Source organism: Venturia canescens, chromosome 8, assembly GCF_019457755.1.
Source record: "Venturia canescens isolate UGA chromosome 8, ASM1945775v1, whole genome shotgun sequence".
NCBI lineage: Eukaryota > Metazoa > Arthropoda > Insecta > Hymenoptera > Ichneumonidae > Venturia > Venturia canescens.
The window spans coordinates 8,284,474-8,356,562 of NC_057428.1; the positions used below are offsets into that span (position 1 = coordinate 8,284,474).

Here is a 72,089-nt window from a genome sequence, read left to right on the forward strand (position 1 = left end):
AAAATCTTTTTATTTAATGGAAAAATTTACGTCATTTGGCAAAACATTTTCCATCAATTGGAAAATTTCCGTCAATTGGCAATACATTTTTCATTAGTTGCCAATAATTTCCATAATTGATAATTTTGTTTCCACAAATTTGAACTGTTCAATCAATTGAGAATCGACTACCGGTAACTTCCAAATTCTCAAGCATTTTGCAATATCCCTTGTCCAATTACTAATTTTTCAAGTAATTAACAATATTGAGCTTGTTAATTCTAATTTTCGGACAATTAATAATAACTATCAAAATTATTGACGAAAAAATTATTGGGGCTGATATCTGCTTTGATATCGAAAACAATGGAGCCACGGACCTAGATCTGGAAAACCATGAATCCGTCGACCTAGACATTGAAAACTATGGAGAAATATACCAAGACATCGAAAACCATGGAAAAATATGCCTGAACATCGAAAACCATGGAGAAGTATACCTAAACATCGGAAACCATGGAGACATATGCCTAGACATCGAAAACCATGGAGAAATATACCTTGTGACGATTTTTTATTTTGGACTAAAAATAATAAGCAAATAAAAGAGCTGACATGGAGGCTCTCCCGTTCGTTTCGCTCGATGCTTCAGCCACGCAACAATTTCGCAAAGACTTCCGTAGGGCCTGTTTATAAAAGAAAAGGAAGATTTAATTTATTCGTTAATTTTATTATTTCATGTAATTTGGGAGCTTCGATTTCGAATTGGAGGGAAGGCCAACCGTCGTTGTCAAGATATTTTGAGCGAGGCTCATATAGTAGGCCGTTTCCCGTGTGAAATGAAAGAAAGATGAAATGATGGAGAAGTGATCTATATCGATATTGCGCAGGGGAGTTCCGTTAAAAGGGGCGTCAGACCTTGTAAAGTTTGAGGATTTTTACCCGTAATTAAAAACGTGATCCGGAATATTTACCATTCCTGTCGTCGTACATCGTAATTTTCGTTATTCTCTGGCCAGGGGTTATTGTTAACATCGAAAAATAAATAATGATTCCCGCGTAAATTCAGGGCCCCGTTTTAACGCCTGTTGGAGAGAATAGATGCGACGCACCTGTCACTGGACAGTTGAAAATTGGGGAAATGAGGGGCGGTAACGCGCCGCGTAACGAAGATCGATATCCTCAGATTTTCGTGGAGTATCGAGCGAACTGGACGTGCGATCTTGGGAATTAGTGACACACGACGTAAGTCCAACCTTTCGTTTCGGTCGATGGACTCTTTGAATAATTATTCCCGTGGATTAATGTTTCTTAATTCATTTCATGGTATTGTGAAATTTCGCTCGGTCTAATCAGTTTGAACATCGAGAAAACGTGTCACGGCGGTGGCTCTGCTCCGTAGAAAGCCGACTTTCGATTTCCTTGTTGCCCGCGTTCCATTAGTTCGGGGTAGAAAAGTAAAGTCGGATAAAATTTCAGTTGCGTGGCCGTACATGAAAATCTCAGCGTTTTGTTAATAATTGTTTGTTAAGACCGTGGAGAAAGAGTCAAGAATAAGCCTGTGAGTGTGTGAGAAAGAATGAGAGTGTGGATCGGGAGTTCAAACACGTTTCTGTTTTATTCTTATTTTATTTTCTCCCGAAGTAATCTTCCATCATCTAATTTTATTTCTAAAATAATTTCTAATCATGAGTAGATCCATGATAAAAATTTTGAGCTCAGAATAGATTATACTGAATGTAGGATCCCGATCGAGAGAGTGCGATAAGGATGTATCGTATGATATGTATGCGTAAACCAAGTGCTGGTATCGTCTGGATCGATAATGAACAAGCCACCAATTGGCCAAAAATTTTTTTAGACTTGAATTATATATGGTCAATTGACAGAACATTTTGGATCAATTAAAAAATTTTCGTCAATTGGCAATATCTCCTCCATCAATTGGAAATTGATTGGTCAATTGGTAATATCTCCTCCATCAATTGGAAATTGATTGATTAATTGGTAATATCTCCTCCATCAATTGGAAATTGATTGGTCAATTGACAATATCTTCTCCATCAATTGGAAATTTTTCGTTAATTGGTAATATCTCCTGCATTCATTGGAAATTTTTCGTCAATTGGTAATATCTCCTCCATCAATTGAAAAATAAATCATCATTTATCAATGAGGTTTCTATCAATTACCAATTATTTGGTCAATTGATGATGCAAATTGAAATAATTACTGATTTTTAATCAATTGACAATAATTATCAAAATTAGTGGCAAAAAAATTATTGATTCCGATCCCTGAAAGCAACGTTGTAGGGTGGAAAAAGGTAGGTGATATAGGGTCTAATTTCGCCGAAAATGGCGTTTGCACTATTTCCGATTGGCCGATAGTCATTAGCCGAAATAATCACCACTTGTTTCCTTATGCACTTCGCCACTGTTGACGGTGTCACGTCCCGCGTTTGGTTATCATTAAACGCGAGACTTGACGACGCTTTCTCTCAACGTTAATATATTTCTCTTATTAAAAGTGCTAGAACGTTCTTGATTAGGTTAGTACGCGGCGCCTCGTGCTATTGCAAATCGAAGAAGCCACTTGGAATCCGCCGATCCGGCATCGCCTGATCGCGACCTCCAAGGTGGCTCATGGATACCCTTGGTAACGACTAAAGTTATAACTTAAAGACTTAAGTGCTGAGATGCACTGAAAATCCCGTCACGACGATCGCTTTTGAGCTCTCGTCGTCGTCGCGAGGATTTTTGTAGTACATCAGTTCTGTTTGATTCTCGGTCATCCCTCGGCATAACTCTTTAATCCAGCTAACTCGCGGCGGGGTAGTAATTCCTGGTACAATAATACAGGTGAACCGCATAGAGGTTATAAGTCTGGGTTTCGTTAAAACCACGCCAAGTGAGCAACACATTGCCCCTTGCCTCACAAACGTTCTGTTATCGAGTCTCGCGACTCACTTTTTGTTATTCTTCTAAACCTAAGTAATTCTGTGTGTATGCGCGCGCGCGCGTCGATTAAAGGCGCGGTTATTGTGTGCGGAGCGGATCGGAATAATTGTTCCCGTTCGTGTGAGAGAGTAAGTTGGCGTAAACGCTAATTCACTGTTGTTTTCATCTTCAAAATTGTACCTCGATTCGTTCAAATTGTAAACCTTTTTGTAATCTTTTCTTTTCGCATATATTTCTGTTCTCGTCGAACCCTCTATTTTTCATATCTTATTAATAAATACATTTTCCTGTTATTTGTTACTTGAGCGACCCAATCTCCTGCTTCGGGGCCCGTACGGGACCATATAGGCATTCCTCACTTACCTTTTCAATTATTTCGATCCTTTAATTATTTAACGTATTACAATATTTCAGCTATTCTCTTAACATGCAGAACATTTTGCAATTAGTTTTGTTTTGATTGGTTGAGTGCTTCTATATGAAACACTCTACCAGATGCAAAATATGCCCAACTTCGGGGGTCGATTTCACCTCTTAAAAATAACTTTAAACCTGTAAAAAAAATACGTGTCTCTTATTTTTCGATGGACTATAACGTATAAAAAAATTTGCCAATTGCTTCCTCAAGATGGTCAAGATGCAGGATGCTCCAAAGCTTACTCTATGAGGTGCTATATTTATCATTTTAGCTTCCTCACAGAGGAAACTTTGAGTATCGTGCATCTTGACCATCTTGAGGAAGCAATTTCCAAATTTAATTTGCAGCATTTTTTTTGTATACAAGGAAATAATGTATTTTCTCTACCTTCTTTTACAAACTTTAATTGATCTCTTTGTTTAAATCCATAAAAAAAACTGAATGACGAGCCATCAGAAAAAACAGTTTGTAACTTTCAATTTTCATCGTTTTTCTATTTACATGGAAATTAAATAATTCCAACAATTATGCTGGAAAGTATAGAGGAAGTACAGACTTATACAATATATCTGATAAAATTTCCAAAAATTAAAGCGGTTAGACGATTTTTTGAAAACTCATATTTTCGTAAAATTCAAAAAATCATAAAATTTCAACCGCTCAACCGATATTCCTCAAATTTAATACCAACCTTCCTATTATTTTATTTATATTTATTTATGTCTATTTATAAAAAAAAAAATTATCAATAAATCTTAAAATTTTCGAAAGCTAGAGCGTCTACACCCTTTTAAGAAAATATCAAAACGTCGTAGGATTCGTAATTTGTTACAAATTCTGACAAAATTATCAGAGAGTGAAGAGCTTGTATATATTAACATCTGTGCAAAACGGTAGCCCTGTATCTTAAACCGTTTCCGAGTTATAAGCGTTTTAATTTTGCAGTGCCATAACACACACGCATGCACATACGCATACACACACACACACGCGCGCGCGCGCGCACCCGTACATTTTTTCTAGATATGATTTTTCGATGTTTTGGGACATTTTGAGCACATTCACATTGAAAACGGGAAAAAAAAAATTTCATCATCACATAGTTTAAGCAAAATTATCAAAATCGGAGGGGAACACTAAAGTATCTTTCCTTGTCAGCAAATATTGCTAATCGCCAAAAATTCTTTTAGGGGAAATCTTATATCGTTGAAAAGAAATAGTATTCAAAATTTCAGCTCGAAGTTCGGTTTCCGCTTCTTCGGAAGTACAGCCCAATTTCATAATAATGGTTGCTCTTCACCGAATGTGGACATTCAACTATTTTTTTTTATGACCATTATACATTGCCGACGAAAAGTATGGAACCATTAGACTAAAAATCGAGCCACACTAAAAGTTTAATAGGTCTTAAAAAAACCAAGATATTTCAATTTAGCAAACGACGTTTTGAAGGGGACGAATATATCTTTATATCCCTTTTCCAATTATTTTTTTATTAATGTTTTTTGGATCTGATACACAGTTTTGAAAATGGTTGTTTTTTTAAACAATTTCATGCGATTATTTTTCGCAGTTATTGTATGAAGCAGAGGAAGTATTGCTGTCTCTCTCGTTTTCACGGTACGGAAACAAAAGGATTATCACTGTCTCACGCGTCCATTGGCCGATGAAGAGAGAGGACAGCCGCATTCAATGTAGCACGATGACGTCACAGGGGGACAAATGTAACGCTTTGATAATTGACCGCGGAAAGTATTTCTCTAACATTATCGTACTCAGTATTGGCTGAACCGATTTAGCTACAACGAAAAGCAATCGGAAGATAAAAATCGAAAAAAATCAGTACAAAAAATTGAGATTTTCAGTCTAGCCATTTTTTTTACGAGAACGATTTGAAATCATTGTGATGTCATAAAACTGGCATATTCGCGTCACAATTTCAACCTTTTTCGTACAACTAATCGATGTATTTTTACATCACCTTAAAAAATGGTTCTTTTTCTAAATTAGTCTTGAATCTTGATCGGTCTTAACATGTGTTGACTAGCCCTGGTCAGAAAAAATGCCAGAGCGTACGCGCGATAATCCTCGGGCCGAGAATCTTTCCGAACCGACCCTCATAAAAAACGCGCCTACGAAGCATCTTATTGAGTTTTATAATTTTTACACATTTCAATTTGTCATTCAAGCATTACCTTTTAAGTCGAAACACTTTTTTCTACGACATTTGGTCCGACTTTCAAGAGTCGATCTTTGTCTAACTATTTAGCGGATATTTCTAAGTTTTTTTCCATGTTTTTTTTTTGTAAACTAGCAACAACGCGGGCGCTACGCGCCCGCTTTAATTATTACTGTTGATATCTGAAAGAAAATTATTTATTTTATTAAAAATATATTAAACTATAAATATTAAAAAAAATTTTGAAATATTAAAATATTTTATGGACGTAACAAATTGTTTTGTCATTTGAACAAAGTTTCGTTTCAGGTTTTTGATTAAAACAACAAAATATTTTAATATGGCAACAATTTCCGTTTCCAGTACTGTAAAAAAATATTATTAAAATGATGATTTGCAACATTGAATAGGTTGTCATTAAATATATTATTTAATTATTTACAGTATCGTATAATTCTGTGTATACAAAATTTTTTACATTCCTATCATGTCTCTGATTACCTAAGTATATTTTAAGTGAACTCCAAGAACGTACTCGTGAAAACGCGACGTATAATTGACCATGGTTAAAAACATTTTTTCTTAAATCAATCCCAATTCTATCAAATGTTTGACCCTGCGATTTGTTTATTGTCATTGCAAAAGCTAATTTGATTGGAAATTGTCTTCTTTTAAATGCAAATGGGTAAACATCTTCACAGTAGAGTGTTATCTGAAAATTATTATATGAATTGTTATTATCCATTGAGAATCTATTTTCTTTACTATGCACAATCATGATTATTCAAAATACCACTATTTGATTATCATATATAATTTATTTAATTTTTTAGTAATATTTTATAATGGTTTACTAAACACTTACATCTCTGCAACGCAATGAAGCTTCGTACTTTTTCGCTACCTCTTCCCACATTAATACCCGCATTTTCTTCCCTTTGCCGTTGTTCACCACGAACTTGTATAAAACTTTCTTAACACCTTTGCCAACCAGTTTAGAGCCTTCAATACTATCAATATATCCAGTGAAGGAGCTGAAAAAATTTAACGGAAGAGTAATTAATTATTAATATTATTTCTAATTATAATTCGGAATTATAATAAATATTTATATGTTCTCATCGTCATTGTCATTCTAGTTGTCCTCGTCGTCATCGTTATCCCCGTCACTCTCGTCCACGTCCATGTGTCCTCGTTGTCATCGTCATTATCCTCGTCATCGTTGTCCTCGTCTGCGTCATCATTTCCGTCACTTTCGTCCACGTCCACGTGTCCTCGTCGTCGTCCTCGTCGTCCTCGTCGTCCTCGTCGTCTTCGTCATCGTCGTCGTCTTCGTCGTCTTCGTCATCTTCGTCGTCCTAGTCGTCCTCGTCGTCTTCGTCGTCTTTGTTGTCTTCGTCATCCTTGTCCTCGTCGTTGTCTTCGTCGTCGTCGTCTCCGTCATCTTCGTCGTCCTCGTCGTCATTGTCCTCATCGTCGTCTTCGTCCTCGTCGTCGTCTTCGTCGTTATCGTCATCGTCGTCGTCTTCGTCATCTTCGTCGTCCTCGTCGTCATTGTCCTCATCGTCGTCTTCGTCCTCGTCGTTATCGTCATCGTCGTCGTCTTCGTCATCTTCGTCGTCCTCGTCGTCATTGTCCTCATCGTCGTCTTCGTCCTCGTCGTCTTCGTCATCCTCGTCCTCGTCGTCGTCTTCGTCGTCCTAGTCGTCCACGTCGTCTTCGTCGTCTTCGTCGTCCTCGTCGTCCTCATCGTCATCTTCGTCATCCTCGTCCTCGTCGTCGTCTTCGTCATCATCATCGTCGTCGTCCTCGTCGTCCTCATCGTCTTCGTCGTCTTCGTCGTCTTCATCATCCTCGTCCTCGTCGTCGTCTTCGTCATCCTCGTCCTCGTCGTCGTCTTCGTCGTCATCGTCATCGTCATCGTTCTCGTCGTCTTCGTCATCCTCGTCCTCGTCATCGTCTTCGTCTTTATCGTCATCGTCGTCGTCTTCGTCTTTATCGTCATCGTCGTCGTCTTCGTCTTCGTCGTCATCTTCGTCGTCTTCGTCGTCATCGTCATCGTCGTCGTCTTCGTCGTCATCTTCGTCGTCTTCGTCGTCATCGTCATCGTCGTCATCTTCGTCGTCTTCGTCGTCATCGTCATCGTCGTCTCATCATCGTCGTCTTCGTCGTCCTCGTCATCCTCATCGTCATCTTCGTCATCCTCGTCCTCGTCGTCGTCTTCGTCATCATCATCGTCGTCGTCCTCGTCGTCCTCGTCGTCTTCGTCGTCTTCGTCGTCTTCATCATTCTCGTCCTCGTCGTCGTCTTCGTCGTCTTCGTCATCCTCGTCCTCGTCGTCGTCTTCGTCGTCATCGTCATCGTCATCGTCCTCGTCGTCTTCGTCATCCTCGTCCTCGTCATCGTCTTCGTCGTTATCGTCATCGTCGTCGTCTTCGTCTTTATCGTCATCGTCGTCGTCTTCGTCTTCGTCGTCATCTTCATCGTCCTCGTCGTCATTGTCCTCATCGTCGTCTTCGTCCTCGTCGTCTTCGTCATCCTCATCCTCATCGTCGTCTTCGTCGTTATCGTCATCGTCGTCGTCTTCGTCGTCTTCGTCATCTTCGTCGTCCTCGTCGTCATTGTCCTCATCGTCGTCTTCGTCCTCGTCGTCTGTTATTTTTTAAAAATATTTGTAATGGTACTTACATGGTTTCGTCTCCCGCGATGAATTCATCCATTTCTTCATTGCTTGTGAATTCTTCTGTCGTCGCCGTAAATTCTTTAGTCGTTGAGATGAATTCATCCATTTCTTCATTGCTTGTGAATTCTTCTGTCGTCGCCGTAAATTCTTTAGTCGTTGATGTCGTCATTTTGTCTTTTCTTGATTCCACCACTTTCTTCGCGTGCTTGGCGGCAACTGACGATGTTCATGGCAACGAATAAACAAAACCATGACCATGGTAACGACCATGGTAACGACCGACGATACGTCGCAAGCCTGCATGGCAACGAATAAACAAAACCATGGCAACGAATAGAGGCTTCAGATTTTGATATATCGAAATGTCTTTTTTAAGAAAGGACCTCTCTCCCTTTCTACATTTTTCTTTGAGTTCATTTTCTACCATTAAAACAGTCAGTAGTTCACGAATCTCCGAACCCAATGCATCGTGCAACACTCGGCGAATTTGTATTCTTTCTTCTTCCTTCGCGTCACTCGAACAATAGTCTTTACAAGTTAATCTAATCTACCTTTTCATGTTAAAGATTTGTCAAGACTAGTTTTAAGATTAAAATAAATTTTAGAAGGTTGTAATAAACAGTCCGATTTTATTTATCAAACAAATTTCCTACACCCCTTTAAGGATATTTGGTACAGGCTTACAATGTTGCCATGCTAAACCATGCTCAAAACATAAAAAATTTCAAAATGATCGGAGTTTTATAAAATTTGATGAACATATTTTTTAGTGCCAAATTTGCCAATACAAATTTTTTAAGATTTTTCTTCTGTACAGTTATCGAGTAATTGATCACTAAAGTTCACGTGTATAAGCATAGCGTTTCCGTATACATTCTGGGCATAAGAAATCTGCTTTAATGCGTAATTACTCGATAACCAAGCAGAAGAAAATTTTGAAAAAAATTGTGTTTTCGCACTTGATGTTGAAGAACATTATCACCAAATTTTATCAATTTCTAATTATTTAGACTTTTGTACCATACATCGTTAAGTCGTGCTGTAGGCGTTCGCGTAATCGATCGCGAACAAATCTGTTTCAGCTACTATACTTTCGTTACCATTTTCTGGTATACATCATAATATGCTGTACTTCATTGATCAATGGTATATTAACTTTGAAATCTTTACTGGAAGGCTTTTCTTGTAGACTGCTATAATGGGTTATATATTCAGCGACAATTTATGTCCACTCTTTGAATGGTTTTACTTAGTTAAACATATATATATCGGAGAAATGATGATCTTGGCGGAGAGATGAGGTTTTCTATTATTTTCGAGAATCGATCAAGAAGACAGATGAAGAACGAAAGAGCAGTCAGTGAAAAGATCGCGAAGAGACTTGACATAAAAAATCTATATTACTTTAATTACATTTATATTATAAAATGATAAAAGTTTAATGATGCGTCCCTCACGCAAAACTCTACAAGATCATATGAATTTACGTTCTTCTCCGACATCAGAAGTGGGATTACCAAGGGATGTAGAACCATCAACATCTCAAGTATCTTTTCAAAATCAGACTTCTCAAAAGAATGAAAATTCTTCCGAAGATCAATGGAAAATTTTGTTCGAAAATCAAAATAAGAACATGATGGAGTTAATTCAATCCATTCAAAATCTTCGCTTTGATTCTCCAGAAATTATTCTACCCGAATTTAATCCTGACAAAGGTATTGTAAATGCTCGGGCTTGGTGTTTGACAGCTAATCTCTGCATGCAAGAAAAAGAGCTTCAAGGAAGCAAATTAATCATTGCTTTAAGCAAAGCAATGAAAGGATCTGCTGCATTGTGGTTTCCTGAAATCAGTTTCGCTGAAATAACTTGGGAACAATTTTAAAATATTTTCCTTTCCCATTTTGAAATTGTTGAAACTCCCGCGGCTACGTTAATGTCTCTAAATTCGGGTCAATTAAACGAAGGAGAAAATTACGCTGCATATTCAACTGGAATTTTGAGTACGCTCATACCACGATTGGAAACAATGAATAAAGAAGAAATTGCTGTATCAATCGTGCTGGCTCATGTAACAAATTTGGATCCGCGTTTGAAAAGATTAGCTCTTACAACAAAAGTCAATTCTCGCAAAAAACTACAGCAAGAATTAATGGCTGTAGAATATCGAAAAAGAGCTTTCTCTTTTTCCCAAACACAAGAAAGTTCAACATCTGATCCAAAACGCTCAAGATCTTCATTGAAATGTTTTTCCTGTGGAAAAAATGGACATCGAATATCGGAGTGCAGAAACCGCTCGTCAAATACTATTTCAGACAACTTTGAACGACCTTCGAAAGAAATTCCATCTACTGGAAAAAATCTTCGGTGACATGCTTCAAATGTGGAGAATCTGGACATATTTCTACAAATTGCAAAAAGCCTTTCGAATTAAAAAAAAAAATACATCTGCACAAGGTCAAATCGAGCGTCGCATAAATTTGTGTTCAATTCAACCAGTTTTCGGCGAGTTATTGCATTCCGGTGAAAAGTTTTCATTTTGTTTTGATTCTGGTGCTGAGTACTCCCTGATTAAAGCAAATATTGCTCAAAAATTTTCGGGAAAACGCCAAAACAATTTGGTCATTTTAGCTGGTATTGGTTCATCTAATATTCAAAGTGTCACTCAAATTGTAGCACAAGTGACTATAAATGATCATTGTCTGGAAATTCTATTTCATGTAATTCTCGATGATTTTCTTAGCAATGATATCCTTATTGGGCGAGAAATATTAGCCCTTGGCTACTAAGTAGAGATGACGGTTGACAGTTTAATTTTTAAAATAATACCGAAGGTAAATTTTTGCAAAGTAAACTCTGATTCACACAAGTTTAATGAAATAAAAACAGATACTTCAGAGTATGATAAAAATTTTTTGATTGGTGTGTTGAACACATTTTTTTCAACTTTTTTTTTCTATTGAAATCTATTTTTTCTATTTCTATTTTTTTCTATTTCTTCTATTGAACAACAAATAGTTCGAGGTAAAATCAAAGAATTACTAGAAGAAAATATTATTAGACCAAGTTGTGCTCCTTCTGCTAGTCCTATTATTCTTGTTAAAAAAAAGGATGGATCCGATCGAATGTGTATTAGGGTGGCCCTTAATATGGGTAAAAAAAAAAATTGATCGCGCCGCCCCCCAAAACGGTTCCAAATGATAAAAAAAAAATCTACGCAAAGCCGTAGCTATGTCCGGTAAGAGGAAGACGTGCCTGTAAGCATGAACTTGGATTTAAATATCAATTTTTCTGCATGATTTAGTAATTTTTTAAAATGTTGTATTTCATTGAAAAATGGTCGTATAGAGGTCTAAAAAAACGCATATTGAAGCTTCAGGTTTCTAATTTCAAGATCTTATGACGGAAAAAATGCAGAGCTACATGTTGTGCGCAATTTTGAGAAAAAGTGCGAGAAAAAAACAGCAAATTTTTATGCTTTTTTATCAATTCCATAAGCGTAGATTTATTTTTTTCAACTAAGCCATGGTATGGACCGGATAGCTGGTTTATTAGGCTTCAATTTGCTTTTTTTAAAACTTGGGTAGGACCATTTTTTGGTGAGATGTTGAACTTTGAATGAAAAACTCTTTTGTCTTTGATCGACGATATCTCAGCAACCAATGGTCGCACAGGAAATTCAAGGGCAGTTCTGAAAATTGGAATAATGTCCTACAAGGGTCCGTTGCAATCTTGAAGATCCATTTTTTATTCCATCCTTGTCGTGAATTTAAAAAAATAGGAAAAAAAAGGTAATTTATTGTTTTTCAGAAGCTCTCAATGTTGGAAGCCTTAAGAAAAACAATCAATTTTCATCAAAAACTTTCGGAATTTTTTTTTTGTATATTTCAACCTTATTTATGGGAAAAATGTAGAAAAAACTTGGAAATTTTTCATTTTTCATTTTTGTCATGATCATGACTCGTTTAACGTAAAAAACGTGACCCTCAAATTTGATTAATGTTTGATCGGTTGCAACGAAGAAACGATTGGTTAGATCGAAATGTAACTTCGGCAGGGTTTTTGGGGGTATATTCAGCTGTAAATGACATACTCAACATTAGTCATTTCATGATTATTTGAAATTTGGCTATTGACTTTCTGAAAAACCATAATAGTATATTACACACCTAGGGAGGGAAAATAGACTACTTCAAACCGCGGGCAGAATTGTCACCCGAGCCGAAGGCGAGGGTGATAAGCACGCGGTTTGAGGTGGTCTAATTTCACTCCCGTGGAGTGTATACGATTTTTCTGTCCGACGCAGGCGGAATGCGGCAACTTCGGCCCGCGCAGCGGGCCGAAAGTTGCCACTTTCCGCCCGGAGGGCTGAAAAATACATTTTTTCCTATTTTTTTAAATTCACGACAAGGATGAAAGGAAAATTACACCTTCGAGATCGCAACGGAATCTTGTAGGACATTCATTCCAGTTTTCAGAACTGCCCTTGAATTTCCTGTGCGACCATTGGTTGCTGAGATATCGTCGATCAAAGACAAAAGAGTTCTTCTTAATTCAAAGTTCAACATCTCAACAAAAAATGGTCCTACCGAAGTTTTTAAAAAAGCAAATTGAAGCTTTATAAACTAGCTATCCGGTCCGTACCATGGCTTAGTTGAAAAAAATAAATCTACGCTTGTGGGATTGATAAAAAAGCATACAAATTTGCTGTTTTTTTCTCGCACTTTTTCTCAAAATTGCGCACAACATGTAGCTCTGCATTTTTTTCGTCATAAGATCTTGAAAATAGAAACCTGAAGCTTCAAAATGCATTTTTTTAGACCTCTATACGACCATTTTTCACTGAAATACAACATTTTTAAAAATTACTAAATTATGCAGAAAAATTGATATTTAAATCCAAGTTCATGCTTACAGGCACGTCTTCCTCTTACCGGACATAGCTACGACTTTGCGTAGATTTTTTTTTTATCATTTCGAACCGTTTTGGGGGGCGGCGCGATCATTTTTTTTTTTCACCCATATTAAGGGCCACCCTAATGTGTATTGATTATTGGGAGCTTAACAATAACACTATGGCTGATAAATATCCGTTACCACTCATTGCTGATCAAATAGTTAGATTAGGTGGAGCTAATTATTTCACATCTCTTGATATGTCTAGTGGTTTTCATCAAATTCCTATTCATCCAAATTCTTTTGAAAGAACTACATTTATTACTCCTGATGGACAATAAGAATATTTGGTGATGCCTTTTGGTTCGAAAGATGCACTTTCTGTTTTTCAGAGATGAATTAACAAAGCTTTGGGAGACCCGGTGAATACTTCAGGGGGGCTATTCTCGACGTTTGAGAATAATATTCGTGAACGAAAATAATGTTTTTCCCAAAGAGCGCTGTGTCCACGAAATTGTTTCCCATATGAAACTTTTTCGTTAACGAATCTACGCTTTTCGTTTACGGAATTCTTTCTCATACGGAACTTTTTCGTTAAAGAATCAACGCTATATTCGTTCATGGAATTGTCATTCGTTGCTAGCCCGCAATTTTTATGAATGGTTGCAGGTTTTTTTTACAAAAAAATGCATAGCTCATTGCTATTTATTAACTAATAAGCACCAGTCATTTCATATTTTTGAACAATTTAAATTAGACGGAAACTCGATTGATTGAAATATTCAGAGGAGACAAATATATTACAAAAATTATGATATTTGGCTGTTTTGAACATTCTACTTTCAATTTAATTTTCGTTTGATTCGTATTTTCCTACGACAACTATTGTTTATTGGTTACTAAGCAGCATTGTTTATTAACAAGCGCTGCTCAGCGATTTTACGCTGGCAATGACAAGCGCTGTCATAAACGTATTCAGTGTGTCCTCGCACGCATCGTAATTATATGAATTAAAGGAAAGTGAGAGTGAACATGAGTGATAAAAAAGTGAATGTAAATAAGGGAGGAAAAGTGATCAAAGTTGGCCTGAAACGAGCCGAAAATGTTTCGGAAAAAGAAAAAAAATCTTGAGGGAATACATGGAGAACAACAAAGATTTGATAACCTGCAAGTTCAGTAATGTCGTTACAAGAGAAAAAATGATAAAAAAATGGGATGTGACAACAGCAATTTTGAATGCACATCCTGAGGGGGCCACGAAAGATCGAGACCAATGGAAAAGGGTACGTTCGAGAGTAATATTAATTGTGTTCGTAGTAATGCAGTTAAATTACTTTTCTGAAAATCGATATAGAAAATTTTTTTCTATCATAAAGTATTTCGATTAATCACCATCGATCGTTTACAAGTTTTCGGAAAAAGTGATGAAACAGGGTGCAGAAATTTGGCGTCTAGCTTCGTTTTCATATAAGAGAACTTTCCTCCAAAAGATTTTTAGCGCCGTAAAACAGTTTCTGCGATATCGACTTTACGGGTGGGGTTCAATATGTCGAATAACTGAATTATAGAACGGTCGATATTTCGAAATTTTAAAAGTTGTGATATCAGTTTGGAGGAAAATAAGTAATTCGAAATTCGTATTTACCCGAAAATATATATTTCAATAGTTTTCATTTCGAATGCAATTTTAAGAGACCATCTGAATGTCAAAAGTACATATTTTCGAATTCAAAATGGAGAGTAATTGTTTTACAGACAGACCAGAATATAGAGTAGCAAAAAATCGAAAGTGAATTTTTCGAACCTATAAAACTTAGATACGTCAAAACGGCGATGTTTAAAATTGGAGATCACCGGTCTGAGGAAGTGAGTGAGTGAGACGCGTGTATTCGGAGCTCCACTGCATTTCTTTATTTTGATCGATCGATTTTCTAACGTTTCGCTATTTTGACTGTTCGACTTTTTGGTGTTTCAGTATTTCAACCTCAGTAATATTTGGTCTTCCGTTATTATATTTTTAAAATTGTGAATTTTCACAGTATCGCTGACTGTAGTAATTTATGAATCGAAAGAGTGATAGTCGAATTTTCGAAAAATCGATATTTTAGTCATCGTCCTATAGGCGATTGTTACATTCTATTTTCGATGTAAACGTGCTTCGAACCTGCAGTTTCTGCTTTATTTATTTTCGGTATTCAAAGTTCTAGTTGAATCTATCTGTCTCCGTATTATCATTCGAAGTTTATAAAATCGAGATTTTAGCTGTTCGAAATTTTAGTCAACATTTGATCCCCACTCGACTTTACGATATTGCGAATTTGCGAATTACCAGAAAATACTTCTATCAGAAATATTTGACGCGTCGGGAAGTGTCTCTGTAATGCTGTAAAACGACTTTCAAAATTCGATATCACGGGAAAATATACTCTATATTCATTCATGTCATACAGGATAAAAGCTTGCAAGTGAAAAATCTGAAAAGTTCACCCCCAACCCTTACTTTCACCCCTTTGGGGATAGTGAATTTTGTTTGATTTCGATTAATAAGGCTAGTATTCTGAAAAACTTGGAATTTTTATGCAATGTAAATCATGTCAATGAAAAATTTGAAATTTTGGCCTCCAACCTTCATTTCACCCCTTTTGAGGGGTGAAGCCTCGGAAACCCCTAAACAAATTGTCGTGTATTTCGGCAACTTATTGGCTTGTACTCATTCTGACACGAAAGTCGACAAAAACTTCACAAGTCAACTGGTTAATGTATGAATTCCCTTAACCTTTTAAGGACGAGGATTTTTACGTTAAAATATCGAACTTTTTTTACACTAAATTTGTGCATAATATCGATGAATTTTTCAAGTAGAATGCTCGACCAAACTAGTGATCGATATTTCGACCAGATCCGTCCTGTAAAGGTTAAGAAAAATATTCAATGTTCAGCAATAAAAAATAGAATACACGAAATTTCGTTTATTTCAAAATTTTATTCCTGAGGAAACCATTGAGCACAAATTCGATCGCGGAGATTCCGTCCTGCAGTCAATTCAGGGTTTACTCGAGCTGGGATGCCGCCTTCATCCAGTCGACCATTTTGTAAAAAACCGAAGTCAGGGTTGTTTCACCAGATTTCATCATAAACTGGTAGAAGACGGTACCTATCACTTATTGCCATATTATGGAAAATGGCGCATGTGTTTGTAATTTTCGCAGCAGTTGTGGGATCATAGTAAAGAACTCGTTGTTTTAACAAACACCGGAATCTCATTTTCAAAATCCCATTTACCCTTTCAATTATCGATCGAGCTCTGCAAAAAGAAGCATTAAACGCTGCTTCTGGGGACCCATCTTCTGGGTTTTGATACGGCGTCATGAGCCACTGCCTCAACGGGTATCCTCCGTCACCCAATAGATAAAACCGTTCATCTCCGTAGTTGTAAAGTCTTCGCATTAACCGCTGGATTTCACTGTCGTTCCAAATCGTACAATCATGCACACTACCAGGGTACCGTGAATTGATATTTAAAATCTTAAAATCAGCGTCACAAATAAGCTGAACATTCAAAGAGTGATATCCCTTTCTGTTCACATAGATATGCTCAGGATGTATTGGACGATTTCCGAGAGGAGGAGCTATAGCTATATGGGTGCAATCAATACACCCAATCGCATGTGGAAAGTTGAATTTCTCGAAAAACTTGTTGCGTGCTTTATGAAACCTGATGTATTCTTGAAATATTTCAGGGCGGTTAAATACGTCGATGACTTTCCTCAATGATCTGCTTACAGAGGGCTGACTCATATCACTGTATATGCCAAGACCAACATCCATTTGGTAACTACCAGTACCAAAAAATCTTAGAGCTGTTAACACCTACGATAATAAAAGTATTCGTCAGTTGAATAGTTTTTATCGATGCAAAATTCATCATTATTCAATAAAATATTTTGAGCATAGCAGACATGAACGGGAAATCGAATCTTGTTCGTATTATTGCGCCAATGGAAAAAAAAATATTTTAATTACCTTTCAGGGAACATCTAATGCTGATCTTCGTGCTAGTGGTGCCTCGTACTGTCGAACAATTGTAATGAGTAAGGAGTCTGGAAAGGATCCAGCGAGTCCCGAAGTTGGGGGGAGGGGAGAGAAAAAGAGGGAATCGCCCCTCACGGTAATGAGAAAAGCAAATTTTGAAGGGAGAAGGAGTGCGAGATTCGACCGAGACAGTGGTTGCGCGGATCACAGAGTTAGAATCGATATACCAAAGTAAATTACATTGAGGAGATTCGTACTAGAAGGCATATCCGAACTGAAAAATACGTATCAAAATTGTGGTTATTCATTTATGCATAATTTCTGTATTTTTTTTGTATCTGCTGTTGTTCTTTTATTGGGTGAAACATGCCGTCACAGCTTTTCGTTCAGATTCCCTCAATCGTGGGATTGACTCTGATCGCGGGGTTAGCCCTCTATATTCGACAATGTTTGTCTTTCTCAATTACTATTTATGTTGAAATGCGGCGTTCCTTATAAAAATTGAACAAAATTATTGGTAAAAGAAAATAACCGTATGTGTATACACGATTATGTCCGCTTTATTCTTTGCTACACTGTATAATTTGGCACCCCCGTTATAAATGTCTTTCCTGCATAAATAAATAAAAGTTACAAATTGTCAATCCAATAGACAAACAATCGTTATTTTCCTTCATTAATAATTCATTACACAATATCAATTATTCGAGTCACTCGCTCTTTGGTCAATCGATAAATTGCAACAAAACCGTCGCCAGTTAACTTTTCAAAGGGGTTCCTCGCATCATGCATTTGTCGTTGAGGATGTTCTTCTTCCACTATATCTTCTAAATCTTCTTGAAGTTCGTAATTCATAAATCGACGAAGGTTGTTCATTTTTGGTGCGCACAATTATAGTTAAATAACTAAAAAATGTAACAGGGATGAGATCCGTGTCAAATATGACGTTTAGTGTCTAATACGACGTTTCGTGAACGAAAATTAGTTTCGTTAACGAAAATAATGTTTTCCCTACAAAAAGTGACTCTTCGATGGAACTTTCAATCCGTCAACGGAAGTGATACATGAAACTTTACGTCCGTTCACGGATTGTATTCCGTTCACAGAAAACGTTTCCCGTGAGTCGAGAATAGTCCCCCAGTTGTCTGTTACATGGATGATATTCTCATTCCATCAGAAACAGTGAATGAGGGTATTCAAGAATTAAAGGTTGTTTTAGAAGCTTTAACTCAGGCTGGATTTTCAGTTAATTTGAAGAAATGTTCATTTTTAAAACTGAAAATAGAATTTCTTGGTTATGAGGTTTCGGCAGGAAAAATCCAACCAAACCCTCGCAAGATTGTTGCATTAACTGCACTTCCTCCTCCTCAAACTGTTACTCAACTGAGACAGTTTATTGGACTAGCCTCTTATTTTCGGCAGTTTATTAAGGGATTTTCTAAACTTGCTGCTCTTTTGTATAAATTTACAAATGGTAAAGGGAAAATTGATTGGAATCCAGAGCTTGAGAAAATTCGAAAGACTATTATTTCTCGGTTAACCAGTTCTCCTCTTTTCATGATCTTTGATCCAAATTTTCCGATGGAGTTACATCAGATGCTAGCTCAATTGGTTATGGTGCAGTTTTCATTCAAAAAGTAAATGGAAAAACTCATGTTGTGGCTTATTTTAGCAAACGGACAACAGAAGTAGAGTCACGGTATCATTCTTATGAATTAGAAACTCTTGCTGTTGTAAATGCCATTAAACATTTTCGTCATTATTTACAAGGGAGAGAATTTACAGTAGTTACAGATTGTAATTCTCTCAAAGCTTTTTGTACAAAAGTGGATTTAACCCGAAGAATTTATAAATGGTGGACATTTTTGCAGTCGTTTAACTTCGAAATTGTTTATCGAGAAGGAAAAAATTTGTCACATGCGGATTTCTTTTCTCGAAATCCTTTACCTGAAAAGTACAAATTTAATGTTCATATCATTGAACAAAAACATATCAATTTCACACAAATTTCTGATAATTGGTTACAGGCAGAGCAACAAAGGGATGATGAAATCTGTGATCTTATCTCGAAACTAGAAAATTATCAACTTGATTCAAATGTTTCCAAATCATACGAGTTTAAATCTGGAATTCTTTTCAGAAAAATTCAGCGGAATAATCAGACTTATACTTTACTCATAATTCCTAGAGCTTTTCAATGGGCTATAATAAATCATGTACATGAGTCAATTATTCATTTAGGATGGGATAAAACTTTGGAAAAAACTTATCAGTATTATTGGTTTCCTAAGATGTCTAAATACGTTCAAAAGTTTGTTGAAAATTGCATTACTTGTCAACTTTCTAAATCTGCTTCTGGTAAAGTTCAAGCTGAATTACATTCAATTCCAAAAGTAAAGATTCCCTGGCATACTATTTATATTGACGTTACTGGAAAGCTCAGTGGCAAAAATAATATTAAAGAATATGTTTTTGTCTTTATTGATGCTTTCACTAAATTTATTCTTCTTCGTCATTGTCTCTGTGTTGATGCTGCAAATGCTATAGAAGCTCTTAAGTCAGTTGTTGCTTTGTTTGGACCTCCAATTCGTGTGATTGCTGATCAAGGGAGATGCTTTGCAAACAAAAAACTTTCGCGATTTTTGTAGTTCTCATTGTATCAATCTTCATTTGATAGCTACTGGTACTAGTCGAGGCAATGGTCAAGTTGAACGTGTTCTGAGTACACTGAAAAATATGTTTACTTCTGTTGAAGCAAATAGTAACAAATCTTGGCAAGATTCTCTTGAAGATATTCAATTAGCAATAAATTGTACAGTCAATAGAGTGGCCAAAGCAGCTCCTTTAGAATTAATGATTGGTCGAGTAGCAAGACCTTTAAATTTATTACCTATCATTGATGAAGAAAAAAAAATTGATCAGGAAAAGCAAATCTTTCTAAATTTGTTTTTGGAGATTATGTTTTAATAAAAAATCATGAAAGAAATCAGACAAAATTAGATCCGAAATTTAGAGGTCTATTTCGTATGACTGAAATATTGGACAGAGATAGATACATATTGAAACCTCCGAATTCTAATAGCACTTACCAATACGCTCATGACCGTATCCGAGCAATGACCAATTGTTCTATTCCATCAGAACTAAATACTTACTATGATGAATTTACTGAAGAATCATCAAGTATTTCAGGTATTCAATTGAAAATTGAAATGTTTGATTTTTTTTTGTATAACATTATGTGATATACTTGTTGACACACCTACTTATGAAGAAATACCTGAGAGTATTTGAGTGAAAAAAAATGATTGTCATACCCGTCATGGTTTGATCATGATCTTGGAGCACACATTCATTATGCTTATTAGTTGCAAGTCAAAAAGAACCTAACTCATTTCGGTGAGCGGAGATGGTGCAATGTAACGGCTAATGGTGTGATGCTGTCGCATGAGGCAACTGTGTTTTGGAAATAAAGAGGAATGGTCAACTTGTTGTTGTCATTCAAATGTGAAATGCTAAATTGATAATTAGCAATGTTACATTGGAGATTACATGTCTTTGGATAAGAATGTAAATCTTGTGTGAAGAATACAAGTCTTTTGAGAAGATTGTAATTCTTGGTCGTAAAAATGAATAAAAATATTTAAAACAATAGAGTGTTGTCAACGGTTTATTGAAGAATTTATTAAAAAAAAAAATCTTTTATAATTATCAAAATAATAATGATCAGGTTGGCCAAACGAAAAAAAAACTTATATTTAATTTCCAGAAGAATCAGATACAACACACGAGGACGTGTGAATGTCAGTACGGCCTTATCGGAGAAATGATGATCTTGGCGGAGAGATGAGGGTTTCTATTATTTTAGAGAATCGATCAAGAAGACAGATGACGAACGAAAGAGCAGTCAATGAAAAGATAGCGAAGAGACTTGACATAAAAAATCTATATTACTTTAATTACATTTATATTATAAAATAATAAAAGTTTAATAATGCGTCCCTCACGCAAAACTCTACGAGATCGTATGAATTTACGTTCTTCACCGACATATATGTATAAAGTGTTGCGTGAAAAACGTGCTATATCAGGAAACATGGACGTAGTTGATATAAATGGAAAAGTACTTATATGTATATGATATAAAATGACGATGAACGGTTATGGATATTATTATGGCCTCACGTTGGCCACGAGTCTTACACCGAGCACACGATAAACGGTGTAACCAACGATCCCGAACTAACGGTAATGATCATCGCACGGTTATGGTACAGAATGAGGAAGAGAAAAAGTGAGAACATTCTCTTCTGTTGCCCAAACGATGTACAGAGTCGAAGAAAGAGTTGAGTTTACCTCCTCATTCTTTCGTGTCCTTGCCTCGTTTTCTCTGTATCTACCTGAAGCGATGACCACTCCTCTCTCAAACTGGATATAATCAAAGGAAAACCGGAGTTTCTTGTTTTTTGAACTGACTGAAGAAAAAAAATTGTGATGAAAAAAACAAAAATAAATTGTAAAAATTAGATTCTCTTCGAGTTCGAGTTAACCCGGCGTTTTTTAGGGAAACAAAAATAATTACCAATATTCTCCAGATACGAGGATATCACTACTACTGATTCGTTGTGCATCCTGCGCGCATTAAAATTTTTTTAAATTAGCAGTTGTAATTACAATTTATTAATGACGTTATAAATTATTTTTCTTTGTATTCCACTGACAACTTTTATAGTTTCATTGGGTGATTTTACAATAGCATACTTCGAATAAAGTAAATGAATATGATTAATAGTTTATTGTAATCATGGAATAAGACACGGAGATTCATTCCTGAAAAGAGAGGAAACCTGAAATAATAAAATTCATAAGAATTCAACGTAGCCGTAATTCATCAACGATACGAAGGCATATGAAGCACGCAAAACAATTGAGATCATACTCCAAGAGGTAAAAAGGAATCTGATATGCCTTGCGATCTTCCTAAAGATATTATATTCTTGTCTGATGGCATTCCTAAATTCTCTCGCAGACTGGACTTTTAAATAAAATGTGCATCTGTATAGTATACGTTAGGGTGCTTAAAAAATCAATTTTTTTTTCGTGCGCCGAAGACGGATGTACATATAAAAAAGTGACGCGAGCTGATTGGTTAATTCATTGATTGAAAAAAAATCAATTAAAAAAAAAAAACATTAACTTATTTGAGATTTTGAAGGATGTTCTCAGCCGAATAACAAAATTTCACATATTTCCAATGGAAAAAGATGGTCTAAATTGGGGGGAGGGGGGGGGGGGGGAGTTCCGCTTTGCCCGGCTGTTCCACTTTGTCCTACTCTTTCTTAATCAAGAAAGAAAGTGCATTTTAGCTTTGCATAACGTCTCATGACTTTTTTAGAGTTTTTCCATGATTTTCCTCAAAATAGGAAAAAAACATAGAAAATTCGTTTGAGGAACCGCTAAGTATTTTTTTTTAATCTCAAATTTTGGAAAAGTCACTTTTTTACATTTACTAACATCCCTCTTCAACCAACGAAAAAAAAATCGATTTTTTTTCAGTATCCTAGTATACATAATATATATGGGCAAATCCATTAACCGCAGCCTGCGCGCTTGGGTCAGCGATTTGGCTGCCGATTTTTTCCCGAAAAGTGGGTTAAAAAATTATTATATCCCCCAAATTTGAAGTCCATTCATGAAATTTTGACCACTGTAGCATTTTTTGAAATTCCTAAAAAGTTTTTTTTTTTGCCATTTCCATGATTTTTTCATGCGAACTCTATGAGGTTTAAAGACTCCTACAAAGCGGTATTTTTCTTCTTGAACTTTTGAGAAACAAACAGTTTTTGACTCCAATTGAAAATCTGATTGAATTAGCAATCTTATCTTAAATAACTATTTTCGCAAAATTTTCTACATTCTTTAAAAGCGGCCGTAGCTATAATTTTTCACGTAGACGGCTTCAATACGGCATTAATTTTTCATCTAGGTATATTCTATAACTGCATACACGAATATGTATATGTTTCCACATTCCTTTTGATACACAGCCTCTTAAAGCTAATTGATTTCTGAAAAATCGCCCATTGCAAACAGCTGGAAAATTTTTCTACTTCAATGGAATGTTTTGAAATATTCTGAGAATGTACTTCATTCTATACTCATACAATACTGGAAATTTTTAGAATGAGTTTTAGCTGGTTCGTGAGCTGTGAATTTTTGAAATCTCGAAACCTTTATAAAAGGTTATAAAAAAACCATTTCAAACCTGATGAATGAAAAAAATGAATCTGCTGAATCATGGTAATGCATGAAAAACGTTTTTTTGAAAGGAATAAAATATTATCAAATAAATGCAAAAGTGACGAGTACATAGGATGACGAATGAAAAAAATTGAAAACATAATGATATGTAAGAAAAATTACGAAACCAACTGTAAATAATTTCAACACGATACAGAAGAAAAATAACAAATTACGAAAAAACATTATTAAAAAAAAAAAAATACAAATCTAGCTATTTAAAAAATTCAAATAGAGCGTGAGAATTCATTCCTACGGGAAGAATTAGGAACTTGAGAAAGTTTTAATGAATCAAAAAAGTTACTATCTGGGTTACGTGCAACACAAAAATATATGATATCGATCGGAGGATAAGTATTTTATTAGTAATTCGTAATTTTTCACAATATAAAATTGTTACAAGAAGCGTTCAAATCCAAAAAAAATATAACTTTCAGGATTACCTGCAGGGAGATTCGAGGGAAGGAGTGGACACAGCATAGAAGAATAAGTAGTATAGACGTTCTCAAAATTCCGTCTCGACTAAGTTCTTATTTTTGCCACCAGGTGTAAAAATCCTAGGAATATAGTAATAGAATTGATCAACACTGTGAAAGTGGCCGTGTTACGTCCCGAAGTCCCGAGAGGGAGATTTAGATGAGATCGTTCAATCCTCGACGTAGAGAACGATGTATCGATTGGTCGATCACCGTTGGTGAGCCTTCTTTGAAGTTTTGGACGATTCTCGATTACATACGTTATATTGTAGGTAAACGTGACCTTCAGTTGGAGGTTTTAATACCCGTAGATTGGGAAGAGATTTTCTAACCACGGAGTCGATGTTAAAGGTCGTTGAATAAAAAGTGTTCGAAGATATTTTGTTACTACAAAATATGACTTTGTTTATTAAGGAGGGTGGCTACCGACGATACAATGTCGCCATACCAAACCATGTTGAATACATTAAAAATTTCAAAATGATAAGAATTTAATAAAATATGGTGAACATATTCTTTAGTGCCAAATTTGACAATACAAATTTTTTAAGATTTTCCTTCTGTACAGTTATCGATCACTAAAGTTCATAAGCATAGCGTTTCCATATATATAGGTATACATTCCGGGCTTTAATGCGTAATTACTCGATAACTAAGCAGAAGAAAATTTTGAAAAAAATGGTGTCTTCGCACTTGATGTTGAAGAACATTATCACCAAATTTGATCAATTTCTTATCATTTTGACGAGTGTAGCTACTCCCCTTAATGCAGAATTACACTTTTCATTACAAGCTGAGATAGATTTTGATTTGAATTTCGCTGAATTTAACAATTTTACTGATTGGAGAAAAGTTATTACGTTTGATATTCGATGCTGTTGAGGTGATAAGAGGTTTCCCACATTGAATACTAATATACAATAGCTTCGGAAAGTAGGAAAAAAAAAATTGACACATAAACCAGATTTACAAAATCCAAGTTTCTCCAATCATGCAGAAAAGTTGATATTTAAATCCAAGTTCATGCTTACAGGCACGTCTTCCGCTTACCGGACATAGCTACGGCTTTGCGTAGATTTTTTTTTATCATTTGGAACCGTTTTGGGGGGCGGCGCGATCAATTTTTTTTTTACCCATATTAAGGGCTACCCTAATGAATATGTATTAATGAATTTAATTTCTGATTAATGAATTTAATTAATGAATTATATTTAATTAATGAAATGTAATAAAAGGAATTTATCATTATAAAATAGATATGTTTGTGATATTAACAATGTCCTAGCCCGAATAATACGCGGATAATCAATTTGTTTGCTGATTTTTTTACTCTGCTATGTAATGGGACTTGATCTCTGCAAACAGAATAAAATAAAACGAGTACCGGCTTTTATGGTGGTTTTTAATCAACCTTTATTCTTATATCTCAGGTATCATCGAAATTCATAAAAAAAAAGTAATTTTTCACAATAAAATACAGATATTTTTGACATCATAACGCCCGATGCAATAAAAACCAGTGTTGAAATGCGTGTAAACGGTACTTAAACACCGGTTTTACTACATTGGGTGTTACTTAACCGGAATAAAAGGCCGTGTAAACGTAGTCAATAATGCAAACATTTTAGGAAGCGAGATTAGAAAATCAGTAGTAACGGTATGTCTAATCTAATGGGATCTTGTGCATACACCACCACCGCATCAGGCTGGGATTTCGTGAACATTTCCAAAATACGATATGTCCCTCCTTCCCTCTAGTCTTCCTGATCCCCTGGTATTATTCACAATATTCGACGTCGATTTTGGATCTTATACGACCAAAGATCTGGTTATGAAACTGATAACCTTAATAGATATCATAAAAAGACACAAAATACAAGCATCTTCTTAATCAATATCAAAAATATTCAGTAAAATCAAGGTACATTGGAGATCAGTGTTTTGGGTCAACGTCTCTCGCGATTTCTTTGATTTTCCAGTGAGGTCGTAAATCTCACTGCACTGATGTGACGAAAGAAGTGAACCAATGTCACACTTTAAATTAATGAAGGGTGACTGTTTCGCGTAGAAAGAAATGTAAATTCGGATACACTGCTTCTATATTTTTGGAAGTTTAAATTCAAGTACACAGATGTTACAAATGACTTGATTCATAAGCTTGACTCGGCAACACTGAAGAATTTGTATACTATCGGTTGTACAGACTCGGCTATATCTCAGTCTCTAGTGTTGACTCGGCAACTCCTTTTCGAGAACTCTCGTAGTTTCTTTCAAAACTATGGAGTCTCGATTTACTCCCACTCAAAAGGAGGGGGTTGAAAAATACATACAAAATCCAAGACATGCATTCTCATTGGTCTGCTGTTTTTCATGTACCTCTCTTTAAGAATCGCCAGCCCTCCTCGTAAATACTTAGTTTCGCGGATAGACTACAAAATAGAAAAACAGTCATAAAACATCTGGCCGCCAAAAGGCCAGCCCGAACGATTGACCGTTAACCGGGGAAAATCCGGTGTGCACGAAATTTAGGAAAAAACCCTTAAGCGGCTTGCCACCATAAAAAACTCTGCTTTGGCGCACAATTTAATCTTCCCCATAATAATGCTTAAAAAGAATGACAGGGCAAACGTGTCTCGTTCCATCTACTCGCGAAAAACCTAGTGAAAATGCATGCTTGTTCTGTAGGAATATTATAGAACTTATTTTCTCTGTCATTTATAGTGATTTTATCTTTTACTAATACTTAGCGTCTCAGTCGACGCTCCAGACTCCCCCCGTTGAGAGGATTCCGATCAATAACTTCATTAAATTTTAAAATAGACGATTAATTATGTTATGTGGATATCATGGTTCACTACATAGAGTCTTTTCCAATATTTGGTAATGGAGCAAGTCGTTGAACATTCCGCTTAAATTCACTATTGTTCGTTTTAACCGTAACAACTCTCGTTACTCCATCAGTTCCAGGATGTGTCTCGATGACTCGACCCCTTGCCCATTGCATTGGTTGTAGATGGTCATCCTTTAGGAGAACGAGATCGCCCCTTTTTACCGGAGGTTGATTCTTGTTCCATTTGGATCGAGTGTTTAGTTCGTTCAGAAACTCTTTATACCACCTGATCCAGTAATCTTGACGCATTTTTTTTAAGTGTTCCCACTGGGATAAACGATTTTCCGGCGTCGAGGAATAATCCGGTTGAGGCAAGCTCGTTAATGAATCACCTATCAGGAAATGTCCAGGGGTGAGAACCAGGAGGTCATTAGGATCGGTTGATAATGGACATAATGGACGGGAATTCAAAATGGCTTCGATTTCGATCGCGAACGTATTAAATTCCTCGAATGTGAGTAATACATTATACATCACGCGTTTAAAATGATGCTTGAATGATTTGACCGCTGATTCCCACAAACCTCCAAAATTTGGTGAGAGTGGTGGAATGAATTTCCACGTTATCCCCCGCTCTGCAAGATATGTCGTCGTTTTTTGTTGATGATCTGTCGAATGGAAAAGTGCGTAAAGTTCTTTCAATTCATTATTCGCTCCTACAATATTGGTGCCATTGTCGGAATGCATAAAAATAGGTTTCCCTCGGCGGGAAATGAATCTCCTCAACGCCCCGAGAAATCCGTCTGTAGTCAAATCGCTTACGACTTCCAAATGTACTGCTTTGACCACAAGACACACGAACACTGCAACGTATACTTTGATTTTACCTCGATTGCGGTGTTTCTTTTCTTTGATGAAAAAGGGACCGCAATAATCGACTCCGACCTTCGAAAAAGGTCTTGCTTCTGTGACCCGGAGGGAGGGTAAATTTCCCATAGTATACGCAGCGGTCGTTGGATTGGCTCTAAAACAAGTGATGCAATTCCGTATAACCTTTCTTATTTGACTGCGCCCGTCAATTATCCAATACTGTCTCCGTATCGCATATAGCGTCGTTTGGATTCCCGAATGATAATTTTGTTGGTGATGATGTTCAATGATGAGTGAGGTTATACGATGAGATCGAGGCAACAGTGCTGGATGTCTCTGCGTGTATGGCAATTGTGCATTTTTTAGTCTTCCTCCCACTCGTAATATTCCTTCCTCGTCGACAAATGGATTCAACGTTTTCAATTTGCTTGAATTCGCTATGTTATGATTGTCGTTGAGATCCTGAAGTTCTTGCTTGAATTCCGCTCCTTGTGCGAGTTTGACGATTTTTAATTCCGCTTGATTCAACTCCTCTGCATTTAAGCTACCCTTGTAGTGATTATCCCTTTTCAATCGTAAGCAATATGCTATTATGCGTCTCAACTTAGAGAATGACGAAAACTTACTAAACAATTCGCATTCGGTGGTTGTAACTAGACAGCATATTTTTTTGAGTTCAGGGATATCATCTGGAACGTGAATCATTTTCCTTGGCCACGACGATTCAGTATTGTTTAACCATTGAGGTCCCTTCTTCCATAAATTATTTTTAACGAAGTTTTTCGGGGTTTGCCCGCGAGAAAGTTGATCTGCAGGGTTATCACCCGATGGGATATGTCGCCAATCATCAGGATTTGTTTTTTCCTGTATTTCTGCCACGCGATTGCTTACAAACGTTTTTAATTTATGGGAAGAGGTATTTATCCAGTGTAACGTGATTGTTGAATCAGTCCAAAGATATACATTATTGAATTTGATGTCGATCGTTTCGTAGACATGATTATATAGCTTTGTGAGTAATTGAGCTGCACACAACTCCAAACGTGGTATGGTTAATTGTTTGAGTAGTGCTACTCGAGATTTCGAGCAGAGTAATCTACATGCTACGTTACCGGATCGATCGATCGATCGAAGATATATGCAGGCTCCATACCCCTTCTCACTGGCGTCGCAAAAACCATGTAATTGCACTTCGCATGCTTCACGTAAAATTACGTGTCTTTCGTACGACCACGTGGAAAGGATGTGCAATTCTTCGCAATACGTAGTCCACTCCGTGTGAATATTTTGAGTCACGGATTCGTCCCAGTCTAATTTAAGGAGCCAGAGTTTTTGCATTAAACATTTCGCATACAATATTATTGGGCCGAGTAATCCCAATGGGTCGAAAATCTTCGCAATTTCCGACAAAATTTTTCGTTTTGTGCTAAACATATCAGTATGTATATTCTGAACGGAGTATTTTATTGCGTCTTCCGTTGAGCTCCAGAGAATTCCCAATGTCTTAAGTGGCTGTTCCTTGTCTAATGAGATAGTGCGATTGAGATGCTCGTCTGGAAGTCCTTCGAGCACACGCAGGTCATTTGATGCCCATTGACGTAGGAGAAGACCTCCGCATTCGAGCAGGTCAGCGATTTCAATGCGTAACATCCGAACTTCTTCAATAGTTGATGCGCCTGTAAGTAAATCGTCGACGTACATATCCTGCTTCAAAATTCGGGCTGTCTCGGGAATTTGCCTTTCTCGTCATCGGCTAATTGGTGGAGACATCGAATAGCCAAAAACGGTGCCGATGCCACTCCGAATACTAAGCGATTGTACTCAAATGTTTGCACTCCGTTGGGTCCCTGCCATAAAATTTTTTGATATTTCCGATCTTCGCCTCGAACCATGAATTGACGATACATTTTTTCGATATCGGCCGTGATGACGTAATTGTACATTCGAAATCGAAGAAGCAAGGTAAATATATCGTCTTGGATGGTGGGGCCTACCATTAACGCGTCATTTAATGAAACATCGTTGCTCGTTTTCGCCGAAGCGTTGTAGACCATGCGGACCTTTGTGGTTTCACTATCTTCTTTGATGACTGGATGATGCGGTCCATAGAATCCTTCTCCATTATCATTTATAATTTCTGATACGTGTTCTAGTCGGATATACTCCTGGAACCCCGCTGCATATTGCTGTCGAAGTTCTTCGTTGGAGTTTAATCGCCGTGAGAGAGCATTCAATTGTTTTATGGCTCTACCCCTTGACTCACCTAACGATGGGTGTCCTTGTTTAAAGGGGAGTGCAACGATGTAGCGTCCTTGATTATCGCGCTTTACATTTTTTCGGAAGTGCTCTTCGCATGCGAGCTCTTCAGTGGACCAATGTTTCGATTTGTTGCCTTCTTCAACATCCCAGAATTTGACCAGATCATCTTGTAAATTGGTGAAGAGACAGGATTCTGTTGGGGTGCGATCATTCGACACGTCACCCCCAAGCACCCATCCTAATCGTGTCTTTTGAAGCAGGAGATCTGATCCTTCGGCGGATAGATCGATTTGACCGATTGAGAGCATGGATAACGTAGGACCGGCACTTATCAGTATTTCAGGCTCGGCTGACTTATAAAATTCAGGATCCGCCATTCGTATATTGGCAGGGATCGCTATGGTCCTTTTCGGCATAGATTCTGTAGGTATAGAATCTGTGATGCGCGGAATGGTTAAAAACGTTAAAGTTTTTTCGAATCCGTCGTGGATCGATTTGATCGTGGCGGTGATGACATGCTTTGACGCCGTTGTCATCTCGTTTATACCTCCCACAGAAATAGAGAGCTGCGTTTTTGGCAATCGCAGTGTCGTGGCCAACTTTTCGGTTATAAGATTGGCCGTGGAACAAGTGTCCAGTAAAGCCCGACATCGAACTCGTCGCCGGTTTGAATCGTAAATGTCGACCAATGCGCTCGTCATAAATTTGTAACCAGCTGTGCTCGAAGTCAACGCCATTAGTTTTTTGGTTTTCACATCGCCTTTTTTTCTTTGAACTATTTCCGTTGCTGTTTCACATCTCGGTGTGTTTTGTTCAGACGGTATAATAGTTTCTATCTCTGTGGGCACCACGAGTCAATTTTGCGATTGTGACGTCAACGGCGCAGGTTCGGAGTGTAACAGCGTATTGTGACGTTCGCTGCACCGTAAACAATTTCTGAATTTGCACTCCTTGGATCCATGTGAGCGGAGGCAATTCTGACATAATCCTGCATCTGTAACTGCTTTCATCCGATTTTCGACGGATAAACTTCGGAATTTCTCACATTTATATAGTGGATGTGGTGAACCGGAGCATACGACGCATTTACTCGTAGTGGCAATGGCTAACGTTTTGACCGATTTAGAATTGAATTTGTGAGACTTCGATGCTTCTGATTTTTTTGTTTCGCGACTGTCCGTTTCCCATTGAGTGATCCGCGATGCCGTCCCATAGAGAAAGTCTAGGAGTTTTTTGAGTTCCGGAAATTTTCCTCGTACTAACGTTTCATCCCATTTTTGTTTCGTTGATTTCGGCAATTTTTCGATAATATTTTGAACAATAACATGCTCACCGATTTCGACATTGAGCGATTTTAAAGAGAGAACGTGTTGTTGGGTTTCGTCGGCTAATCTCGTAAGACCGGACGCTGTTTCCTTTTCTTGTATGGGCATACGTAATAAAAGGCTGAGATGGCGCGAAATTATTATTCTTTCGTCTTGATATGAATCTTCCAGTAATTGCCAGGCTCGATCGTAATTGTCGCTAGTGATAGTAAATATGTCTATTTTTCGCGCTGCGTCTCCCGATAAGCACGCCTTTAAGTATTGGAGCTTTTCCACGTTGCTTAATTCATTTCGATTACCGATCATGTTATTGAATGAATCTTTGAATCCAAGCCATTGTTCATATCTTCCTTCGAATTTGGGTAAGGATGCTTCGGGCAGCTTCAAACGGGGCATTCGATGTATGAGAGAGCGAGATACATCTTCTGTCCTATGTGCACTAGCAGAAGTTTCGCTACCGATCGTTGAATTAGATGTGTTTGGAGGAGTCAATAGATTTTCAGCTTCGCTAACCGCATCAAGGTAATTCTCTTCCGTGGCTATTCTTTCGGCTGTGTGATCGTTTTCTTGGTCTATTTCGTCCAATTCATCACATATATTGTCGAAGGGGATAAATGATTCCTTCAATCTTTGTAAGCGCGTTTTAATTCGCATGATATTTATTTCGGTATCTTCTCTTTGCTCCGCTAAAAAGTTTTTGAACGAGGTAATCTGGGATTTGATCGTTCCGCGTTTTTTCACCAAACGTTTGATTTGTTCCGCGTTTGCCATTTTGAAAGATTGTTCAAGGGTCGGATTGGAGTTCGCGAAGGAATGTGATTTTGACTGTTAACGAGCCTACCTTTTAATGTCGGTTCTCGAGATCGTCCTTCTACGTTGTTGCCGCGAGTGTCGTTGTCCTCGGTCTTATGACGAATTTGTCAGTGTTCGTAGTCCGCGATCACTTCACTATGATTGATTTATGTTTCACTGTTATGAATATTGCACAGTAACTGAATTTCCGGCGTCGCTGTATCCGGCTCGAAGGACCAAAATGTTTTGGGTCAACGTCTCTCGCGATTTCTTTGATTTTCCAGTGAGGTCGTAAATCTCACTGCACTGATGTGACGAAAGAAGTGAACCAATGTCACACTTTAAATTAATGAAGGGTGACTGTTTCGCGTAGAAAGAAATGTAAATTCGGATACACTGCTTCTATATTTTTGGAAGTTTAAATTCAAGTACACAGATGTTACAAATGACTTGATTCATAAGCTTGACTCGGCAACACTGAAGAATTTGTATACTATCGGTTGTACAGACTCGGCTATATCTCAGTCTCTAGTGTTGACTCGGCAACTCCTTTTCGAGAACTCTCGTAGTTTCTTTCAAAACTATGGAGTCTCGATTTACTCCCACTCAAAAGGAGGGGGTTGAAAAATACATACAAAATCCAAGACATGCATTCTCATTGGTCTGCTGTTTTTCATGTACCTCTCTTTAAGAATCGCCAGCCCTCCTCGTAAATACTTAGTTTCGCGGATAGACTACAAAATAGAAAAACAGTCATAAAACATCTGGCCGCCAAAAGGCCAGCCCGAACGATTGACCGTTAACCGGGGAAAATCCGGTGTGCACGAAATTTAGGAAAAAACCCTTAAGCGGCTTGCCACCATAAAAAACTCTGCTTTGGCGCACAATTTAATCTTCCCCATAATAATGCTTAAAAAGAATGACAGGGCAAACGTGTCTCGTTCCATCTACTCGCGAAAAACCTAGTGAAAATGCATGCTTGTTCTGTAGGAATATTATAGAACTTATTTTCTCTGTCATTTATAGTGATTTTATCTTTTACTAATACTTAGCGTCTCAGTCGACGCTCCAATCAGAATTTCCAATGTACCTTGATTTTTGTAGAGTGAGACGTCACGTTCTCCAGGAGTAATGGCCTTGTAACGTCTCGTTACAGAAGCTAGAGCTCGATACCGATGATGAAACTCATCATTCGTGAAAAATACTTCAATAATTTACCACGATAACAAGAGTTTTTTGAGCGTACACTGTATGCTCTTCAACTATTATTTTCATGGTCGTACGGTTATGTGAATCTTTAATTACGTGTTGATCCGTGGCAAGACTTTCTAAACAATCTGTACTCCCTGCAGTCTCGTATCGAATAAACTATGTATCTGACATTAACTAAAATATAGAAAAGTGGAGGGATGAGAGGAAGAAAGAGGGAAAGGAAAGAGAGCTCTATCGGGAATAAATACCAGTACTCGAAAGAATGTATCGAATATATTGCCGCGAGAAATAAAGAGACAGGGAGGACAAATATAAAAGGTTCCGGATTCATTTGAAGTCGGCACGTACAAATTTTTCGCACTCATTTTTTCTCCTTTCCTTTATTGCTTTTTATCATTTCATGATAAATCGTTTGATCGTGCATTTTTCAATATCGGAAAAACTTCGCTTGCTTTTCGTGGGAACTTTTTTCTTTTTTTGACTCAAACTCAACCCAATGCTCTCTCCCGGCTTGCAAGAGACTCGGCAGCGCTGCCGATGCGAGCCAATCAGACGCGGCCGCCAACGGACTCGCCGATTCAGTCATGCCAAACTCTCTTCAGACACTAAACACCAAAGCTCGTTCAAGGAAGTTATTTTCTTGATCAATATGGATACACAATTGGTGTGTGCTTATTACACCTACCACTCTTGCTGGAAATTTTTTTCCCTGTAATTTTTCCACCTCAAAGTTTCTATAGTACATTTTGGGTTCGTTTGTTCTTGGCCCGCGAATTGCAACTGCCCGAGAATTTCTTATTGCCTCATTTGTGGATATTCGTTGTTTATTGTTTCCAGGATTACAAACCTATTGATTTCCCGGGATACCAATCCTTGATGTCCTCGTCCCGTAATATTCGAATTTCGTATTCCTCTTGTATTATCTAGTGTTGTTTCTTTATTTGAGTTTCCTGACGTTGTAACTTTCTTTTGAGTTTTCGATTTTCTCGCACATTTTCTCTTTTAGATAACTTTTCCCGTTTTGTAAATTCACCACTTTTCAAATATTTCTCAAACGTTATTGCGTTGGTACTTTCCATTTACGTCGACAGTGAGTAAGCGTAAAAGAAGTAATTCTATCGATCATTTCCTTTATATAGATTACCTCGTTTACCTAAGCGATTACATATATATGATCTATCGGTATTACAGGATTACTCTAATTATCGCTTGTCACACCCAGGGGCGTCGTGTTTACCCTATTTTCTCCCATCCTTTCTCTCCCACTTTTGACTTTTCTGATACTTTCTCTTTGTTCGTATACTTCTTGAGTAGGTAGCCGTGAAATTTTCCCCGATCTTTTCTCGCTTTGAGATCTTGCAATAAATAAGTTGCCAATCCAACGCATTTTTTTATTTTATATGGTCCTTCGTATAATGGCATAAATTTCGCCGTTATATCTTTGTTTGGGTCCGATACATTTAATGCGCGCGCAAGAACGAGTTCCCTCTTCTCAAAACTGGTCGTTCGATGCGTAGAATTAAATCTCTTGGCTTTTAATTTTCCTTTTCTAGTAATTCTTTCTTTTACCGCTGCAACTTTTTCATCGTACGTCAGCTTTTCGACATCTTCTTCCTGCAAAGCTGTTATCCATTCCCTCCAGATTCGATATGGTCTTTTCCTCATTTGTAACTCCGCTGGTGTCACCTCCGTGGTTTCATGGTGTGCGTCATTTATACATGTTTCAATTATGGGAATCCATTTTGCCCAAGCTGTGTTTTTCATCCAGCAATGTTCGGAAAAATCGGGCTAATTCTCGATTTACTCGTTCTACGATGTTTCCTTGAGGATGACGAATTGATGAAAATATCCCTTTTATTCCTTCTTTTTTCTAACTGTTTCAACCATAATTTTGATGTAAATTGAGTCCCATGATCGAATTGAATTCTCTTCGGTTTCCCATAATTCGGAATATAATGCTCAAAGATCTTCCGGATTGTCGTTGGTGCATTTGCTTTCTTAATTGCGTATAACTTTACAAATTTTGTAAACGCATCTATCGTCACGAGAATATGTTTAACCCCACCTGATGATGTAGGTAATGGACCGAAGAAATCAATCGATAATAAATCCCTTGGTCCCTCAGGTATTATGTTCTGCAAATGCATAATTTTTTTGAGTTGGCACCTTATTTCTTTGACATTTATCATATTGCGATACCATCTGTCGAACTCTTTTTGCAAAATGCGGATACGTAAAATCTTCATCAAAAATCCGAAATAACTTTCTTGCTCCGATGTGTCCATACATTTTGTGGAAATCTTCAATTAAACAATCCAGCATTTTGTCAGGGATCATTATTTTCATAGCACCTGTTCTCATTTTTTTTCATTAAACAATTTTCTTTAATTTGATATCGTGGATAATTCTCTGGCTGTTCTTCAATTTCTTTCCATAGTTTTCTTAAGGGTTCGTCTTCTCGTTGTACTTCCCCGATGTTTTTAAGACTCTCCTCTAATTCTGGTTCAATTTCTTTTGCCAAAATTAATGAAATTATGATCTGTTTTTGTTTCTCCCTCTTTTCCATATTATATGGACGGCTCAACATGTCTGCAACACAATTCTTCTTTCCTTCACAGTGTTCTATTTCCAAATCGTAATCTTGGAGTAAGAGTGCCCATCTAAGAAGTCGATCTCCAACGAATCTGCATGTTTTAATGAATGTGAGAGCCTTATGATCCATAAAAATTTTAATCTTTGCACCCAGCAGATACGTACGGAATTTTTGCAGTGACCATACGATTGCGAGAAGTTCTTTTTCTGTTGTGATGTATCCAATTTCTGCTCCTTTCAATGTTCGACTAGCGAAAGCAACGACACCAATTTCACCGTTGTCGTCTTTTTGGCCCAAAACCGCACCAATAGCGTAGTCACTAGCATTTGTTGTTAACAGAAACGGTCTCGATGCATCGACGTGACGAAGGATAACACTTACGGTGAACAGTTGTTTCACTTGGTTAAACGCTCTTTCTCTTCTCTCATTCCAATTCCAAATTTCGTTTTTCTTGAGTAGTTCCAACAGCGGTTTTGTGGTGTCTACATGTTTATTCGTAAACTTGGTGTAAAAATTTACCAATCCGAGAAATCCTCTTAATTGCCTGAGATTTTTCGGTGTTGGAAAATTATGAATCGCACTGATTTTCTCCGGTTGCGGTTTTATCCCATTCGTTGTTGAAATGTGTCCGAGAAAAACCACTTCTTCTTTGAAAACTCGCGATTTCTTGTAATTCAGTGTCATACCATGCATGTGTATCTGTTGGAATAATCTTTCGAGATGGACCAGATGTTCTTCTATACTTTTCGAGACGCATAAAAGATCATTGACGAAATTAATCACTGAATTCCCCAGATTTGCCAATACGATATCCAATCCTTTTATTAAACTGGCCGTACTTGTTTTTAAACCAAATGGTGTTACCGTAAATTGATAACACTTGCCTTTGTGCATAAAAGCTGTATACTTTCGAGATTCATCATGTAACAGAATTTTCCAGAAGCTGCTTGTCATGTCCAGACTCGACATAACTTTTATTCCTTCACATCTTTGGAATATTTCATCGGTTGGTGGCGCTGAATCATGATCTTCGGCCAGATATATGTTCAATTGTCTAGCATCTATACACAATCTCACGGAACTGTCTTTCTTTATAACGGTCACCATTGGGTTGATGAATCGACTCTTAGCCCTTTCGATAACTCCTTGACCCAACATTTGATGTATTTCTTTATTTACTTGCTCTCGGTCTTTTCGTAAAAATATGCCGGTACCGAGCAATTTAATTCTTGAATTTAGTTTTATAATCTCTTTTGGCATACTTTTTGACTCTTTAATTTTGTCTTCCACTTGCTCTTCTGTGAGTTCGTTATCTTCAACAATTGATTCTGGTGTTTCAATTTCCGTTATTCGCAATGCTTCTGAATTCTCTTTTTCTTCGAGGCTTTTCTATATTCCTTCTTCTAATGTCAGAACGACTTGACCATGAACATAAACTCGTCCGAATTCAGTATCGATGTGTAATTTTAAGAATCTCATGCCATCAATTCCTAGTAGTGCCTCCCTCCGAAGTTTCGGAACAATCATCAGTTGTAAATATTCTTTTATTCCTACGACTTCAATTTCTAGAAGAATTTGTCTTTTAATTCTGCTGAGATTCCCACTGAATGCTCCCTTCACTTCTCCTCCAACAACTGGCAATTCAGGGCAGTTTTTGAAATTCTCAGTACATAATTTATAGAATTCTTCTGAAATACACGAGATTTCACTTCCACTATCTATCAGCATTCCCACTTATACTCCTTCGAGTCGGACAGTGATTACTGGACACTTTGGATGTGCTTCATTATCATTGATTTTCGTTAAGCCATCTTCCATCAGATAATCTCGAGGGCTTTCGAATGTGGTTAAATTATTCGATTCTTTTAACTTTTTCTTCCTTTTCTTCTTGAATTCTTCTTTTTCCATGCAGATAATCTCCTTGAAACATGATTCCACCGATTCAAATTTGTGTTGTCGTTCTTCTTCTTTCTATTGATTTCTTTTTCTCAGCCTTTCAGCCTCACTACGTTTATGTCTTTTCCGTACTTCTTCTAATTCTTCTTGCATAAGTTTTTCTTTTTTCGTTGCGTCTCGTGATGGCTCTTGCTTTTGCATTTCCATCAATGCGGGCGCAACCTTTACTCGTTTCTCTGGTTCTGATTCAAGTTGGCAAATGGATTTGGTTGTCCAACAAATGGTCCACTTGGTTGTTTAATTTCTTTATCATTCTGAGATACCTGTGGATTTTGTTGACTCCAAGAATTCATATTATTTCGAATTTGGTCTAAGTTCTTCCCCATCGTTGGGACTGGCCATTTCCCCATCGTGGTTGTCCTTGAACTCCTGGCTTTCTCTCCCAATTCGAATTTTGTTGACCACGCCACTGCAGAAACTGTTGATTCGGTCCATTGTCGAATTTCCCCTGACTTTGAAAATAATTTGGCTGGTTCATTTTCCCTCTCTGATTGCTCAAAGGTCCTGCACCATCTAAACTTTCCAAAAGTTCCAGAAAATTTTCAATCGTTTTTATCGTTCCGATTTGTACCACTGAACGAACCGTTTCGTTGAAGTGATTGCCTAGATAACGAATTATTTCCTTATTCGTTAACTTTTTACTCAAATCTTTGGCATTTCCAAATATTCTCGTTGCATATTCTGCTCGAGTTGCTTTATGACCATCGATGTCATACGCTCCAAATTCAAGATTTCGACTAATTTTATCTTGGATTTCCCGACTCCAATATCTCAATTGAAATTTATTTGAGAAATCGTCAATTGTATGAACATCGTCTTCCACTACTCTCCACCAATCTTTCACAGCATCTTTCAACGATTGGCTGATTAAATAATGGAGATCAGTGTTTCCAGTGATTTTCCAGAATCGTTGAAATTCTTTTAAGTATCTCATCGGTCGTTCTTTTCCATCGCCGTTGAACATCGGTGGTCGCTATTTTGCCACGAACAGCGTTTTTGGCTCAGATTCATGCCTCCTTGTGTCCCGTTCATTGTTTGTGACAATCTGCATTTTATCTCTTCTTCGCATGCTTCGATTCTCTCATGGTTTTCTTTCGCTATACAATATGTTCTCTTCGATACGTCTCCGAATTGCGAAATGCTGTTCATGGCTCGTTGTAGCTTCTTCTCTAATTCTTCAAAATCTATTTTATGGTCTCGATTCACAGTGTCGATCGGTTCTTTTAATAAATCTTGAGAGATCGTTATTTTTCTGTCCGTTTGTGCCACCACCCTGTCGTTTCCATCTTGGTAATCTCTTCTTAATCTTCTTGAATCTTTAAACCCCTCAACGCACATTTCTCATCTACTTTTTTGACATTTTCTAACGTTCTTAATCATTCAATTCCCTGTTCGTTCTTTAATGTTTTCATCTCTCTTAACATTATTTTTAAAGTTTCATCTATTTCTGATTGTAATCTATTTGTTAAATCTGTCTCTTCAATTTCGTAAGTATTCTAATTACCTAATTAATTTTCTATTTCTTTATATTCATGAATATCTGATATTCTGTTTGGTTCCGGCCTTTGTCGTGCCTCATTTAACAAATGATCCGCCGTTGTCGATTCCCAATTCATTGTTTCTTTCTTTTCGCTAGACATTTTCCTACTTTCCACGTATGTCTCTTATAGTAAACGCGAAAGAAAATGAAATTTTCGCGACTGAATTTTGCTCTTATCGTGCCCCTTTATTCTTATAATGTTTATAACTCAATATCAACCTGACTTTCTTTAATATTTTCAAGTCCCTGTTCGGGCGCCAAATGAAACGGTTTTGTCGTTTTATTCATTCAATTTATAAGGATTCGGACCAGTGTTCGCAACCTGAAGTAAGGCAGCTATCATACCAAGGGCGTAGAATTATCGTAAGTGGATCAAAATTATCCTACTCGTCACATAATGTCTAAAAACATAAATAATATCAAATTAAACATAATTTTGATGTATGTTTAAACACTTTAAAGTTTATCTTTGGCAAACTACACTTTTTTTATGTAAAAACGTATTAGTAAATCCTATGGCAGTCCTCCCTCCACTTCAAGTGCTTTAAACTTTTGAACGTGCCAACAGTTCGAATATTCGAATTTATAAAAATGAAAAGAATAAAGAATATGAAAGGGTAAGGATAGTGTTGAATTAAATCAGAGAGAAGAATTTTATATTCAATATAATTATATTCTGTATTGGAAATTCGAGGTAACAAAAAATATAAGTATCAATATTTATAACATTGTCCATATATTCTCTACAAATAACAAGGACATAAATATTTAAATGACTTTATTCTTCATATAAATCTCCGCTTATCACTTAGACTTAGAGATCATTATCGTCGTTTGGCATAAAAATGCTGTGAAACTCATCGACATCAGCATCGTCATACAATTCTTGAATGGTTCTGATAGTTTTTTTTTCTGATAGATTTTTTTTGTACATCAATCAATATGTAGTCATTGTTTTTCTTTGATATTCAATTATAAACATTTATTACTAATACTAATTCTTAAACTAATTTACATTTTGTTTCTAATTTTAGTGTAAAATTATTTCCTTATCCCTATCCGCTTTGCTTCTATACAAATTTATCGCGCTTGCGCATTTATCGAGAGCCCAAGATTATCGGCTATCCTATCTGATCTATTAAGTTCGCTCCGTAGTTCGCAAATTTATAATGGCGCTTTTTGCTATCTTATCAGTCTTATCTCACCACTCGCGGCGCTCTAGTTTCCTCGCTTGCGTACTCACGCTTATGTAACCTTGATAGGGTCAGAAATCTATCTCTCGATCGATGCGCTGCTTATGTCACGAGCCCCTCTTTGTTTATTGCGCCAAAATTCAAATCGAGAGTCCGAACAAGTCTCTGCGAATCGACTTCTCTTGTTCTTCTTTACTTCTTTATTCTCAATTTTAATGTCATAAGTCGCTCTTATTTCAGTACTTAAGAACTTTCTTTTCCTTTTGTCTTCTTACTCTCCATTATTCAAATTTGTTCATTTGTTTGTTAATTCCGGTATCTCCAAATTCTTAATCAACTATTTCCTCTGGTTACTCCCAATAATAATTTCTTTCCTTTCCGTACTCCCGATTGCTATCTCTTTCCCCAAATTACTTCCGTTGCTTGGAATTTATTTCGAACTTTTAAACAATCCAATTCTCCAAATTTTTCCTTTTCCTAACAAATAGTTTTGTTATTCATCCGTGACTCTATCTTTGATTTAGCTCGCCCACATTTTCCCTTGTCGCTTTGCTGTGACTTCTGTAATTGTTTTCCAGATATTCCTTCGCGTTTTCTTTACCATGGGTAAAATTTGATCAAAATGGTATTCCCGATTCGAGTTAACGAAGGGATCCTTTTCAATCTATCTAACGATAGTTTCGGTCACCAAAAGGTTTACCTGCTCATTCCGAATAAGCTCCACAAGAGATCTCTCGATTTACTATACACCCTTTTTCCTATATACTTTTCTCAATAACTATTCGTTTATGAAAATCTTTTCCCTTTAGGGACACTAATCATAATTCACACGCCAAATTTTCATTTTCTTTTTCTATTTTATTTTTACTTTGCCTACCAGTTGTATATTTGTCCCCCAGAGAGGGTGCCATATGTCTCGATTTTGGACAGCCTGCACTCGTAACGGCTGTACCGTTACAGTATCCATACCAATTTCTATTAATTCTCTAGACAATATATGTGGCATTCGTATTTCTATTTCCTCGTGTGAATTTCAACAATATAATTTGAAAAATTTATAAAAAAAGTGAGTGCTTGTTTATACACCCAAGTTTGGAAAAAAAACTTTGGGCAATGTAAATGCATCGATATTCACTTGAGTTGTTGTATGATGAATTTGGAAATTTATTTCAATATGTCATTGGGTGCTTAATTTTCGTGATATCAAAATTTGTAAGCGTTGAATAAGTTTCGAAAGTGTGGTTCTTTGAAATGTTTTTCCCCATAGTATCAAAGTTTGCATTACTGGTATGCAGCGAGTACCTGTAAACTTTGATATTTCTGTGAAGCGGCAGGTGTGCCAATCTTTTCACATTTTGGTTCTGACTGTAATATGTGAACGAAGAAAATCATTACTAAAGGCTTCAGCTGCTTATTTCTGAATGTGTCTGGAATTGTTATCTTCGAAAACCAATGCACAAATAAATCAAACAATTTAGAGTTCTGTTTGCTTTTAAGTGTGCTGTCTTTTTTACTTTTAATTTTGGCATAATTAATTTAATGAATCTTTGGTACTTTTTTCTATCTGTATCAAAATGTAGATGAATAAACCGCAGCAGATACTTGCAAACTTTGAAACTTCTGTGTATTGACATGTTCACCAAGTATTATCACTTCCTATTTTTGATTATGGAATATAGATATTGAAGCGAAACACACTCTTAAACACTTATTTCGAGGACATGGCACGCACGAGTGTTTACACCGGCGGCCATGTTGAAAAACTGTCACTTCGCGAAGCGGCGCTCGGGAAGCGAGGCGCTCAGCGCTGCCAACTCAATTTCGATTCCACAAAATTCCCTAGATTCGTGAAATTCTTTATTTTATTCAATTTCAATTAAATAAACTCTTTCTTATTGAAAATAATGATGCGGATTGTTAAAGAAACGTATTGTGGACAATTTGGTGAAAAATTCAGATTAAAATTATTTAAAAACTTAAGAAAACTTTTCTTTTATAGATCGAGCGTGCACAATGCGCATGCGCGATGACCTACTTTCACAGGCACGTGCAATAGACGCAGTCACGAGCAAATAATTAATTAAAATGAAATAAAAATGTTATTGTTTAGAAATTTGTTAGAAATCATAGCAAAATAATTGAAAAAGATACGAATTGTGCATAAAAACAATAAAAATTGAGTTTATTAAATTTCATTAAATTCTCGCACATGCGCAGTGTGACTGCAGCTCGACTCGGCCAATTGGGACCCACGCGGGGGAGTTAGCACACCAATCAGAGAATTTAGAGCGGGAGTCCCTGGTTCGAGATTAAGTCGCGCAGCGAATTGGAGTAAGGGACAAAGTCCAAGCGCATTATTATTATTATTTCCTTTGTTCGGGAGAGTATAAAAACCCGAGCGCAGAAGCTCCGGTAGCTAGTCTCGTCTCGAATCTCGCCACGCTAGGAGCCAGTCACGTCTCGAATCCCTGAGAGCTCGACTCGCATGCCAAAACAAAAAGCCAGTCTTGCCTCCGGATCTCGCCGCGTGCACTCGCCTTAATTAAAGAGAATAAAGAAACATAAAAATTTTTTCGCTCATTTCAAAAATAGCTCTAAAAACAAAGAGCAAAATAACATCGCTATTATCCCACTCAGAATTCAAACAGAATAACACCTTTCCTCTCTCACGCTAAGAGGGCCGGGTTCATTCGATTTCGTTTGAACTCAAGATTCTTAGGTGAGAGTTTCCGATCTATTCAGGAGGGCCGGGACAGTTCGATTCCGTTCTGTCTCAAGATTCCTGGTAGATTTCCAATCCTTTTTCTATCCAAGAGGGCCGTGGCCGTTCGATTTCGTTCGGTCACAAGATTCTTGGGTAGGACTCCTACCTTTCCACGCCAGAGGGGCCGGGACAGTTCGGTTTCGTTCTGTCTCAAGATCTCTGGGTGGATTCTTTTCCATCAACGAGTCATTGCTTTCTGAGTGGCGATTAAATTCATTAAAAATTATTAAAACCAAGCAATTTTCTTTATTCTCATAACGAGACAATTGCGAGTCATTTAGAGCCAATTAAATTATTTCAAAAAGCGAAATAACTCACTGAAAACAATTTATTTGAATTATATCGAGTCAAAAGAGTGAGATCGATCAGAAAAATCCACTCGAACAATTAATTTGGATTGTATAGAGTCAAAAAGTGAGTTTCTAAGAATTGTAGCTCAATTATCAATTTATCAAATGATCGAATTATCAAACAAAATTAATTAAAAATTTATCAAGACCAGCGTTGGTGAGAACTATTGAATTATTATTATTGCAAGCGAAACTATCATTATTCAAATAAAAGCGAGCTTAAATTCATTGCGAAATTCATCATAATTAATTCTGCGAAAATTAGTTTCTTTTTGTGTGGAGAAAAATACCGGAAATAAAATTTTTCATGCAATTAAAATAAAGCGGAAAAACTCGATTTCAAATAAAAAGCCTTTATTTTTGTAATTTGGTTTAAAACAATTAAAAATTGAATAAAACATTTGTCATTTCAATCTAATTTCATTTTACTTTTGTTTTTCCTTCATGCCCGCTCTTCTTTATTATAGAATTGCTCGAATCTTGGCGTGACGGTGTGCACAAGCACAAACGTACCGTAACAATATATACAAATAATAAAAATTATAGAAGAATTATAGAATATGGATATGGATTATAAATAATAAATAATCATTCGATTTTCGCTTGTTTTCAAAATAAAAAAAATAGAAAAAATCTTGATAATTTAAAAGTGTTTTGATTTTATACAATAAAAAAAATATTATTAATTTGAAGTGATATAATCGCAAATTCGTACCGCGACCTCTTGAACTATCGATGATTTTACAGAATTTGAAAAATTTACAAACATAAAAAAATTAAGTCTGACTCGGGCTCAATTGTAACAAGTTTGAATTTAAAAAATCATTTACAGAAAGAATTTACAAAAATACAAGTTATTTACAAGAAAAATCGTTCCTGATTCTATCAAGCAAAAGACAAAAATAGGTTAGGTTAAGGAAAAAATCGCAGGTTATGGGATTGAAACGTCACCGAATCGCTCTGAGAACCTGAGCATCTGCAAGGTTAGGTAATTTACCGTCCACGAGTTATGGGATTGAAACGTTGCAGAATCCCTCCGATAACCCGTGCAACGAAAATTTGGAAAATTTTAAGGTTATGAGTGGACCCTGGATTATGGGATTGAAACGTCGCTGAATCGCTCCGAGATTCCAGCCATCCAAGGAAAAATTAGGATAGGTTAGGTTGCTTGCCAAAATCAGGAAGAATGTTTGAGGTCAGCCTTATTGTTTCGAGTTAGAAATTTGAGGAAGGACTGACTGCCGAATGAGTTTGCGCAGCGCTTTTTATACCCGTTTCCCCACCATAAAATCATCAAACGACGAAAATCTCAAGTTTAGATCGGTTCTGCGCATCTTTTTGTAACGTTGTTCTGTATTGGCCCGCTGCTATGATTCATGCTCTAGCATTGGTTGAGAGAATTATCATACGATGCGCAGACTACCGCTTTTTATGTTTTTCAGAATTATTTCTCAATGAAAAAACCAAAGATTGACTCAATTAATTATTAAACAATTTTTACAAAAGTTTTATCTCATAACGAAATTCAATTAAAAAAGATTTAATTTTGTCGAAACATTGTTGTTTGTGTCGCGGGTTGTTCGAGAACATTCGATTTACGCATGCGCAGTAAAGCGCATTTTTATTTTATTATTTGTACGAATTTATTTCAAAATTTTATGTCGGAATTATTTTGCCTCGATTCGTTATAATTTTTTGCTTCATTTGAGCCTAGTTATATAATTTTCTGAGATCGAGTTGAATTTAAATTAACAAAAGAAAAAAATATTATCGTTCGAGCTTTTAATACGTGGCGCCACTAGTAACGCGCTCCACCGCTTGTATCGGGCCTTTGTATTGCCCATCAGTACGGCCGCCGCCGGCCAACAGTGACGCGTCTCACCGGTCGTTGTACGCGTTCGGTAAAAACATCGCGCCGCGTCGCGATGTATTTTGAGGTTATGTTCGGGTTGGAGTTGATTTGGGTTGTTCGGGAAAGCGTTACACTACAATATATCTAAAAATTGCCCATTCTGGTGGACTTGGTGAGCATTATATGTTTTTTTTTCTCTCTCTCTCTCTCTCTTTCGATCAAATTTTGAAGAAAATCAGTCAAAAAAAATGTGTGCTGGGACACAGTAGAAGTGAAACTTCAACGGACAAATGGAAAAACGAATGGCAACGGACAAGTGGAAAAACGAATCGCAATGGACAAGTGGCAAAACGAATCGCAACAAAATTTTAACTCGAAGTTTTACGGGCAGGTTTTCAAATTGGACAAGTACATTAACAATCTGCCCGTAAAATTTCAAGTTAAAATTTTGTTGCGATTCGTTTTTCCACTTGTCCGTTGAAGTTTCACTTCTACTATGTGTCCCAGCACACATTTTTTTCGCAGATTTACTGCAAATTATGATTTGGTTAAGTTTTTACACGGACCGCAAATGGAGGCAATGATGCCCAGTCACGTGGAGAGCGGATGTATCGTCTCTTGACGATGTCCTAACCTTCCTTTTACAGAGAGTTAGGTGATTGGTATGAATGAATTGAAAAATAAACAGTGGAATTATTTTTGTAGAAAATAACAACAACTAGTTTATTCGGTGTATAATACAAGCTGCTCCGATGTGGACAGCTTGGAGTTCCTTACGAATCTGATTTTACAAAAATGCTTAAAAATAAGGGAAGAGGAACAGTACCCCTTCTTACCAACTAACGAGAAATTTGGATTGGCTACTGTAATAAGAAGAGAGGAGGGAGCAAAGCATATGTACAAAAAATGTAGAAAGTACAGAATACTCGAATTCTTTGCGCAGATTGCCAAAACGTGACGTACCGACTTTTTCGGAGCTTGACGATGCTAATGATAAAAAAAAGAAGGGAAATAACGTTTATGAGGTGGATGCGTAAAAATTCCCAGTTCAAAAAATCTTCTATTTCCAATTGCCCCAAGTGGACGCCACATGTCGGCCATAAACCCTCTGTGCGCCCAGCCCTTTACCTGCGCTGGACCTCGCGGTGCCATCCCTCGCTCCGGTCTATCTTTATAAAAAAGTGGCGCGTATTATTCGCGTTGCAACAGCGGAAATAAGAAGACAGCAGCTGAGCACACGTCGTCGGGACTTTAGCGGAGACATATTACATGTAGAGCATCTGCTCAGCTGTTCCTCCTATCTCTGCTCTCCGCGCAGCTACGCATTATATACATCTAATACAGCCGCTGCCCTCTCACCGTCGTTGCCAGCCTTTCTCTCTAGCTGCCGGTGCCGCCTCTCACTGCGCGATATATCGTCTACCCCCTCCACGCGGTCGTAACGCTTTTTCGTGACAGACAAATCCTAATACCCCCCCGTCTATATAGAAGTTTCACTTCAAAAAATTTGTTTCACTGAAAAGTCTTTATGTTCTTCTTTTTATTAACAATGATTTTAACAAAAAAATTAAAAACGATATTTATAAATAAGGGGAACAAATTCAACGATGATGGACAAAAATCATAAATCTTATGGTGTTTTTGCAAAGAGTCTGGTGAAGGTGGCGAAATAATAAGTACGCCGGAGAGTAGAGGAAAAATCATTGAATGATTTATTGGTGGTAACTTTCCGATGAGAATGTACATAATTAGTGCGTATGAGCCCGCCAAGTTTGCCCGTAGTGCGAAGAACGAGTGAGAAGATGAGGTGACCCGGTGTTCATCACGCCCGTGCGCGACGAACATGATGGCCGACCGAAGCGTGCATGCCGATGATGAGCCCGAAAACCCCTGGTTATGTGTGATAAACCCATTGCAATGTCCCGGTGTTATGTTCCGAATGCGAAGAACCGTGCTGAGGTTAATTCAGCCCAAAATGAGATGTAAAACTCCCGCCATTGATACCGAAAATGTGAAGATGTGGTTTGCAAATGAATCGATGCGCGTGCACGCTCTGGCGCCCGGATTGGGACTGTCTAATCGATCATAGAGATCGATGAAGACGCCCCACGCGCGTGCGCGGTGCGTTTCCCTTATCCCGTGATAATTAATGCCCAGGAGGTGGCGACGCCCACGGGAGTGCGTGAATGAGCGCCCATTTGCTCTAATTTCACACTACCCAAAAATGTAAGTCCGAGAACTGACGACACCCGGCGGCGGGGCGCGAGAGCCCGGCCCGAATTCTCTTGCGTTGCCGTCGAGGCCTCGCTCAATCCTGAACATATGGAGAATAATTTTAATTTCACAAAATTGTGGAAATATTCAAAGTCGTTGAAAAATTGAGGAGATCACTTCAAATACTTAGAGTATATCAAAATCGTTGCAAATGCACAAAACTTGACGAAAATCATTGGAGAAATTTTTTAAACATCATATAAGATCATTCAAAAACTTTAAGAAACCTTATCGTTTAAAAGTACCGCAGAAAAAAGAATTGATATCAAATCATAAAAATCGCTTCTCGATGAAAAAAAAAATTCGGACAAGTACATTGATGATCGCCTGTTTTCGCATTAAACCTCAAAAATTTTAAACTAAAATTCTCAAATTTCGTAATAAAAACTCTTTCAAACCGTGAAAAAATATCAAATGTATTACAATCCTATATCACCCGAAGACTTTACTTGTAAACATTTTAAAAACTGATGCCCCATCCTCCTAATTTTATTCTGACAGCGAAATAATGACTAAAAAATGAATTGAAACAGTTTCCATCTACGCTACATGTAGCACTAAAATTTATGATATCGCTTTGAGGCCAAGTATTTATTGGTTATTTGGAAAATTTCAATCAAAATCCTATAGCCAACGAAATAAGATTGAGGAATTTTAGAGAAAAAAGTCGTGATATAAAAACTTTAAAATTCGCTTAGGGAAAAAAAGGTTGGGACAAGTACATTGATTGTCCCTTGTTTCCTGACCATATCACGAAAAATGTAATGAAAATTCCATAAAGAAAATTATGAAACCAACTGTGAATAATTTCAATAGAACAATTCGAAAAAAATTTCACAAATCTTGAAAAAACATTACATTTAAAAAAATACAAATCTGTAATTATTTTGTAAAGTGAAAAACATCAAATAAAACATGAGAAATAAAAAACCGAAATATCGCGCTTGAAAACATGTTGAAATACGATGCCCCATTCTTCTTATCTTATTCTAACAACTAAGTCAATTAAATAAAAAATTCCGTCTAAGTTACTTACAGCATTAAAATTTATGATATCAATTTGAGGCCGAGTATTTTCTAATAAATTGAAAAAGTTACCACTCGAGTTACGCGCAGTACTAAAATTTATGATATCAATCGGAGGACAAGTAATTTATGAGTAACTTCAAATTTCAATATTATGAAGATGTTTTAAGAAGCTTTGAAATCCATGGATATAACGTAAGGTGTTAGTGAATTACAATAAGTTATGCAACATGGTATGATACGTGGTACGTTACCGAAGTGGTGTCTTCGAACTTGTCGATGCGCGGTCGTTATTGAATTTCGTGATCGATTGTAAATATTCTAACTTAGAAGTCGAGATGATTAGAAAATATTTAAAGTCTCGTATCGGAGTAAAATACCTTAACACCTCCGTTGCTAGAGTGGACTCACTCTCTTCTATAGAAGACCTGGAGTTCGTCCAGAGTTTAAGTATAAAAGACTAACCAAATGACAAACGAACCACTGCGAACAGTATGAACGCGCCTCTAGGTACAGAACGGAATGCAAGTTGTGCCGCAAATCTTCGCCTTTTTATAGGGCTAGATTTGGGTCAAATAGGTGGGGTTTGTTATCGTTACCTCGGGCACAAGTGTTCTGGGTTCTATTTTTTGGGATTTATAAGGTAAAAATATCTGTGTTATCAATCGATGAATCCCCGAAACTTAAGGCAATAGTGCTCGGATGGGAGTTTTGTAGAAACCAGAACACTTGCGTACATAACATACGTCAGGGCATAAGTGTCCTAATAAGTGATGAGATGGCCATGGGTTATATTCGGTGTCTGATTAGGTGATATGTGCACTTAATTCGAGATCTTTTTAGTTAAATTGCAAATGAAAAAATAAAATAATAAAAATTTAACGTCGGTTGTAACATACCATCATCAATATCTTGGGCGAAAAAATGATCCGAAATACGCATGGTTTGCCAGTCATTGAAAATGTCCAATTGAAGAATATAGAAAGAAAAAAGTATTTCTCACAGTAGTAAGTATGAAAGTCATAATTAAAACACACTGATCTTCATTGGAAGGCAAAGCTCGAATTTGTTATTCAAAAATAAACACTTTTTGTAGAGTTATGTAAAGGTACCTCCTCAGAATAAAATTTAAAAAATCATAACTCTCAGTAACATGATATCTTAAATTTTGGTTAGTTATTTGAGCCGCTACAGACTTCCTCAAAGACAAAGGTCAAACATTTCAAAAGTTCTTCGTGTGCTACTTGTTTTATTTGAATAAACGAAATAAAATTTGACTCATTGTCGAATTACATTGATTGAAAAAAAATCATGAAAATTAAAAATTGTCATGCCCATTATACTAAGAAAGTCCTTTGATATTAATATTTTTCATATATGAAAACACTATGAATCAAAAGAATAATTATATGACTCTCAAAAAGCATTATATGATTTGAAATTAATATTCACAGTAATTGAAGGCTATATCAAATCAGAATTTGGTATAATTAAAAAAGAGACTGGAGCGGGACACGCAATCTGTGTTGGATCAATAATTGATAGAGAATTTAAATTAGAAGAGAGAATCAACGGTTATAATGAAAATGGAATGGAAAAATTCAAAAAAGGAGATCATGAAACGATGGCAGGAACGATTCAAAAAAATAGTAAGCTTTGTAGCTGCTGTGAAACGCTTTTACCCGATTTTCTATTTTTACACATTAAATTTAGAAAAATTTATTCATTTCAGAAACATACATGGATTTCTCAGTGGATGAATTCAATGAAATGTGTCTCATTGATGATCAAGAAATGCCGTTTATGGAGCGGTTTCAGGGTAATAAGCAAATTACGGACATAGACATTAAACGCTTTCGTAAAGATGAAGCATCATCAAGGAAGAAGCTGAAATATAACTGTGTTTCAATATATTAAGCTATGATGAAAAAATTCTGTCGTATTTACTGTTTTTTGTATTAAAAAAAAAACTTAGTTAATACATATTAAAATTGTTATAATAGGTTGTTATTAATAAATGAAACAATTTTCGTCACATTATTCTTGATTTCTCTAGAAAATAACATCAAGTGTTTGAAATGCAGATTCTTGTCCTTGTTTTTTTACATGATATATTCGCAAAACGTAAAATCAAAATTGTTATTGTGTCATTACTAAGCATAAAAATTATAAACCAACGAGAAATATTGTCAGTTAGCTTCTCATGATGACAGCATATCTGTCAGGTACACTATGCCGTCATTAGTATATGTGATCATCAAAAGTCAAAAGGTTGTTAAAAGCTATATGTAAATAACGGCATATTCAGACGTATTAAAGGCCAATCAGAATACCAATAAAATGACAACAATAAAACTCGCAAAATTCGATATTGCACACACGGATTTTTTGAGTTAAGGAGGTTCACTACCTAAAAGAATTAACAGCGAGTTTTCGATGAAACTTGGTCTACCCATTATTTGTGTTGTAAAAGTCGCGTATACCAATTTTCGTGATGATTTAAAGACTGTGGGCTGAGTTATATAATAAATGAATTTCGGTAAATATCAGGCATCTAACATGGCGTCTTATGGCGCTCGTCACTACAAAGGGGTTTCAATGCCGAAATTTAAATAGAAATAACAGCGAGTTTTTAATAAAATTTGGTGTGGTAAGGGATGAATAATTAATAAAACCGAATTAAAAAACTTCTGAGAAATTGGGTACCTACAGTGCGAGAAATTGTTAAAATACTGCAAAAATTTACCGAATTTCTCGTTTGGGCAGCTCTTGCAACTGACATGTGGCAACGCCGCAATCTCGGGTATTGGCGCGCCTTTTAAAACAGCAGTTTAAACACTCAAACGAAAACGAATAAAAAAATAACTCTTTTATAAATGTTTTATTATTTTTATAACTAAACGTATAAGTAGGAATGTAGGAGCAAAATAAAAAGGTAGAAACAAAATATAAATGTAAAAACAATATCTCTTTTATTGCATATATATTTTTCTCTTATTATATATATATTTTTATATATCTTTTCTGTCATGACTTACATTGTACTAAGTATGACTTTCATTAGTTATTCTTTAAATTTCAAACCTTCATATATAAACTATTACTTTTTTTCAAAATAACAAAATATCGATGTACGAACAATGTTACCTTTTTTCTATCACATTATGTTTCGCAATTCGTATTACTTTTTAAAAATCAGCAAATAACAAAAGAACATGATCACACAGATCAATATCACGTTTATATATCACATGTTTGGGATGACTAACATCGTACTAGTACGACTAAGTACGACTTAGAAAATCGTAAATTTTTTGAACGATTTTGCGCGATTTCGTGACCCGCAAAATCCCGTTCTCATCTTCGCCCAAGAGATTGATCAGTCCGAAAATTTTATTTTCGTCGTAGGCGCATTTAATCATCTCGAGTGTAATTCCAGCTGCAACCATTTTTTTCCGTGTGCCCAACGATGTACAGTCTTTTATCTTATCAAGTCTCATCATCTCCTTTGGCAATCGTCTGAGAAAATCTTTTTTTTCAATAACTTTTTTCCACGTTACGGCAGACTTGATCAATATCTCATCAGAAACATTCAATTTTTTGATAACCGCTTCAAGCATGGCAACGTCAGCAGCGGCATTGTGGGCATCATTCGACTGGATGTTATAATATTTTGCCAATTCTGATAATTTATTTCCTCTTGCACTCGATCCAGGCATTCTTCTTGTTATTGCTAGTGTATCGCAAAACCCATGCACGACTGTTTCGAATTCATCTGTCATGTTCGTTTTTTCGATAGCAATTAACAATCTGGAGGAATCAAATTCACAATTATGTGCGGTTAAAACACATTTTCTTTCGAACTTTTGTAGAAAAGCATAAAATTCTTGCATGCCTGACGATAAAGGTAGTGTTGGAATTATCTGCCCACGATACTCGAGATGCTCGTTAACAATCCGCAATCCGTTAATGGCACTCGCCCGTTGATCAATTTTCTGTGTTGGTTGTATGTAGACGGAAAAAGACGAATTACCGCATGTTGCAGCTATCTGAAGAATGTCTGCGGTTTTAGCAAGACCTCCCGTTTCCAAGTCAAAAAAGATTACAACCTCAGAAGATTCTTTATCAATCGTGGAGGAATCTGATCGAGCATTGTGAGGTTTGAGAAGATCGATGTTCCTTTTATACGTTACTCCTTCTAAAGATTCGGTTTGGTGCCGTAACATAGTTTTCTGTTTTTTGAGAAACAGTCGACGTCTTTTAAATTGCGGAGTTATAGCGGACTGATACCTTCTTTTTGCCTTGGAGGTTTCATTATTTGCATAATGTTCAGTGTATTTCCCAGGAGACAACGATAGCTTCTCGGTAAGCTTCACGACATATTCCTCCCCGACATTTTTTTTTAGGACTGCACATGCCAGCCTCATATCACCCGATTGTGACATGCCATACACGCGTGACTTAGGCGCCTTACTGACATGCATCGCATTAAAGCTTTCATTCGCATTGCTGGAAACACCAGCAGCGAAACTACTTGCTTTGCTTGCGAGTATGTCAAATAAATTTCGCAGGGATTCAAACAAACTCTCATCGTGGAAGCCGTCATTAATATTCGCGTGTCGATAAATCTCCGGATGTTCTTTAAAAGTACACCAATTCCCACAGTTGGTATGTCGATTGAAGCAATGGTACGGGATATTCCGTATTGCTCGGGCCATCTCCTGAATATTTCCTTGATTTTGAGATATGCAATATGAAAAACAGCGCTGTAGATATGTTATGGTGTCCACGGTCAGTTCCTTGTATTTTCCTTTCAGCCTGTACAATTCATTCACAACACCCTTGCTGGTGTGATTTTTATCACATTGTTTCACGACTTCGTGATTGCTCGATTTTCGAATTGCTGCAATAGCAGTACTGTCATTGTCAGCTACAATCAATCCAACTTGTATTTTATTCTTTTTGAAAATCGGATTTCGCACGGTCATTTCAACCGCAGCCTTGGGCTCCATCCCTTTGGCTGTTCCAGCACAATTTTTTCTGCAATCATGGTCCTGTTGGGAATGTCCCGCATCGCACTTCTTACATTTTCGGTTCTCCGCTATGTAAGCGATTATTTTTTTGCTGAATAGGCCAATGAGAACTGCGTTGCCACTCAGGCTGTCGTAGCTGCGACCGGTACCTCGAGTTGTCCATCCCATGTCGAATGATACGCAAATGCGAGTCGGCATATCGGGAGCATATTGCAGATTTCCTTCATCGAGCGGAGACGAGCCAGGGAAAACAAAACCAATCTTCAGATGAGACGGTCTAGAAATAAATCATGAATTTTGCGGACCTGATGAGGAAAATTAACTAGTGGAATTATGTCAAATTAATGGAGGCATTTATTTTTCCCACAATTATAACATACATATACATACTTATCAATACATGTAATGTGCTTTCTTCTTTTACAAAATATCTTAAATGACTGTCAAAAATGCTGCCAGTGAAAATGTAACAAAAAATACAAGTTGAATTTGTATAAATTCAGAATTCGATTGTGTCAAAATATTTGTACATAAATTTTTATACAAAACACTTTCATATTTATAAATTCGATAGAACCGACAATCGTTATAGAATAATTGTACATTGGTGAATAACCAAATCGATGCACGATTCTCCATCATTTCAATTCATTTTTAAGGAACTGGTCTACTTTCGAGGGCTAAAATAAAAGTAAATTTTTCAGATTTCTTTTCTCAGCTCCTCTATCAGATATTACTGTAAAACTGTTATTACAAAGAAGAGAAATCTTAAAAATTTGCTTCTTTCTTTGGTCATCTAAAGTAGACGAGTAACTTAAATGATGCCGTATACTTACAACAATTCTTTAACCCTCTCATAATTCTCGAACGTCAAGCTCTTTTCTTGAAGTGCAGCTTCTTCGCAACTTTCCTTCGCCATATATTCTGCGACTGCTCCTACTTCCACCTCGTGATTTTTAAAAACCTTCCAATGAAGTGGGGGAATGTTTAACGAAGCCAGCAATTTGTTCAAATGGGTGTTACCCATTCCTCCGTTCAGAACACCTGGAACAAATTAAATAAAATTTTGCGAATAATTATTTTGTAGTATGCAGTAACCTATCGATATAAGAGTGCTTTAGAGTGGAATTAAAAATTTATATATGAAACAAATCAAATTTTCCCTCTGGAGAACAATTTATATTCATAAAACTTTCTTTGCTCAGAGGCAAAATTTATATTTGATTTATTCGGATTGTATAAGAATTGATTTTCTTCCGAAAGAAAATTTTAAACTTGGCAGAAATTAAATTCCTCTTGGTATATTTACAATTCGAAGAAAACAATTTCAAGATATTTAAAATCTACAAAGGGAATTTTGTGCAAAATAGTTCTTCGAAGGGGAACTTTGAAATGCATAAAACTCTCTTCGCACGAGTTCAAAATTCATATTTTGCCACTGAGCATTTGAAAGTTCCCCTTCGAAGAGCTATTTTTCACAAAACTCTCTTTGCGGATTCCAAATATCTTGAAATTGTTTTCTTCGCTCCGTGGCAAAATAAAAATTTTTGGCTGCAAATGATAACGACGCAGTCTAGCAACTTCGTTCTAACGATTATAATACTATTAATTAATATAATATTATTATTAATATCAAATTTACCTATCACGGCTTTCGTATTGGTGTCGTAATGTTTCCTCCAGTTAGGTCTAGCGCACTCTTCGACACTTGCATTGCAATGACCCACAACGATGTCCAATCTTTTGTCTGTGATAAAAAAGAAATATTTAGTAAACAAGATCAGCCATTAACAAGATCGAATTTTGTCACAAAGGTTTCAATGTCATACGTACTTGTGCTTGATTCACAATCTTCAGCTTGTATCGAATTGGTCGTTGAATGCTTTTTATCCGTCGACACTTGGTTGAGCATGCCGCATGTGCGACATTTTACATGGAAAATCGACGCTAAACCAAAACGTTGCTCTTGTACACTATCCAAGATAGATAATATACTCTTGCATTTAGAGCAAAAAAGCTGTTCTCCTAGAGTGTTGAGATGAATAATCCGACGACCTTCGATTTTCGCACATTCGCTATGCTTGAGGTTATGAACAACTTCCTTGGCGGAACCATAAACTTGCCGCAAATTTTTGCCGACTTTCTGCAGTCGCAACCTATTATAATACACTTTTTCACTAACTCGCTTCCCTTTCCAAAAAAAGTTTTTATTTTTGCCGTTATTCATTATATTTCACTCCATTTAACTTCACGATAGTAAACGACGCGAGACTCTATGTTTGTGTGTGATCACGTATGTGTTGCGCAGGTGCCAAGCGTTCACACGCACTGCGCTAGTCAAACGCGCGATCTATCTTTGACTCACCGAGTAGGTAGTGAACCTCCTTAAACAATCATTTATCACAAAGTCTTCCATCGATGTTGATATTTTTTACATTTCAATGTTCAATTCTCTGTTGGGACACGTCTCCGTGTTGTTGATTTAGTAATGAAGGTCCTTTTGTAAACCTTGAAGGGCTCGTCTGTCACTTACAATGTCTTGTTTGCGCATTAGTCATTTTGCTTCTTGTCTAGATGACATATATCTTTAAAATTGTATCTCAAACGTAACGTAATGTATACTGTTTCTAGTTGACTCAATACAGTCTTCGCTCCATACGAGTATTCATTGCGAGAATCTTCGCTAATACGAAGCGGATACAGTTTACACAAGTTTTCGTTACACCAGTCTATATGTTCCAAAGGATCACGTACATTCGTTCGTATCTCTAAATACATCTCCATGCTCAACCAGCTAATTTTGTGCTAGTAACGCTTCAATGAATTGTATTTCGCGCCACTTCCTCGACGTCAATTGGTAGTGCCTCTACTCCACATGTATCCTTCGTATCCGTCATTCTTATTTTTTGTGCCAATGAGCAACGTGTGCATAATACTACGAGAACCCACGACCAAAATTATTGTCCCATAGCAATTGGGTCAATACCGTATCAAATCGATAGAACGGATTATCCTGAACTGGAAAATACACATATCAAAAATTTTCAGCGCAGCGTTTGATCTGACCGAATTTTCAAAAATGTCAAAAAATTTAGCCATGCAATATGTCTGAGGGGGGTGCGTCACATTTCGGCGCGAGGACGTTTCGGCGCGGGGACGTTTTGAGCGAGAGCGCTCCAGATCAAGACGTTTTATGTTTTATGAAATCGTCCAAATTTGATAAATAGAATAGTAAAAAAACATTAAAAAAACTCCCGACTGAAAAATCTTATAGCGTAATGAAAATAAAATGAAGTGGAGAAAAAAAATGAATGTTAGAAAAAAACAACATTGTAAAAAAAATCTGCGTTTCCAGAAAATGATTTATCTTCAAACTCTTTTTCTTAAGAAAATAGAAGTAAACTTTAAAAAGACTGAAATAAAATAGATTAAATATAATTAATAAGATAGATAAAAAAAAACCATTTAATTGTTAAGTACTACTCCTTCGAGATTCGGTTCCTATGGTTAATATTGATTGATGGTAGGTAAGTCATTTATATAGAAAAATAAAAATTTTATTATAATTTTCAAAGTTGAATGATTGTACAAAGAATGAAGGTGATAATAAAAAAATGTAGTCTCACAAACAACTAAAATATGTTATAAACATAATGGAATTTAATATTTGTCGGGAGATGTCTCTAGTTCTTACTCAATGATTTGATCAGAGACTTCTTCCGACAAATATTAAATTCCATTATGTTTATAACGCATTTTAGTTGTTTGTGAGATTATATTTTTTCTTTACACCTCGGTCGAAAGTACGCAGTTTTTGTACCAATTTTAGTACCGAAAGTACAACATTTCTGCACTGTCAAAACTGCACGCGCGTCATTTGTCTCAGCGGGAGCAAACAATTTTGTCTGCATTCCGAAAGGTTTGACATAGTTTTATTGACGTGATTTTTTTGACGTTTGACGTTTAAATCGATATTGCCTATACAGTTTTTGAGAAAGACCGTGTCTAGTCGTCTGGAAACCGTATGAATAAGGTTATGTTACCAAAACAGCGCTAAACTGCTACATGTCCGGGCGAATAATATGCATTTATTCTTCCAGATGAAATCGATGCGACTACAAAAAATAATGTAATCGAATCAAGTATAGTAGCGGGAAATATTCATAGAGAAATTGTTAACTGCATGTAGCGAAAAATGAAAATGCGTGGAATAAATTAAACAAAAGCAGTGACACATTATGAAAGTACACACTTTTCTTTAAACGCATTGTCTGATCGTCCGGTTACCGTATATTTAGCATTAGCCTATTCGTCCGGATTATATATTGCTGCTGAGAACTTTTGTCGTGTGTACTTTCGTAATCCGTAGTCCGGACCATCCGGACTTGTAGCAGTTTAGCGCTGTTTTCATAACATAACCTTATTCATACGATTTCCAGACGACTAGACATAGTCTTCTTTAAACTATAATAATTGTATCGTTCGATTATTTATACTTGTTCCGTTATTTATAACCTAAAATATAAAAATGGCATAAGTTTGAACTTTTTATTTAATTATATTTGCTGTTTTTTGTATTGATGCCTGCCCCCGACCAGCTGGCACTCGCTTCGCTCGTGCCGCAAATGTCGGGGCAGGCATCAAAACATCTATCGATAGATGAACATTTCGGAAGAAACGTACTTTCGACCGGCTGTAAAGAAAAATAGTATACACCACACGGGCAGACGTTTGAAAGCCCTGAACTGCGCCTCAAATGCCCTCGGCTTCGCCTCGGGCATTATGACGCGCAGTGCAGGAATTTCAAACTTTCTGCCCTTGTAGTGTAATATACTATTTTTATTATCACCTTCGTTCTTTGTACAATCATTCAACTTTGAAAATTATAATAAAATTTTTATTTTTGTATATAAATGACTTACCTACCATCAATTCCTATTAACCATAGGAATCGAATCTCAAAGGAGTAGTACTTAACAATTAAATGGTTTTTTTTTATCTATTTTATTAATTATATTTAATCTATTTTATTTCAGTCTTTTTAAAGTTTATTTCTATTTTCTTAAGAAAAAGAGTTTGAAGATAAATCATTTTCTGGAAAGGCAGATTTTTTTTACAATGTTGTTTTTTTCTAATATTCATTTTTATTTCTTCACTTCATTTTATTTTCAATACGCTGTACAATTTTTCAGTCGGGAGTTTTTTTAATGTTTTTTGAAACATTTCGTTTAAAGTTATTTTTGAAACATGTTGTTCAAAGTTTTTTTCCAATGTTTTTTTAAAACATTCTGTTTAATGTTTACTTCTATTTTCAAAACATTTTGTTCAAAGTTTACTTCTATTTTTTTAAGCAAAGGAATTTGAAGATAAAGTATTTTCTGGAAACATATATCCTTTTTACATTGTTTTTTTTCTAATATTTGTTTTTTTTTATTGATAAAAGGATAAAGTGAAAAATGAATTAAGGAGGGTGGCCACATTCGTCAAAATGATAAGAAATTGATCAAATTTGGTGATAATGTTCTTCAACATCAAGTGCGAAGACACAACTTTTTTCAAAGTTTTCTTCTGCTTAGTTATCAAGTAATTATCCATTAAAGCAGATTTTTTATGCCCGGAATATATATCTATATATATGGAAACCCTATACTTATACACGTGAACTTTAGTGATCAATTACTCGATAACTGTACAGAAGAAAAAATCTTACAAAATTTGTATTGTCAAAATTGGCACTAAAGAATATGTTCACCAAATTTTATTAAATTCTTATCATTTTGAAATTTTTAATGTATTTAACATGGTTTAGCATGACAACATTGTATCGTCGTTATCCACCCTCCTTAAAAAATGTATTCATTTTGTTTCCAATATTTTTTTTATTTTCGATGTAGCTCCATTTTTTTTTATTTCATAAAAACCCTGTGTTGGTTGGTTGACGTTTTTTTTATATTGGAAAACCATAAGGTCTCAAACACGTCTCAACTCAACAGTGGCCAAGTGGCCAAGTGTGTAAACTTTTTATTATAAATAGATATTCTCCACCGTTGTACGATCGCGAATGATATATCCATGGATATATTGTAACGAAACGCTCTTGCCGACCTGGCCTGAACGCCGCCACGCGTCGGTTCGAGCAACCTTAATAATAAGGAGCAGGTATGAAGGAAACGCGGACACTGTTAATTTTGGTATAATATAAAAATAATCAATTTTATTCAATTATTTGACCGAATTTTGACAAAAATAAAAGAATTCTTGAGCCTTGGCTCGCTAATTCTAAAACAATTTGGTGTTTTTTGTTTTTAAACTGTCTTGCTTTGTTTAATCGGATCTGGCGGGAAAAAGACCCGAAAGACCCGAAAACGTTGCAAATTCTCTGTCTGAGAGATTTTAATTTCTCAATTTTCGGAATTTAATTGTACAAAATTAACAAACACAACAAAAAAAAACTTGTTTTTATTCCAATTATCGCTTTTGTCTTGTATTTACGACACGCCTTAAACCGAAAAACTCGCTATTATTGCAAAGTTCAATTTTCCGGATGTCCTGTTACGTTAGCTCTAAGAATAAGTGAATCCAAGAATATTGCTCGCTTTTACAATTTTGAATTTCTTTTTACTTGATATAAAATCAATTTTAAACTATCGTCTCTTGGATTATTATTTTCTAAAATGGGTCTAGATCTCCCTACCTGGACCACCTCGGACAATGTTTTTCAAACGAGAATTTAATTTTTGATAATAAGATGAATTTTTAATCCTCCTCAACAATAAGAAAGAAATAAAATGTGAAAAAGTAGGATGTAAACCACGGGCTATGGGATAGAAACGTCACCGAATCCCTCCGAGAGTCCGTGCATTCACCGGGTAAAGGTAACCTCCCGTCCACGTGTTATGGGATCGAGACGGCACCGAATCGATCCGAGAACTCCGTGCAACGGAAAGCCGGAAATTTTTTTAGAGGTTAGGTGCGGACCCTGGATTATGGGATCGAGACGTCGCCGAGTCGCTCCGAGAATCCAGGCATCCAAGGAAATAGGCAATTCACCGTCCACGGGCTATGGGATCGAGACGTCACCGAGTCGATCCGAGAGTCCGCGCTACGGGAACCCCAAAAATTTTGAGGATAGGTTTAGTATTGCTGAGGCTGATGTCGAGGTGTACTAAGAGAGGTCCGAGTTGATTCTTTAGCCAGGGAGAACTGTCTGCCGAATGAGTCGCGCAGCGCTTCTTATACCCGTGTCCCCACCATAAAATTCTCGAGCGCCGAGAATCTCCGTTTTCGCTCGGTTCTGCGCACCTTTCTGTAACGCCTACTCTGATTGGCCCGTTGTCATGATTCACGCTCGCCCGTTGGTCGAGCGGGCTAACATACGATGCGCGGACTATCGTTTTTTATGATTTACAGCTTATTACGATGTTCAACAACAAAAACTTCGATTTGATCCGTTATTATTTAATTTCCTTCATTTTTTAACATTGTTAGCTGTTTTAATATGATTCGTAAAATTGTAATCGCTAAAAGTCACGTACGCGTCCTATAGCCCATCGACGCTCTCCCCGCGAATGCGTCGTAGTCGCTTTTTACATTTTTCATTGTGATTAGATTTTATGTTATTAATTTGACTCGTAATCATTTTTCTTACATTCGTGTTATTTTTCTGATGATTTTGATCGTAATTACTTGCTCGGGCGACTTAAAATAACAAATTACGAAAAGAATTAATTTCCAAAAAATATAGCGCGGCGAAGTTCAGAGCGGTGCCGGTTGCCCCGCTTGGGCTCATGCCTACCGGCCTAAGATGGCCGCCACCTGTCAATAACGACGAGCGTGGTCGCCGCGATGTTTTGTCCGCGATCTAAAGATCGCGGAGTTTGGTGTTAAGTAGTCGATGATCGAAATATGGTCATATTGCGATATGTTTAAACGATGTGTGACGTTAAAGTTTTTAAACTTAAATAAAAAAAAAGTTCGCGATGAATCTTGACATACTACAAATAAAAACACTGTTCGGCATATATAGAATATTATGTCAAAAATTGGTCAAGACAACTATCACCGTTTTCGAGAAAACTGGCGACAAAGGAATATCCCCGCACCCACTGATCGCAGTGAAACGCATAACTCCCGTCTTTTTGGCCCTGCGGGCAGTCGGGAGTTAAAAATGGAAGCATGCAAGATGATGCGAAAAAATCGAAAAATTTTTTTCTCCGAGCTCCGACGGAAATCGTTAATACACAAGAAAAAAGAAATTTCACCAAAATTTGAGATTTAAAATGAAAATTTCAGTTTTGACTAGTTTTAGTTTTGAAAATTTAGTGCTGACGTCCCTTTTCTGTATTTTCCTGTTTATTCTTAAAAATTGTGAAGCGAAATTTTTTTTTTCTCTCATAGCAGATAGTGTTGGTTTTCTGCGGAATCACGAATCTTATAAAATTTTGTCATTTAAAAAAATTTAATAGCTGCCTCGCATAATTTATTTCTAAACTTTTTTGGTTCTAAACTGTTTGTTTGCAATAAAACTATTTGGATTTATACTTCTGTACAATTTTGTATAGTAGACTTTTTTCAATCTTGTTAATTCAACTTTCTTTTATATTCGCAAAAATTACGAGACCGATTTTAGAAGTAATAAGAAACATTTGCGATTTTGCATTCATTAGTCTACATTTTTTCCAACAGAGTTCAATCAAAATATTTTACCAATTTTTATAACAATTGATGAACCTAAAAAATTCCCAAATTTTTGCATCTTCTGAAATTTTGGAAAAATTACTTTTTTTTATATACTAACAATTTCTGTTGACGCCTCGAATAAAAATATCGATTTTTTTTGTACACAATATATTTGCACACCTTAACACTTATTGTTAGTGAAGATAAGCAATATATAAATTACAGAAGACAGCGGTAAATCAGAACCATAAGTGGGAAAAAATACACGGTGATAGAAGAATAAAAGATAAATGAAGAGCAAAATTGAGAGCAATATATTTTTACATTTGTAATATATTACATCTAAACATTTCTGAAAATAGTTATTAATCGTAAACATCGCTTTATGGTAACAAAAAATTTTGCGCAATCCCAATTAAGTATTCTTTCAGCGTTCTGTTGTTGAACTGTCGAACCGTATGCGCGATTCGAGCATCAGCTTCCCTTTTTTATAGGGTGATAGAACTCCTTTAAAAAATTCAGCATAATGAGCATCTCTCACTTTCTGAATTTTTTCCAAACATCAATAAATCTCCATATCGATGGATGGTGATCGTCAAGCTTTCCTTGCAAAACGCGATGTGATGTTACCGCGTAATTATTAGTTCGATTTTGACCAGACAAAACTCGATCGTGAACGGACCAAATATCGATTGAAAATCACGATTCCGAACGTCTACTGTTCCGGTTAAATCGACCAATATAATTATCCTAAGAATGATAAAGAGCAACCATGGAGGCAAGCAAGTAGTATTTTTTATTCATAAATATAATACATAATTTTATTCATAAATAACTTTTTTTTCCAATACATATTTTTACGATTAACTGAACGGAGAACTTTACATAAACATACAATGCCATTATAATTTCTAAGATAATCAATATATTTCCCATATAGCATAATTATTAGTTTTAAATAAACGGATACTCAAGTTAAGATGGACGCTTTCTATTCTTCAGAAGATATTTTTTCGTTAATATCTTTTCGTTAATATATTATTTTTCGTTCTCATGTTGTCGCTATCTCCACGTTCTCTGCCTTAGGTACGTGAAGATCTGTTATATTTTCGTCGTAAGCTGCATAGTTTGTTATTAATAGCCATGTTCATTATTTTTTCAGAATAAGTCGTTTTGAACATTCCTCGCACGGTAGCTAAATAATAGAAAAGTAGTTTTGAATGTAAAAATTTCCCGTAATACTATCGCCAACTTCATCAAAAGTTTCACATAGACATATATATTTACATTTTATAGCCTGCACCAATTTTGGTTTCAGTGCGCTGAGATGTTCCGCTGATTTTGAAATTTTACTTGGCCCACCTCTTAGGTTGCACTTTAGAAGCTCTTGCATAGGGAAGACGGCCGTTAGTAGTGACAATCCCGCAGCACTAAAGGACGCTTTGCTTTTCGCAATGTACCACTGGTCTTGCGTTATGATGACGTTACTCCTTGGCGCCCCAATTTCAATCTACGTTTGTTTTGAGTGAATATTTTTTATCATCCATTTTTTTAAAAGATTTTTAAAAATAGAAAAATTTATTTTACAAAATTGGGGATTATTCCACATTAATGAATCTAAAAAATCTCCCGAAAAGTGAAATTCCAATTTATCTAAAAATAATTGCAATTCTGAGGAAATTATCTGACTTTATAAAAAACTGGAATAATTTTTCCACGATGATGAGGGGTCGTAAAATTTTTCAATCATTATTAGATACAAGTGAGCAATAAGTTTGACATTACTCTACAAATAGAAATACGGCGTAATATGCACGTTCAATCACTGATGATGAAGAAATAACATAATGAATAATTTGGTGAAATTTTTTCCGTACTTCATTACAAGACATTGGTCGAGCATAGTCACATTCTTCAATGTTTGGAATAGGCCTTCTATTAGTTCTTGGATCAACGCCTGCACGATTTTCTAACGTATCCAACCTTTGTAACATATTATTTATTTGTCTGCTTCGCTTTTTCTCAATTTCATCAAGATCTTTGTGACCATTTTTGATAACTGTAAAGTTATGAGATTAGTTTTAATGACTGTTATATAATCAACTGTTGCGTATATAGATTTTATCTATTTATCAACTTTACTGAATTGAGATATTCTCTATGATATGCAATGAAATTTCGACTGACTGTAGCTACCTTGCATCAAATCTTCAAGGGTTAACTCTGGGTGGGTTCGATCCCGTTCGTTAATCCTTCTTCCATTTGCTAACTACAAATGTGGGGTAATAGATCCGTCAGAATGAAAACTCTGGTCGTTTTGTATCTCAGTGTCACTATCTAATGTCTGCAGAAAGAGAATAAGGAATATAATGATTATCTCAATTCAGATTGAAATTCGTGCAGTTAGCATCACCGTGCGTCTCTATGCATAAAATTGTCAATCTAATAAGTAAAGATATGTATCAATGCGGAAATTTACGTTTGCTGGCGGTTTCGATAATGCTGTACCCATGAGCGTTGAATTTTCATAACTATCCGAACGCCTTGCGGTCTTTTTATGTATAAATTCATCGCGCGATATCGAATTTTCTGCTTGAATTGAACAAAGTTCATTGGACACAGAATGCTTGTGTATTTTTCGTCTCTTCTCATCGTAGCGTTCTTTAGATCCAGAGTGGTCTTTCGATCTAGAACGTTCGTCTCGTATAACCTTCTGGGGGGATATTTTACTGGACAGCTCTTTCATAGTTTTTTCTAATTTCGAACGACGGCCTATTGATTGAACACACGAATATTGAAGCGAAAAAATGTTAGGTTATTTTTTTTTATGTGGTATCGTTTCCAACTTAAAAAACTAGTGTGTTCGATGGTATTTTAAATTCATACTTGATACACAAATGACTATTCCATCATAGCAATTCCAGCCCTCACGAGGTTTATGCTTTTTATCATGCCACTCGATAACGTAAGACTCGTCGGGATCATGATTTTCGGGGTCAAAATTATCCGGATCGAAATATTTTATCCATTCGACCGGAACATCTGGTGTATAAGTGTTCTCATCTTCTTTACCAACCCATTTTATCAATGCGTAGAGCTGATGTTTTTGTGGCATAATGCAGTTTAATACGTCAATGAGGTAAACTGATTATTTGTGTTGAAAAAAATTCAAATATTAATGCTGTCAAAATGTCCCCTTTTCGATGTTATTTGACGTCAGGCATTTACTTCAACTATTTCGTGAATTTTATTCAAAACAAAATATATCGGATCTATCAGTAGAAGCCGCTTGAAAATATGTGAAATGTAAGCAGTAAGAAAAATTCTCACGTCTCATAAACTCTAGTGAAATATTTCAAACTTAATACGAAATAAATCAAAATGAGGACGAGTTATAGGTTGTATAATTTGAAAAATCACGCAGCATCATCGATTCCTTTGAGAACACGCCGTTATTGGAGAAAAAAAAACAGGACTAATAGGTACACATTCAAATTTGTACTAAGTCGTTGGTTCCGATTTGACATTCAAATCGAACCCTTTTGAACCCAACCTCTTTCGATTTGGCTAAAATATCATAATTTTGTTTTACCTCACTGAAGACGTTTCTGACAATTTCTTCAAATTTTTTTATCGAACCTAAGAGTTCAAGTTTTGATTTTTTCTAAGAATTTGTTCTTTTACTAGACTGAAGAATGGTGTCAACGAAATTTATACCGAATGTAATGAGAAATATCTAACTTATCCTTGCGTCGAAAATTCTCGGGATAACGAGGTGGACGGAATTATTCTGAATGCTGACCAAATATATTCAGGACGAAAAAATACCGAGAAAATGCTAGAGATAGAAGAACCAATGGAATTCCTATTTCATAATGATCAAAACGACATACTTTTATGTCAACAAATTCAATCGTATCCCGTTGAATCAGACCAGAAACTTGACTCCGATAAACCGATTGCAATCGACAGTGACGATTCAAAAAACAAATACTCGAATGAAGTTTTGATCAAAGCATTAATTATTTCGGCAATGAAATTACAATACAATATAACGTATACGCTTCAAGAAACGATTTTGCGATCTATCGACGCTTTCAATGACTCATTCAATAGTATCTCTAAATATCACTTAAAAAAAATACAGGACTTATATTCGATTCCTCAATCAATACATCATCTATGCAAAAAATGTCACCGGTACCTAGGAATGAGTAACGACAACCTTCGACACGATTCAAAATTACATTGCTCGTATTGTGACTGCGATATAGACGTGAAATCAAATTTAGAAGAACCGGGATCTACTTTCATATACATTTCACTCACTGAACAATTGAAATTTTTTTGTGAAACTGAAGGCGATAAATTAATAAATATTTCAGATAGAGAAAAACGTTATTCAATCGATGACATATTTGACGGAAAATTATATAAAAAAGGAGTGCACGACTATATGATTAGCATAAATTTTAGTATTGATGGTACTTCTGTTTTCGAAAGTTCAAATTTTTCTATATATCCAGTATTATGTACTTTAAACGAGCTCTCTCCCGAGGACAGACGAAAAAATGTTATGCTTGTCAGCTTATGGTTCGGTAGAGGGAAACCTCGAATTCGAGATTATTTGGAACCCTTCGTTGCTGAATGTCGAACATTACATCAACGAGGGTTTGATTATAAGAAAGATGGAACGTTATGTACCAAAAGATGTAGAGTATTACTAGGGATTGCAGACTCAATCGACAGACCTCGATTAAGGTGTTCAACACAATTCAATGGGAAATACGGCTGTGGTTTGTGCTTGCATCCTGGAGAAGTAGTTAAGAAAAAAAACGGTCAAGTGAGAGTTTATCCGATGTACCCCAATCACAATCCTTTCGGTGAAGGTCTTAGAAATTACTCAGATACCTTAAAATTTGCGGAAAAAAAACAAAAAGGACTGAAGTCTAAATCAATATTATGTGACATTCCACAGTTCGATATTATCAATAACTTAGACGTTGATTGGATGCATTGCGTCGGTCTCGGCCTTTGTCGGCAATTTTGCAACTTATGGTTTTCATCATCGAATCACAATGAGCCTTATTATCATGGCCACGTGATGAAAACTGTTGATGAAATGTTGCTTTCGTTCAAACCATCGCTCGAAATTTCTAGAACTCCGCGAGCTATGACTGATCGCGATAATTGGAAAGCTCATGAATTCGTGATTTGGCTATTATTTTATAGTCTACCGACGATGAAAGTCACGTTTGCCAAAAAATACGTCGATCACTGGAGTTTAATAGTTGACGCGATCGATCTTTTACTAAAAACATCAATAATGAAGTCCGAGGTTTATTATGCTGAAAAATGTATAATTCAGTTTATAGAAGAAACAGAAACTCGCTCATTTACCAATAAGCGTATTACACTGGGGCCCTTTGTGGACTCACAGCGCCTTTTTATTTGAAGATTATAATCAAATCTTAAAACATTACGTCAAAAGTCCAAACGGCGTAGCTTTACAAATTTGTGATACGTTTCGCACGAGATCAGCAGTTGTTCGACTTGAACGCGATTTGTTTGTGAAAATGGATTTAAAGCAAAAAAAATTACTCAATCTTCTACTATACAGGAATGTTGTCACAAAAAGTAACTTCAGTGGTGAAGGTTTTACGCTGAGTGAACGCGTTAGCGTCAATAATATTCCACGACAATATGTTTTGGCATTGTCTTCATTCATAAGTTCAAAACAAGTAGACAGAGTCCAATTTTTCAGGAAAGCACTGGTTAAAAATGAAATGATTCACTCTCGGATTTATAAACGCGTAAAAAAAAGGAATAGTTATACCGTTTCCTTACACAGTGGTGATGTTTTTGAAATAGAAATATTTTCGGCTATTGTTGACAACAATATTATTCGTGCTTACGCTATAGGTAAGCATTTGGAAATTTGTAAGAAACCATTAATTCATAACCGCCGGTTGGATCACCTCAAACTTCTCAAGAGAAATTCTGAACAAAGTTTAAAATCAGTGAAATTGACTAAGGTTAACGAAAAAATATCTCTCCTGGAGAATAGAAAGTTATCACGTATGGTAGGCTGCGTCCATCCGAACCATTATGAGTTACTGATTTGAGTATGAGTTTAGTTCAAACTAATAATTATGCTATATGGAAAATATATTGATTATCTTAGAAATTATAATGGCATTGTATGTTTATGTAAAGTTCTCCGTTCAGTTAATCGTAAAAATATGTATTGGAAAAAAAAGTTATTTATGAATAAAATTATATTTTGCTCCAAGTGTATCCAAGATGTTATGTTTTTTCATTATTGGCTAAGCTTGAAAATTTGTGGACATTTCTTTTCAATGTTGTGATTTGTATAAAAATTAACATGCGACCATAAACTGTATGTAAATATCAAAAACATATATTATTTATACATTGATCATATATATTTGATATATAATCAATATAAGTTCAATAGAATAAAAATGCAATTTCAATACAAAAAAAATATATTTTTCGTATAAAAAAAACGTATTTTCGATGGATTATTATAGTCATTTTCATGTAAAAAATATTCATTCAGAATGAAAACAAAATGTATTTCAAATTTATCAAAAATATATATTTAGTATAAAAAAAATCTATCAGTGATAGCAACGGAATATATTCAAAAAACATAATTAATATACTGAAATCGGCAAAATCATCGATAAAATAAATACATGATTCATATATTCGTATGTATGAAAGTTAAAAAAAAATATATTTTTATATATGCAGAATACATTTTTCATACAATTCTACATATATTTTTAATATAAATCCTTTCCATGGGGGGACCTAAAGTTTTTTTCGCGAATCAGTTCATTCTCTCTCTGAGCTAAAATCTCTACTCCTACTATTCTGGCTTTCCTTGCTATCCTGCTCATTCCTACACTCTTTTCTGCTCAAACTAGTTGTCTCGGACATAAAATCGCTTTCTTTGCTACCATCTCGGTCCTCTTTGCGATTTTTTTCTCTCCTATTTTCTTTTTTTCTCAAATCAGGTATTTATCTTTCTAAACTACAATCTGTACTCCCGATATTCTCCTGATTTCCCTTGCTATCCTACTCTTTTCTCATATCTTTTTTTTTCAAAACAGCTCTCTCCGACCTAAAAATTCATCTGAGACACTTTATAATACTATATTCCCTATAATCTTTGTCTTCCTTTCTATTTTTGTCACTGCTTATAATGGTTTCCATTATACTATCCGTTGTTTCTTTGTCTCTCTCTCTCTCTCTTTACTGTAATTTCTCTTTCTGTAGTTTTCTTTTTCCCTTATGTCCACCACTTCTTCCTGAATCATAACATCACTTTCCCGGCTCGTTGCTCGCTCTCTATCCAGTCGCATACTCACAATATTTTCCATTTCACTCGTAATGGAAACAGGCTCAATGCACGTTTCTTCAAACAAATCCGGTGGTGCATTTTTTTCGATTCTAGAAGAAAAAAAAGGTATACAAAAATAATTTTTCATGATAAACGGTTTTTCGAAATCTTTTTTCGAATCCCATGTTGTTCAGAATCAATTTCTTCTATTTTACGGTGCTCTGATATTGTTCCAGATTTCTGGAGGTTTGTTTCCTTCTTTTCGTTTATTTTGTTTCATTGTGTTTATTATAGTTGTAATGCACGAATTGAAATCTTTTTGAGTCAATTTGAGAGACTTTGGGGCATGCTTATTAACGTAAACTGAAAAATTAATAGTGTACTTGAATTTATATTTTGTCTTACACAAAGATACAAGAAAAAATTCAAATTTTCATGTGTTTAATTACTTTTAGTGCTCTCTTACAAATCGGCGGAAATTTTTTCGGTTGCTCCTTTACCGGTTCTCGTCATATTTTGTAGTTTCGTAGCGGGAATATAGGCTTTGATGATTCGGCGCACTAGTTCTCTCGGGTCTTTCCAAAACGTTTTCGTGGTGAATTCCAGTTGTCGTGCATTCAAGTACACGGTCGATCCAGGTAGTAAGGGAACCTACGAAGAATTAATATCAGTTATGTAGATTCTTGTAAAAAAATGTGGAAATGTTTAAAATTTTATTAGCCGGGAGAAATACTTTCATAATGTATTTTGAAGAACAGAATCCTAATCCACAGTCTATTTGTTTCGTGCATCTTTAGAATTTTAACTGAGTTGCAGAAAAAAACAACAAAAATGGGTGAAACTTGCAAAAAATAACTACAATTTTGCGCAATGTTTATCCATTTTTAATGGCTTGTTGCAGTTTTCTCGAAATTTGAAGGCTAGACCCAAATAAACTTCAGATTCGTATTCTGCGCATAGTAATCCATAAAATCAGATGGGTCTAGTCAAAGGCACAGTCGACTTTTTATTGAGTGACGGTATAATTTTTTACGAGTACCTTAAATTCAGAATTGTCTTTGTTTTTGTAATCCAGAGAAACTTCACCAGCATCGTCGAGTTCGGTTTTCTTCAAAGCATCTATAAGGTCTAGTAGTACAGATATTACTTGTTGCTCTAGGCCTAGAAAAGAAAAATTACTTCAAACGAACTTATTCTCCCACCTTTATCTTGTCCTTTCCGCTCTCATCCTTTTATTCTCTCGAAATCGCTCATTCGTTTTCGTTCGTCATACTTTCGTCTGTTTCTACTTTCTCATTTTGTATTTTAATTTTTTTTTGTATTTTCATTCTCTCGCTTTCTATCACCCCCCCCCCCCCCTCTTTTCCCTCTGAACCCCTTGTTTTTTGACCCTCCGTCCCATCGTTCTCTCGCTCCGGTTTCCTTTCTCCCGATCATTCGTCTTTTGTCTGCTTAACCTTCGAAGGACGGGGATTTTTACGTTGAAATCAACCTTTTTTTCACAATATTGTGCATAATATCGATGAATTTTTCAAGTGTAGTGCTTGACCAAACTAATCCAAACTAATGATCGATATTTCGACCAGATCCGTCCTATAAAGGTTAACTTCGTTTCCTATCCCGTCATTCTCTCGGAATCACTCATTCGTTCTCGTTCAACATCCTATCTTCTTTTCCTTCATTCGCCCTTTTCTACTTCCTTATTACGTATTTTAATTTTTTCATGTTTTCGTTCTCACGCTTTCGTTATTCGTTCATTCGTCTTTCGTCCACTTAACCTTCGTTCCCTCGTCCCTTGTTCCCATACCCGTCATTCTCTCGCAATCTTTAGTCCTTTCTTCCTCTTTTATATTATTAGATTTTCTACTCATATACCTCTCGGTTTTTACAACTCTCCCCCCCTTGCCCCTATTCCACTTTTCCCCTCCTATTACTGACTTACCACTGTATCGCATTCGCTGAGGGCGAAAGGAAACTGCAGAAAACCTTGCCGATATAACTGGTACTTGGTTGATCCCCTCGGGTGGCAGTGCGAGCATGCTCAAACGCTTCCACCAGAGGTGCTCAAACATGCACCTCCTCTACTGTGGTACTTTGCGCCAGCCAGTATACGGCTAGAGGGCTATCCATTCGCATGATGAGAACCGTCCACGGGAGGCCTCCGAAGCAGTACACCGACCGCACACATATCGCAGAGAGGTGTTAGGCCATGGATTTATGAAAATGGAGTCCGAACCACCCGGGATCAC

At 36.2% G+C, this 72,089-nt stretch overlaps 4 protein-coding genes and 1 pseudogene across 4 annotated transcripts; all 5 read right to left on the minus strand.

Moving 5' to 3' along the window:
- Window positions 1-5,132: 5,132 nt before the first annotated feature.
- Window positions 5,133-8,442, minus strand: LOC122415215 (uncharacterized). Its single transcript, XM_043427204.1, has 4 exons — window positions 8,225-8,442; window positions 6,402-6,570; window positions 5,979-6,248; window positions 5,133-5,156 (listed from the first exon to the last, which is right to left on the minus strand). Exons 1-4 carry the CDS (start codon window positions 8,386-8,388, stop codon window positions 5,133-5,135), a joined length of 627 nt encoding a protein of 208 aa, XP_043283139.1. The 5' UTR covers window positions 8,389-8,442.
- Window positions 8,443-16,094: 7,652 nt separating this feature from the next.
- Window positions 16,095-18,020, minus strand: LOC122415216 (putative nuclease HARBI1; annotated as a pseudogene).
- Window positions 18,021-26,774: 8,754 nt separating this feature from the next.
- On the minus strand, window positions 26,775-29,321 carry LOC122415217 (uncharacterized). The gene has a single exon (XM_043427206.1). It carries the CDS (start codon window positions 29,319-29,321, stop codon window positions 26,775-26,777), a length of 2,547 nt encoding a protein of 848 aa, XP_043283141.1.
- Window positions 29,322-29,329: 8 nt separating this feature from the next.
- On the minus strand, window positions 29,330-30,616 carry LOC122415218 (uncharacterized). Its single transcript, XM_043427207.1, has one exon. It carries the CDS (start codon window positions 30,614-30,616, stop codon window positions 29,330-29,332), a length of 1,287 nt encoding a protein of 428 aa, XP_043283142.1.
- Window positions 30,617-51,706: 21,090 nt separating this feature from the next.
- LOC122414802 (uncharacterized) lies at window positions 51,707-56,173 on the minus strand. Its single transcript, XM_043426398.1, has 3 exons — window positions 55,623-56,173; window positions 55,432-55,536; window positions 51,707-54,833 (listed from the first exon to the last, which is right to left on the minus strand). Exon 3 carries the CDS (start codon window positions 53,985-53,987, stop codon window positions 52,041-52,043), a length of 1,947 nt encoding a protein of 648 aa, XP_043282333.1. The 5' UTR covers window positions 53,988-54,833; window positions 55,432-55,536; window positions 55,623-56,173; the 3' UTR covers window positions 51,707-52,040.
- Window positions 56,174-72,089: the final 15,916 nt, after the last annotated feature.

Excerpts from the sequence above, each read along its gene's own strand:
- LOC122415218 (XM_043427207.1), bottom strand. The coding sequence starts at position 30,616 with ATGGCGTTGACTTCGAGCACAGCTGGTTACAAATTTATGACGAGCGCA.
- LOC122415215 (XM_043427204.1), bottom strand. The coding sequence starts at position 8,388 with ATGACGACATCAACGACTAAAGAATTTACGGCGACGACAGAAGAATTC. Across the intron at positions 6,571-8,224 it reads ATCGCGGGAGACGAAACCAT|CTCCTTCACTGGATATATTG; the intron begins GTAAGTACCATT and ends AAATTTTTTCAG. Across the intron at positions 5,157-5,978 it reads ACACAGAATTATACGATACT|CTAAATCGGTTCAGCCAATA; the intron begins GTAAATAATTAA and ends TTTTCGTTGTAG.
- LOC122415217 (XM_043427206.1), bottom strand. The coding sequence starts at position 29,321 with ATGTACGTCGACGATTTACTTACAGGCGCATCAACTATTGAAGAAGTT.
- LOC122414802 (XM_043426398.1), bottom strand. The coding sequence starts at position 53,987 with ATGCCGACTCGCATTTGCGTATCATTCGACATGGGATGGACAACTCGA.